We start from the raw sequence: 72,089 nt of genomic DNA, 5'->3' as shown, positions 1-72,089 counted from the left end.
TGGTATCACATTAGCAACTTTCCAAAACTCTGGCACTCTGCCTGACTCTATTGATTTATTAAATATGGTTGACAGTGGGTCACAAAGCTCCTCTTTGCATTCTTTAAGCACCCTGGCAAACACTTCATCCAGCCCTGGGGATTTGTTTGGTTTGAGTTTTACTATTTGTTTAAGAACATCCTCCCTGGTAACTGCTAAACTCGTCAACCTGTCCTCGTCCCCACCCACATAGACTTGTTCGGCTGAAGGCATATTGTTAAGTTCCTCTTTAGTAAATACAGATACAAAATATTTATTAAAAATACTACTCATCTCTTCATCACTATCTGTTATTTGACCTGTCTCAGTTTTTAATGGACCTATCCTTTCCCTAGTCTTAGTACGATATAACTGAAAAAACCCTTTAGGATTTGTCTTTGCTTGCCCTGCTATACGAACTTCATAGTTTCTTTTTGCTGTCCTTATCTCTTTTTTAACATTTCTAACCAGTTGTACGAATTCCTGTTCTAAAGTGACCTCCCCATTTTTAATCCTTTTGTACCAAGCTCTCTTTTTACCTATAAGGTTCTTCAAATTCTTTGTTATCCACTTTGGGTCATTAGTATTCGATCTATTCAATTTGTATGGTATACTACGTTCCTGTGCTTTGTTTAGAATATTCTTAAATAAGTTATATATTGAATCCACATCGAAATCCCCATTTACGTCACCTATCGCTGGGTTCATGTCTCGCTCCAAGACCGGCCCCCACCCCATACCCAAGACTTTCCAATCAATTTGACCCAAAGAATTTCTTAGGCTATTAAAATCAGCTTTTCGAAAATCTGGCACTTTAACAGAAATTTCTCCTACAGGTCTATTCCATTCTATGCTAAATCTGATTTCTTTGTGATCACTGTTCCCTAGCTCACTCCCTATTTCGATGTCATTAATTTGTGTTTCCCTGTTAGTTAACACTAAATCTAAAATATTATTTTCCCGTGTTGGTTCCTTAATGTGTTGCGTAAGAAAGCAGTCGTCAATTAATTCTAGAAAATTTTCTGCTTCACTATTCCCTGTTTTGTTCAACCAGTTTATTCCACTAAAATTAAAGTCACCCATGACGTAAATACTGTTAGATCTAGATGCCCTAGATATTTCATCCCATAGATGCTTTGCTTCCATTCTGTCGAAATTTGGTGGCCTATATATAACTCCTATTATAATATTATTTGCTTTTTCGTATAATTCTATCCAAATAGTTTCTGAGTGTGGCTCAGTTTTGATTCCCTCTTTGAGACTACATTTCAAATTGTCCCTAACATATATGGCTACTCCCCCTCCTCGTCTAATATATTTATCTGTGTGAAATAGTTTAAATCCATTTATCTGATATTCAGCTAATAGTTCTCTATTTTCTACATTCATCCACGTTTCGGTAAGTGCAATAATATCTATTTTTTCTGTGCAGACAAGAGCATTTAATTCGTTAATTTTATTTCTTAGACTTCTACTGTTAGTGTAATATACCCTAAGTGAATTGTTTTTTGAGGCCCTTCTCTTTCCCTGATCATTTTGCCAATTCCTTTCTCCCACAAACACATACTTTTATTATCTCCTTCCTCCAAATCAATTCCCATACCTCTATCTACTAACAGTTTAAATTCAAACACCTGTAACCACTTCTTCCAACGAGTTCGCAACAGCAACAACCCCAGCTCTCGATAGATGCACCCCATCACGAGCATACATTTCATTTCTTCCATAGAAGTGTTCCCAGTTGTCTATGAAAGATATTGCATTTGATTTGCAATATCTTTCCAGCCGGCAATTGACACCAAGTGGCCTTGACATCCATTCATTTCCCACTCCCTTTCTTGGAAGAATGCCACATATGATCGGGATTCCTCCCTTGCTCCTAACTAATTCAATGGCTATCCTGAATCTCTGTATTAGTTCTTCACTCCAACTCGTCCAACATCATTACCCCCTGCACTAATATAAATAATGGGTTTGTTCCCATTTCCTGTCATAATATCATTCATGTTTCCAACAATATCACCAATTCCAGCTCCCGGGTAGCAAACCCTTAATCTGTTCCCCCTATCTCTGGCACAAAACGTTCTGTCTAAATACCTCACCTGGGAATCTCCCACAACCAAAATTCGCTTCGATCCTCCCTTTTCCTTTCGAGCAGTTTGAGGGACCTGCGTTTTAATGCTCCTCGTTACTTTGTCTTTGCCACCTCGTTGAACAACAGGTTCAACACAGCACTCGTATGGGCCAATAGGCCTTCTGCAGTTGCCTTTGTTCTTATGTTCTTAAACAAATCCCCAGGGCCGGATGAAGTGTTTGCCAGGGTGCTTAAAGAATGTAAAGAGGAGCTTTCCGAGCCACTGTCTACCATATTTAATAAATCAATAGAGTCAGGCAGAGTGGACTCTGGCACAAAACGTTCTGTCTAAATACCTCACCTGGGAATCTCCCACAACCAAAATTCGCTTCGATCCTCCCTTTTCCTTTCGAGCAGTTTGAGGGACCTGCGCTTTAATGCTCCTCGTTACTTTGTCTTTGCCACCTCGTTGAACAACAGGTTCAACACAGCACTCGTCCTCAACACAGCACTCGTATGGGCCAATAGGCCTTCTGCAGTTGCCTTTGTTCTTAAACAAATCCCCAGGGCCGGATGAAGTGTTTGCCAGGGTGCTTAAAGAATGCAAAGAGGAGCTTTCCGAGCCACTGTCTACCATATTTAATAAATCAATAGAGTCAGGCAGAGTGGAGAGTCATGGAAGGTAGCTAATGTGGTACCAATTTTTAAGAAAGGAGATAGATCACTTGCGTCAAACTATCGGACAATTAGCCTAACATCTATTGTGGGAAAGTTACTTGAATCAATAATTGCAAATACAATTCGTCTCCATCTTGAAAAACATAAATTAATAAATGAGTCGCAACATGGTTTTACAAATGGCCGTTCATGTTTAACAAATTTGCTAACTTTTTATTCCAGCATAGTTGAGGCAGTTGATAGTGGTAAGGATTGTGATGTTGTGTACCTTGACTTTAGCAAAGCTTTTGATACAGTGCCACATGAAAGACTAATTAAAAAAATAGAAGCTCATGGTATTGGGGGTGCTATAATAACTTGGATTAGGGCATGGCTATTCCAAAGGAAACAGAGAGTTAGTATAAACGGGGTTAAGTCAGAGTGGGATAAAGTTGTTAGTGGAGTACCTCAGGGCTCTGTCCTGGGACCTCTGTTGTTTATAATATATATAAATGATTTAGATTCAGGTATGAGTAGCAACATTTGCAAATTTGCCGATGATACGAAAATCGGTACATAAGAACATAAGAACATAAGAACAAAGGTAACTGCAGAAGGCCTATTGGCCCATACGAGGCAGCTCCTATTCTATAACCACCCAATCCCACTCATATACTTGTCCAACCCGTGCTTGAAACAATCGAGGGACCCCACCTCCACAATGTTACGCGGCAATTGGTTCCACAAATCAACAACCCTGTTACTGAACCAGTATTTACCCAAGTCTTTCCTAAATCTAAACTTATCCAATTTATATCCATTGTTTCGTGTTCTGTCCTGTGTTGATACTTTTAATACCCTATTAATATCCCCCCGGTTATGTCCATTCATCCACTTGTAAACCTCTATCATGTCACCCCTAACTCTTCGCCTTTCCAGTGAATGCAACTTAAGCTTTGTTAATCTTTCTTCATATGAAAGATTTCTAATTTGGGGAATTAACTTAGTCATCCTACGCTGGACACGTTCAAGTGAATTTATATCCATTCTATAATATGGCCAAATATTTCCGGTAGGGAAATTAATTCGGAGGAGGACTCACTATCACTGCAAGTTGATCTAGATAGGGTTTTGAAATGGTCAAACGATTGGCAAATGCAGTTTAATGCTGATAAATGTAAAGTTCTGAGGCTAGGTAATGATGATAGAGTTACAAGATACGAGCTAGATGGTGTTGAGATTGCGAAGTCGGATTGCGAAAGGGATCTGGGAGTTATGATTAGTAAGAATTTAAAACAAAAGGATCAATGCATGAATGTTCGTAATATGGCGAATAGGACACTGGGATTTATTAATCGAAGCGTTAGTAACAACACACCTGCTGTGGTTCTTAAGCTATATCTTGCGCTGGTTAGACCCCATTTAGATTATGCAGTTCAGTTTTGGTCGCCATATTATTGAATGGATATAAATTCACTTGAACGTGTCCAGCGTAGGATGACTAAGTTAATTCCCCAAATTAGAAAACTTTCATATGAAGAAAGATTAACAAAGCTTAAGTTGCATTCACTGGAAAGGCGAAGAGTTAGGGGTGACATGATAGAGGTTTACAAGTGGGTGAATGGACATAACAAAGGGGATATTAATAGGGTATTAAAAGTATCAACACAAGACAGAACACGAAACAATGGGTATAATTGGATAAGTTTAGTTTTAGGAAAGACTTGGGTAAATACTGGTTCAGTAACAGGGTTGTTGATTTGTGGAACCAATTACCGCGTAACGTGCTGGAGGTGGGGTCCCTCGATTGTTTCAAGCGCAGGTTGGACAAGTATATCAGTGGGATTGGGTGGTTATAGATAGGAGCTGCCTCGTATGGGCCAATAGGCCTTCTGGAGTTGCCTTTGTTCTTATGTTCATAAGAACATAAGAACAAAGGTAACTGCAGAAGGCCTATTGGCCCATACGAGGCAGCTCCTATTCTATAACCACCCAATCCCACTCATATACTTGTCCAACCCGTGCTTGAAACAATCGAGGGACCCCACCTCCACAATGTTACGCGGCAATTGGTTCCACAAATCAACAACCCTGTTACTGAACCAGTATTTACCCAAGTCTCTCCTAAATCTAAACTTATCCAATTTATATCCATTGTTTCGTGTTCTGTCCTGTGTTGATACTTTTAATACCCTATTAATATCCCCCCGGTTATGTCCATTCATCCACTTGTAAACCTCTATCATGTCACCCCTAACTCTTCGCCTTTCCAGTGAATGCAACTTAAGCTTTGTTAATCTTTCTTCATATGAAAGATTTCTAATTTGGGGAATTAACTTAGTCATCCTACGCTGGACACGTTCAAGTGAATTTATATCCATTCTATAATATGGCGACCAAAACTGAACTGCATAATCTAAATGGGGCCTAACTAGAGCAAGATATAGCTTGAGAACCACACCAGGTGTCTTGTTACTAACGCTGCGATTAATAAATCCAAGTGTCCGATTTGCCTTATTACGAACATTTATGCATTGATCCTTTTGTTTTAAATTCTTACTAATCATAACTCCCAGATCCCTTTCGCAATCTGACTTCGCAATCACAACACCATCTAGCTCGTATCTTGTAACTCTATCATCATTACCTAACCTCAGAACTTTACATTTATCAGCATTAAACTGCATCTGCCAATCCTTTGACCATTTCAAAATCACTTGCGTCTAACTATCGACCAATTAGCCTAACGTCTATTGTGGGAAAGTTACTCGAATCTATAATAGCAAATAAAATTCGTCTTCATCTTGAAAAACATAAATTAATAATTGAGTCGCAACATGGTTTTATAAATGGCCGTTCATGTTTAACAAATTTGTTATCTTTTTATTCTAGCATTGTTGAGGCAGTTGATAGTGGTAAGGATTGCGATGTTGTATACCTTGACTTTAGCAAAGCTTTTGATACAGTGCCACATGAAAGACTGATTAAAAAAATAGAGTCTCATGGTATTGGGGGTGCTATATTAAGCTGGATTAGGGCATGGCTATACCAAAGGAAACAGAGAGTTAGTATAAATGGAATCAAGTCAGAGTGGGAAAATGTTGTAAGTGGAGTGCCTCAAGGCTCTGTCCTGGGACCTCTGTTATTTATAATATATATAAATGATTTAGATTCAGGTTTGAGTAGCAACATTTGCAAATTTGCCGATGATACGAAAATCGGTAGGGAAATTAATTCGGAGGAGGACTCACTATCACTTCAAGTTGATCTAGATAGGGTTTTGAAATGGTCAAAGGATTGGCAGATGCAGTTTAATGCTGATAAATGTAAAGTTCTGAGGTTAGGTAATGATGATAGAGTTACAAGATACGAGCTAGATGGTGTTGTGATTGCGAAGTCGGATTGCGAAAGGGATCTGGGAGTTATGATTAGTAAGAATTTAAAACAAAAGGATCAATGCATAAATGTTCGTAATAAGGCAAATCGGACACTTGGATTTATTAATCGCAGCGTTAGTAACAAGACACCTGGTGTGGTTCTCAAGCTATATCTTGCTCTAGTTAGGCCCCATTTAGATTATGCAGTTCAGTTTTGGTCGCCATATTATAGAATGGATATAAATTCACTTGAACGTGTCCAGCGTAGGATGACTAAGTTAATTCCCCAAATTAGAAATCTTTCATATGAAGAAAGATTAACAAAGCTTAAGTTGCATTCACTGGAAAGGCGAAGAGTTAAGGGTGACATGATAGAGGTTTACAAGTGGATGAATGGACATAACCGGGGGGATATTAATAGGGTATTAAAAGTATCAACACAGGACAGAACACGAAACAATGGATATAAATTGGATAAGTTTAGATTTAGGAAAGACTTGGGAAAATACTGGTTCAGTAACAGGGTTGTTGATTTGTGGAACCAATTGCCGCGTAACATTGTGGAGGTGGGGTCCCTCGATTGTTTCAAGCACGGGTTGGACAAGTATATGAGTGGGATTGGGTGGTTATAGAATAGGAGCTGCCTCGTATGGGCCAAAAGGCCTTCTGCAGTTACCTTTGTTCTTATGTTCTTAAACCTGAATCTAAATCATTTATATATATTATAAACAAAAGAGGTCCAAGGACAGAGCCTTGAGGCACTCCACTTACAACATTTTCCCACTCTGACTTGACTCCATTTATACTAACTCTCTGTTTCCTTTGGTATAGCCATGCCCTAATCCAGTTTAATATAGCACCCCCAATACCATGAGCCTCTATCTTTTTAATCAGTCTTTCATGTGGCACTGTATCAAAAGCTTTGCTAAAGTCAAGGTACACAACATCACAATCCTTACCACTATCAACTGCCTCAACTATGCTAGAATAAAAAGATAACAAATTTGTTAAACATGAACGGCCATTTATAAAACCATGTTGCGACTCAATTATTAATTTATGTTTTTCAAGATGAAGACGAATTTTATTTGCTATTATAGATTCGAGTAACTTTCCCACAATAGACGTTAGGCTAATTGGTCGATAGTTAGACGCAAGTGATCTATCTCTTTTCTTAAAAACTGGTATCACATTAGCAACTTTCGAAAACTCTGGCACTCTGCCTGACTCTATTGATTTATTAAATATGGTTGACAGTGGGTCACAAAGCTCCTCTTTGCATTCTTTAAGCACCCTGGCAAACTCTTCATCCGGCCTTGGGGATTTGTTTGGTTTGAGTTTTACTATTTGTTTAAGAACATCCACCCTGGTAACTGCTAAACTCGTCAACCTGTCCTCGTCCCCACCCACATAGACTTGTTCGGCTGAAGGCATATTGTTAAGTTCCTCTTTAGTAAATACAGATACAAAATATTTATTAAAAATACTACTCATCTCTTCATCACTATCTGTTATTTGACCTGTCTCAGTTTTTAATGAACCTATCCTTTCCCTTGTCTTAGTACGATATAACTGAAAAAACCCTTTAGGATTTGTCTTTGCTTGCCTTGCTATACGAACTTCATAGTTTCTTTTTGCTTTCCTTATCTCTTTTTTAACATTTCTAATCAGTTGTACGAATTCCTGTTCTAAAGTGACCTCCCCATTTTTAATCCTTTTGTACCAAGCTCTCTTTTTACCTATAAGGTTCTTCAAATTCTTTGTTATCCACTTTGGGTCATTAGTATTCGATCTATTCAATTTGTATGGTATACTACGTTCCTGTGCTTTGTTTAGAATATTCTTAAATAAGTTATATATTGAATCCACATCGAAATCCCCATTTACGTCACCTATCGCTGGGTTCATGTCTCGCTCCAAGACCGGCCCCCACCCCATACCCAAGACTTTCCAATCAATTTGACCCAAAGAATTTCTTAGGCTATTAAAATCAGCTTTTCGAAAATCTGGCACTTTAACAGAAATTTCTCCTACAGGTCTATTCCATTCTATGCTAAATCTGATTTCTTTGTGATCACTGTTCCCTAGCTCACTCCCTATTTCGATGTCATTAATTTGTGTTTCCCTGTTAGTTAACACTAAATCTAAAATATTATTTTCCCGTGTTGGTTCCTTAATGTGTTGCGTAAGAAAGCAAACGTCAATTATTTCTAGAAAATCTTCTGCTTCACTATTCCCTGTTTTGTTCAACCAGTTTATTCCACTAAAATTAAAGTCACCCATGACGTAAATACTGTTAGATCTAGATGCCCTAGATATTTCATCCCATAGATGCTTTGCTTCCATTCTGTCTAAATTTGGTGGCCTATATATAACTCCTATTATAATATTATTTGATTTTTCGTATAATTCTATCCAAATAGTTTCTGAGTGTGGCTCAGTTTTGATTCCCTCTTTGAGACTACATTTCAAATTGTCCCTAACATATATGGCTACTCCCCCTCCTCGTCTAATATATCTATCTGTGTGAAATAGTTTAAATCCATTTATCTGATATTCAGCTAATAGTTCTCTATTTTCTACATTCATCCACGTTTCGGTAAGTGCAATAATATCTATTTTTTCTGTGCAGACAAGAGCATTTAATTCGTTAATTTTATTTCTTAGACTTCTACTGTTAGTGTAATATACCCTAAGTGAATTGTTATTTTGAGGCCCTTCTCTTTCCCTGATCATTTTGCCAATTCCTTTCTCCCACAAACACATACTTTTATTATCTTCCTCCAAATCAATTCCCATACCTCTATCTACTAACAGTTTAAATTCAAACACCTGTAACCAGTTCTTCCAACGAGTTCGCAACAGCAACAACCCCAGCTCTCGATAGATGCACCCCATCACGAGCATACATTTCATTTCTTCCAACTGTGTTCCCAGTTGTCTATGAAAGATATTGCATTTGATTTGCAATATCTTTCCAGCCGGCAATTGACACCAAGTGCCCTTGACATCCATTCATTTCCCACTCCCTTTCTTGGAAGAATGCCACATATGATCGGGATTCCTCCCTTGCTCCTAACTAATTCAATGGCTATCCTGAATCTCTGTATTAGTTCTTCACTCCTAACTCGTCCAACATCATTACCCCCTGCACTAATATAAATAATGGGTTTGTTCCCATTTCCTGTCATAATATCATTCATGTTGAATGATATTATGAATGTTACTGGGAGTTATGATTAGTAAGAATTTAAAACAAAAGGATCAATGCATAAATGTTCGTAATAAGGCAAATCGGACACTTGGATTTATTAATCGCAGCGTTAGTAACAAGACACCTGGTGTGGTTCTCAAGCTATATCTTGCTCTAGTTAGGCCCCATTTAGATTATGCAGTTCAGTTTTGGTCGCCATATTATAGAATGGATATAAATTCACTTGAACGTGTCCAGCGTAGGATGACTAAGTTAATTCCCCAAATTAGAAATCTTTCATATGAAGAAAGATTAACAAAGCTTAAGTTGCATTCACTGGAAAGGCGAAGAGTTAGGGGTGACATGATAGAGGTTTACAAGTGGATGAATGGACATAACCGGGGGGATATTAATAGGGTATTAAAAGTATCAACACAGGACAGAACACGAAACAATGGATATAAATTGGATAAGTTTAGATTTAGGAAAGACTTGGGTAAATACTGGTTCAGTAACAGGGTTGTTGATTTGTGGAACCAATTGCCGCGTAACATTGTGGAGGTGGGGTCCCTCGATTGTTTCAAGCACGGGTTGGACAAGTATATGAGTGGGATTGGGTGGTTATAGAATAGGAGCTGCCTCGTATGGGCCAATAGGCCTTCTGCAGTTACCTTTGTTCTTATGTTCTTATGTTCTTATGTTTCCAACAATATCACCAATTCCAGCTCCCGGGTAGCAAACCCTTAATCTGTTCCCCCTATCTCTGGCACAAAACGTTCTGTCTAAATACCTCACCTGGGAATCTCCCACAACCAAAATTCGCTTCGATCCTCCCTTTTCCTTTCGAGCAGTTTGAGGGACCTGTGCTTTAATGCTCCTCGTTACTTTGTCTTTGCCACCTCGTTGAACAACAGGTTCAACACAGCACTCGTATGGGCCAATAGGCCTTCTGCAGTTGCCTTTGTTCTTATGTTCTTAAACAAATCCCCAGGGACGGATGAAGTGTTTGCCAGGGTGCTTAAAGAATGCAAAGAGGAGCTTTCCGAGCCACTGTCTACCATATTTAATAAATCAATAGAGTCAGGCAGAGTGGAGAGTCATGGAAGGTAGCTAATGTGGTACCAATTTTTAAGAAAGGAGATAGATCACTTGCGTCAAACTATCGGCCAATTAGCCTAACATCTATTGTGGGAAAGTTACTTGAATCAATAATTGCAAATACAATTCGTCTCCATCTTGAAAAACATAAACTAATAAATGAGTCGCAACATGGTTTTACAAATGGCCTTTCATGTTTAACAAATTTGCTAACTTTTTATTCCAGCATAGTTGAGACAGTTGATAGTGGTAAGGATTGTGATGTTGTGTACCTTGACATAAGAACATAAGAACAAACATAAGAACATAAGAACAAAGGTAACTGCAGAAGGCCTATTGGCCCATACGAGGCAGCTCCTATTCTATAACCACCCAATCCCACTCATATACTTGTCCAACCCGTGCTTGAAACTATCGAGGGACCCCACCTCCACAATGTTACGCGGCAATTGGTTCCACAAATCAACAAGCCTGTTACTGAACCAGTATTTACCCAAGTCTTTCCTAAATCTAAACTTATCCAATTTATATTCATTGTTTCGTGTTCTGTCCTGTGTTGATACTTTTAATACCCTATTAATATCCCCCCGGTTATGTCCATTCATCCACTTGTAAACCTCTATCATGTCACCCCTAACTCTTCGCCTTTCCAGTGAATGCAACTTAAGCTTTGTTAATCTTTCTTCATATGAAAGATTTCTAATTTGGGGAATTAACTTAGTCATCCTACGCTGGACACGTTCAAGTGAATTAATATCCATTCTATAATATGGCGACCAAAACTGAACTGCATAATCTAAATGGGGCCTAACTAGAGCAAGATATAGCTTGAGAACCACACCAGGTGTCTTGTTACTAACGCTGCGATTAATAAATCCAAGTGTCCGATTTGCCTTATTACGAACATTTATGCATTGATCCTTTTGTTTTAAATTCTTACTAATCATAACTCCCAGATCCCTTTCGCAATCCGACTTCGCAATCACAACACCATCTAGCTCGTATCTTGTAACTCTATCATCATTACCTAACCTCAGAACTTTACATTTATCAGCATTAAACTGCATCTGCCAATCCTTTGACCATTTCAAAACCCTATCTAGATCAACTTGAAGTGATAGTGAGTCCTCCTCCGAATTAATTTCCCTACCGATTTTCGTATCATCGGCAAATTTGCAAATGTTGCTACTCAAACCTGAATCTAAATCATTTATATATATTATAAACAACAGAGGTCCCAGGACAGAGCCTTGAGGCACTCCACTTACAACATTTTCCCACTCTGACTTGATTCCATTTATACTAACTCTCTGTTTCCTTTGGTATAGCCATGCCCTAATCCAGCTTAATATAGCACCCCCAATACCATGAGACTCTATTTTTTTAATCAGTCTTTCATGTGGCACTGTATCAAAAGCTTTGCTAAAGTCAAGGTATACAACATCGCAATCCTTACCACTATCAACTGCCTCAACAATGCTAGAATAAAAAGATAACAAATTTGTTAAACATGAACGGCCATTTATAAAACCATGTTGCGACTCAATTATTAATTTATGTTTTTCAAGATGAAGACGAATTTTATTTGCTATTATAGATTCGAGTAACTTTCCCACAATAGACGTTAGGCTAATTGGTCGATAGTTAGACGCAAGTGATCTATCTCCTTTCTTAAAAACTGGTATCACATTAGCAACTTTCCAAAACTCTGGCACTCTGCCTGACTCTATTGATTTATTAAATATGGTTGACAGTGGGTCACAAAGCTCCTCTTTGCATTCTTTAAGCACCCTAGCAAACACTTCATCCGGCCCTGGGGATTTGTTTGGTTTGAGTTTTACTATTTGTTTAAGAACATCCTCCCTGGTAACTGCTAAACTCGTCAACCTGTCCTCGTCCCCACCCACATAGACTTGTTCGGCTGAAGGCATATTGTTAAGTTCCTCTTTAGTAAATACAGATACAAAATATTTATTAAAAATACTACTCATCTCTTCATCACTATCTGTTATTTGACCTGTCTCAGTTTTTAATGGACCTATCCTTTCCCTAGTCTTAGTACGATATAACTGAAAAAACCCTTTAGGATTTGTCTTTGCTTGCCCTGCTATGCGAACTTCATAGTTTCTTTTTGTTGCCTTTTTTTCAAAGGCAACTGCAGAAGGCCTATTGGCCCATACGAGGCAGCTCCTATTTATAACCACCCAATCCCACTCATATACATGTCCAGCCCATGCTTGAAACAATCGAGGGACCCCACCTCCACAATGTTACGCGGCAATTGGTTCCACAAATCAACAACCCTGTTTCTGAACCAGTATTTACCCAAGTCTTTCCTAAATCTAAACTTATCCAATTTATACCCATTGTTTCGTGTTCTGTCTTGTGTTGATACTTTTAATACCCTATTAATATCCCCTTTTTTATGTCCATTCACCCACTTGTAAACCTCTATCATGTCACCCCTAACTCTTCGCCTTTCTAGTGAATGCAACTTAAGCTTTGTTAGTCTTTCTTCATATGAAAGATTTCTAATTTGGGGAATTAACTTAGTCATCCTACGCTGGACACGTTCAAGTGAATTTATATCCATTCTATAATATGGCGACCAAAACTGAACTGCAAAATCTAAATGGGGCCTAACTAGAGCAAGATATAGCTTGAGAACCACACCAGGTGTCTTGTTACTAACGCTGCGATTAATAAATCCAAGTGTCCGATTTGCCTTATTACGAACATTTATGCATTGATCCTTTTGTTTTAAATTCTTACTAATCATAACTCCTAGATCCCTTTCGCAATCCGACTTCGCAATCTCAACACCATCTTGCTCGTATCTTGTAACTCTATCATCATTACCTAACCTCAGAACTTTACATTTATCAGCATTAAACTGCATCTGCCAATCCTTTGACCATTTCAAAACCCTATCTAGATCAACTTGAAGTGATAGTGAGTCCTCCTCCGAATTAATTTCCCTACCGATTTTCGTATCATCGGCAAATTTGCAAATGTTGCTACTCAAACCTGAATCTAAATCATTTATATATATTATAAACAAAAGAGTTCCAAGGACAGAGCCTTGAGGGCACTCCACTCACAACATTTTCCCACTCTGACTTGATTCCATTTATACTAACTCTCTGTTTCCTTTGGTATAGCCATGCCCTAATCCAGTTTAATATAGCACCCCCCAATACCATGAGCCTCTATCTTTTTAATCAGTCTTTCATGTGGCACTGTATCAAAAGCTTTGCTAAAGTCAAAGTACACAACATCACAATCCTTACCACTATCAACTGCCTCAACTATGCTAGAATAAAAAGATAACAAATTTGTTAAACATGAACGGCCATTTATAAAACCATGTTGCGACTCAATTATTAATTTATGTTTTTCAAGATGAAGACGAATTTTATTTGCTATTATAGATTCGAGTAACTTTCCCACAATAGACGTTAGGCTAATTGGTCGATAGTTAGACGCAAGTGATCTATCTCTTTTCTTAAAAACTGGTATCACATTAGCAACTTTCCAAAACTCTGGCACTCTGCCTGACTCTATTGATTTATTAAATATGGTTGACAGTGGGTCACAAAGCTCCTCTTTGCATTCTTTAAGCACCCTGGCAAACACTTCATCCAGCCCTGGGGATTTGTTTGGTTTGAGTTTTACTATTTGTTTAAGAACATCCTCCCTGGTAACTGCTAAACTCGTCAACCTGTCCTCGTCCCCACCACTATAGACTTGTTCGGCTGAAGGCATATTGTTAAGTTCCTCTTTAGTAAATACAGATACAAAATATTTATTAAAAATACTACTCATCTCTTCATCACTATCTGTTATTTGACCTGTCTCAGTTTTTAATGGACCTATCCTTTCCCTAGTCTTAGTACGATATAACTGAAAAAACCCTTTAGGATTTGTCTTTGCTTGCCCTGCTATACGAACTTCATAGTTTCTTTTTGCTTTCCTTATCTCTTTTTTAACATTTCTAACCAGTTGTACGAATTCCTGTTCTAAAGTGACCTCCCCATTTTTAATCCTTTTGTACCAAGCTCTCTTTTTACCTATAAGGTTCTTCAAATTCTTTGTTATCCACTTTGGGTCATTAGTATTTGATCTATTCAATTTGTATGGTATACTACGTTCCTGTGCTTTGTTTAGAATATTCTTAAATAAGTTATATATTGAATCCACATAGAAATCCCCATTTACGTCACCTATCGCTGGGTTCATGTCTCGCTCCAAGACCGGCCCCCACCCCATACCCAAGACTTTCCAATCAATTTGACCCAAAGAATTTCTTAGGCTATTAAAATCAGCTTTTCGAAAATCTGGCACTTTAACAGAAATTTCTCCTACAGGTCTATTCCATTCTATGCTAAATCTGATTTCTTTGTGATCACTGTTCCCTAGCTCACTCCCTATTTCGAGGTCATTAATTTGTGTTTCCCTGTTAGTTAACACTAAATCTAAAATATTATTTTCCCGTGTTGGTTCCTTAATGTGTTGCGTAAGAAAGCAGTCGTCAATTAATTCTAGAAAATTTTCTGCTTCACTATTCCCTGTTTTGTTCAACCAGTTTATTCCACTAAAATTAAAGTCACCCATGACGTAAATACTGTTAGATCTAGATGCCCTAGATATTTCATCCCATAGATGCTTTGCTTCCATTCTGTCGAAATTCGGTGGCCTATATATAACTCCTATTATAATATTATTTGCTTTTTCGTATAATTCTATCCAAATAGTTTCTGAGTGTGGCTCAGTTTTGATTCCCTCTTTGAGACTACATTTCAAATTGTCCCTAACATATATGGCTACTCCCCCTCCTCGTCTAATATATTTATCTGTGTGAAATAGTTTAAATCCATTTATCTGATATTCAGCTAATAGTTCTCTATTTTCTACATTCATCCACGTTTCGGTAAGTGCAATAATATCTATTTTTTCTGTGCAGACAAGAGCATTTAATTCGTTAATTTTATTTCTTAGACTTCTACTGTTAGTGTAATATACCCTAAGTGAATTGTTTTTTTGAGGCCCTTCTCTTTCCCTGATCATTTTGCCAATTCCTTTCTCCCACAAACACATACTTTTATTATCTCCTTCCTCCAAATCAATTCCCATGCCTCTATCTACTAACAGTTTAAATTCAAACACCTGTAACCACTTCTTCCAACGAGTTCGCAACAGCAACAACCCCAGCTCTCGATAGATGCACCCCATCACGAGCATACATTTCATTTCTTCCATAGAAGTGTTCCCAGTAATGGGGACGAGGACAGGTTGACGAGTTTAGCAGTTACCAGGGAGGATGTTCTTAAACAAATAGTAAAACTCAAACCAAACAAATCCCCAGGGCCGGATGAAGTGTTTGCTAGGGTGCTTAAAGAATGCAAAGAGGAGCTTTGTGACCCACTGTCAACCATATTTAATAAATCAATAGAGTCAGGCAGAGTGCCAGAGTTTTGGAAAGTTGCTAATGTAATACCAGTTTTTAAGAAAGGAGATAGATCACTTGCGTCTAACTATCGACCAATTAGCCTAACGTCTATTGTGGGAAAGTTACTCGAATCTATAATAGCAAATAAAATTCGTCTTCATCTTGAAAAACATAAATTAATAATTGAGTCGCAACATGGTTTTATAAATGGCCGTTCATGTTTAACAAATTTGTTATCTTTTTATTCTAGCATTGTTGAGGCAGTTGATAGTGGTAAGGATTGCGATGTTGTATACCTTGACTTTAGCAAAGCTTTTGATACAGTGCCACATGAAAGACTGATTAAAAAAATAGAGTCTCATGGTATTGGGGGTGCTATATTAAGCTGGATTAGGGCATGGCTATACCAAAGGAAACAGAGAGTTAGTATAAATGGAATCAAGTCAGAGTGGGAAAATGTTGTAAGTGGAGTGCCTCAAGGCTCTGTCCTGGGACCTCTGTTGTTTATAATATATATAAATGATTTAGATTCAGGTTTGAGTAGCAACATTTGCAAATTTGCCGATGATACGAAAATCGGTAGGGAAATTAATTCGGAGGAGGACTCACTATCACTTCAAGTTGATCTAGATAGGGTTTTGAAATGGTCAAAGGATTGGCAGATGCAGTTTAATGCTGATAAATGTAAAGTTCTGAGGTTAGGTAATGATGATAGAGTTACAAGATACGAGCTAGATGGTGTTGTGATTGCGAAGTCGGATTGCGAAAGGGATCTGGGAGTTATGATTAGTAAGAATTTAAAACAAAAGGATCAATGCATAAATGTTCGTAATAAGGCAAATCGGACACTTGGATTTATTAATCGCAGCGTTAGTAACAAGACACCTGGTGTGGTTCTCAAGCTATATCTTGCTCTAGTTAGGCCCCATTTAGATTATGCAGTTCAGTTTTGGTCGCCATATTATAGAATGGATATAAATTCACTTGAACGTGTCCAGCGTAGGATGACTAAGTTAATTCCCCAAATTAGAAATCTTTCATATGAAGAAAGATTAACAAAGCTTAAGTTGCATTCACTGGAAAGGCGAAGAGTTAGGGGCGACATGATAGAGGTTTACAAGTGGGTGAATGGACATAACAAGGGGGATATTAATAGGGTATTAAAAGTATCAACACAGGACAGAACACGAAACAATGGATATAAATTGGATAAGTTTAGATTTAGGAAAGACTTGGGTAAATACTGGTTCAGTAACAGGGTTGTAGATTTGTGGAACCAATTGCCGCGTAACGTGGTGGAGGTGGGGTCCCTCGATTGTTTCAAGCGCGGGTTGGACAAGTATATGAGTGGGATTGGGTGGTTATAGAATAGGAGCTGCCTCGTATGGGCCAATAGGCCTTCTGCAGTTACCTTTGTTCTTATGTTCTTATGTTCAGTTGTCTATGAAAGATATTGCATTTGATTTGCAATATCTTTCCAGCCGGCAATTGACACCAAGTGCCCTCGATATCCATTCATTTCCTACTCCATTTCTTGGAAGAATGCCACATATGATCGGGATTCCTCCCTTGCTCCTAACTAATTCAATGGCTGTCCTGAATCTCTGTATTAGTTCCTCACTCCTAACTCCCCAACATCATTACCCCCTGCACTAATACAAATAATGCGTTTTTACCCATTTCCCGTCATAATCTCATTCATGTTTCCAACAATATCACCAATTCCAGCTCCCGGATAGCAAACCCTTAATCTGTTCCCCCTATCTCTGGCACAAAACGTTCTGTCTAAATACCTCACCTGGGAATCTCCCACAACCAAAATTCGCTTCGATTCTCCCTTTTCCTTTCGAGCAGTTTGAGGCACCTGCGCTTCAATGCTCCTCGTTACTTTGTCTTTGCCACCTCGTTGAACAACAGGTTCAACGCAGCCCTCGTCCTCTAATACGTCAAATGCGTTAAAAGTCCTTAGGTGTAGGCTATTAGTAGTCGGTTTTTCCAAGGTCTTCTTAAGACCCCTGTCTTTCACAAATTGCCAAGACGAGGTCTTCTTAATACTGGTCTCGTCAGTCCTCCTTAATGAGGTCCCGTCAATACTGGCCTCCTCCTTCGTTTCCTCCCGAAGTCGTAGCCGTCGTACCTCCTCCCGCAGGGAATCCATCTCTGCTCTCAGAGCTCCAACCAGACTCACCAAATCTTTTACTAATCCTTCCATTATTGCAATAATAATGTTATTAGAATCGGAGCTCCAGCTAACACAACCTCTCACTGACTTTGACAACCTCGCACCTGACTGACTTTGGTAAATACTGGTTCAGTAACAGGGGTGTTGATTTGTGGAACCAATTGCCGTGTAACGTGGTGGAGGTGGGGTCTCTCGATTGTTTCAAGCGCGGGTTGGACAAGTATATGAGTGGGATTGGGTGGTTATAGATAGGAGCTGCCTCGTATGGGCCAATAGGCCTTCTGTAGTTGCCTTTGTTCTTATGTTCTTAAACTACTCCCCAGGGCCGGATGAAGTGTTTGCCAGGGTGCTTAAAGAATGCAAAAAGGAGCTTTCCGAGCCACTGTCTACCATATTTAATAAATCAATAGTCAGGCAGAGTGCCAGAGTCATGGAAGGCAGCTAATGTGGTACCAATTTTTAAGAAAGGAGATAGATCACTTGCGTCAAACTATCGGCCAATTAGCCTAACGTCTATTGTGGGAAAGTTACTTGAATCAATAATTGCAAATACAATTCGTCTCCATCTTGAAAAACATAAATTAATAAATGAGTCGCAACATGGTTTTACAAATGGCCGTTCATGTTTAACAAATTTGCTAACTTTTTATTCCAGCATAGTTGAGGCAGTTGATAGTGGTAAGGATTGTGATGTTGTGTACCTTGACTTTAGCAAAGCTTTTGATACAGTGCCACATGAAAGACTAATTAAAAAAATAGAAGCTCATGGTATTGGGGGTGCTATATTAACTTGGATTAGGGCATGGCTATTCCAAAGGAAACAGAGAGTTACTATAAATGGGGTTAAGTCAGAGTGGGATAAAGTTGTTAGTGGAGTACCTCAGGGCTCTGTCCTGGGATCTCTGTTGTTTATAATATATATAAATGATTTAGATTCAGGTTTGAGTAGCAACATTTGCAAATTTGCCGATGATACGAAAATCGGTAGGGAAATTATTTCGGAGGAGGACTCACTATCACTTCAAGTTGATCTAGATAGGGTTTTGAAATGGTCAAAGGATTGGCAAATGCAGTTTAATGCTGATAAATGTAAAGTTCTGAGGCTAGGTAATGATGATAGAGTTACAAGATACGAGCTAGATGGTGTTGAGATTGCGAAGTCGGATTGCGAAAGGGATCTGGGAGTTTTGATTAGTAAGAATTTAAAACAAAAGGATCAATGCATGAATGTTTGTAATAAGGCGAATAGGACACTGGGATTTATTAATCGAAGCGTTAGTAACAAGACACCTGGTGTGGTTCTTAAGCTATACCTTGCGCTGGTTAGGCCCCATTTAGATTATGCAGTTCAGTTTTGGTCGCCATATTATTGAATGGATATAAATTCACTTGAACGTGTCCAGCGTAGGATGACTAAGTTAATTCCCCAATTTAGAAATCATTCATATGAAGAAAGATTAACAAAGCTTAAGTTGCATTCACTGGAAAGGTGAAGAGTTAGGGGTGACATGATAGAGGTTTACAAGTGGGTGAATGGACATAACAAAGGGGATATTAAAAGTATCAACACAAGACAGAACACGAAACAATGGGTATAAATTGGATAAGTTTAGTTTTATGAAAGACTTGGGTAAATACTGGTTCAGTAACAGGGTTGTTGATTTGTGGAACCAATTACCGTGTAACGTGCTGGAGGTGGGGTCCCTCGATTGTTTCAAGCGCGGGTTGGACAAGTATATGAGTGAGTGGGATTGGGTGGTTATAGATACACAGGACGGGAGAGACATCTCCCGCTAACACATCACAAGGCGCAGTGTGGTCACAATGCGACCCAAACGTCTTAAGGTCAGAGCTACTCCACTTGACGATCATGCTATCGGAAGAAGCAATTCTTTAAAGGTCCTGAAGGACGTAACTGGCCTCAAACCCGCTGACATTAGTCAGGAAGGTGAAGATATCGTGCTCTACTTTTCATGTGAAGAGGAGCTAGAAAAACTCCTCACTAACGATGCCTTCCTTCGCAAAGAGCACCACCTACGTCCTCACTTCCCACGTCAGTTCCTGGCTGGAAGAACTGTTTTTACCAGCAGGACCAGCCGGTGGATCGCTGAGCGACCTCAACATCATATCATAAACAATATCGAGGACGAAAGTCCAAACCTGTCGGTATTCAACCTAGAGTTCTGCAACACCGACAAAACATCAATGAAGATTACGTTCACCACCATAGCTGCGGCCACCCAGGCTGCCACACAAGGATTCTACTGCTTCGGCCTAAAAATACCACCCCACCAAATAAAAAAGGAACGATACCATGAGATCCAGCAGTGCTTTAAGTGCTACGAGCTCTCGCACCCGACCAACAAGTGTCAGCACCCTGTCCAGAGGTGCAGCCTGTGCGCACTGGACCATCACTACTCCATATGCAAGGCAACAGTCCATCACTGCTTGCTCTGTGATGGCAATCACCCCGCAATTTCCTACCGCTGCCCCCGCAGACAGGAAATCATCAAGGCCCAGGTTGGAGCCAAAAGAAACAACTCGTCTACCTCCTCGACCAGAGCCCCAGGCGTTCAACCCACCACCTTAGCTCTCACTAGTCGACCAGAAGACTTTCCGGTCTTACCAACAGGTGGCTCCTCCCAGCAGGCGACACAGCCTTCTCATTGGGGACCCAAGGTCCCACAGGCTCCTTCACAGCCCCCTGCATCACGTGCAGACATTATCCCTGGTCTTCTTAAACTAGCGGAAAGGCTTGCAGGACCAGACAACCAGCGCTTTGTCAGTGAACTAAACGCATTATACATAGACAATGGCCTGGCCCCCATCATAGACACTAGCGTAAATCTCACTGCTTCCTCTACCACTCCGGAGACTACCACCAGGACGACCAGGTTGTCAACTTCAACACCGGCTCCAGAACCGCCCATGACCCGGGCGACACAGAGGTAATTCCTTCTCCAGCTCCCATCACTCCTACCATCACTATCTCAGCAGCCGCGCTAGCAGATGTGCTGTCTACAAACGATAACAGCACCACCAGCGCTCCTGAAATAGCTACAACCACCAATCAACAACACCTAAACCTACCTAAGGCTGCGAGGCGAAAGACAAAAACGCCCACTACGGAGGTTACGGACTCCTCAGACGAGGAAATCATAGTAGGAGCTCCACCGTCGCATCACAAATACGATACCTACACGGTTTAAGACTTACTCATGGAGGCCACGTCACCAAACTCTAACGACAGCACTGCTCAGCCAAAGTCGCAGGCAAAGAAAAAACGGAAAACCTAGAGGTCTACACTAACCCCACCAGCTCCATAACTGGTATAGCCAGCCCTCCAGGCTGAAAACCATCATGAAGACCCCCATCCATCGCCACATCTCTAGTATCAGCCACTGTGTTACGGACCCGAATCCAGCGTCCAAGCCTGGAGCAGTGACGACCACGCCATCTGTGGGTCAGCTCCCGAAACCTCCTCCAAATGGACTATGACACCTGGTGAAGACGAGGTGTACTGGCCACAAGGGCTAGTTTCCAGTCCTGATTAGCTCGTAACACAGCCGCTGCTGACCTCTGGTGAGGTGGAGCTTAGACAGCAACGCCATCTATGGAATGGATACGTCGAGCGTTTGTGTCTAAGCCTGTAAGTGAGGTGCTTTAGAGTGTCCCTGTTACTGATGACGTGTCTGATTACAGAGTCGACCTGGGACTGCTGTAATGGAAGTTGTGTCAGTCTACCCAAGGCAGCCATCTCGTCACCAAGTGTTTGCTGCAGCAGCTGTGAGTCGCCTCCCCCGGATGAACACTGTGGTGTTACCCTGCCTGTGAAGCGGCAGTTGAAGGATTGTCATACCCGGGACTGACTGGTGGAGACGCTTAACCACTGGGGTGTTGTGGAAAGGAGAGTGATCTGTGGTATCACACGAGGCTCCTGACTAGGGCACGACCCTAGTATCGCTCGTGGAGTGGCCTAACCAGCGTCGCTGATTTGGAACCTGCCAGCTATCTGCCGGACTTGTGGTTGACGGCCTCCACGACGGTGCCCCCAGTGGAACTGTGTTTTGGCTGGCCTGTGGCCGGGGTAGACTCAAGATTCTCGAAGGATTCGTCATGAGGCCACGAGAGCACCAAGAGCTTGGCACCGTGAACGTCCAGGGTCTTCAGAGGAAGACTACATCGTGTATTATAGTGTTTATACACCCCCCCCCCCCGTGTAATCGTTTATATCTTATTTATTGGTGATGGTGATAATTATATTATATTAAGTTTTGACTTTATTTCCCTTCCCCTTTAATTTACTTGCGTTACGGATCACATCCCTTGAAAGCCACTACTGGCTTGGGGGCCGGATACCCACCTCTAACAACATCAGAGTAAGAACCCGGTTGCGACCCGAGAGGGCCGTAAGTCCTTGATGTCTTGAAGAGTGTCTTTGACTATATTTCTTACTTAACGACATATAATTTTAGTTAGGAACAATGATGAATATGACTATTTTAGCGAAGTGAAAGGTTACTTTAGTTAAGAACAGTGTTGGAAAGAGGCTACACATGACTATTTTCAGATGAGAGAAGTGATATTTCAGTTAAGAAATGACAGGGAAACATGATGAAGTAACTATTTTTTAGTTGACTGATGAATACTTTTAGTTAAGGAAAAAGACAAAACATGACGAGGGAGATTATTTTTGTGCTCCCCAAAGTATAATGTCAGTTAAGAACAGCGATGAAAGATATCTTTGGTTATTTTTTCTTACTTGACAAAACATAATGGCTGTTACGAAATGATGAACAAGACTATTTTCAATTACTTGTAGACGGATAAAGTTAGTTATGAAATGACAATGAAACATGAAGAACACGGTTATTTTCTGATGACTAGGGAATAAGTTTAGTTATGAACGATTCCTTTGACTATTTTTTGGTTGATTGGATAATAAGTTTAGTTGAGAAATGAGGAAAGTGACTATGTTTTAGTTGATTGGCGAAAGATTTTTAGTTAAGGAACGTTACAAGAAAGGTTTGTCTTTGTAAATTTGGAACTGAATAAAGTGTAGATTTGTTTAAGAACAGGGTTGGTAGAAGTATTAAGTTGACTACGAGAATTACTTTGACATAGTTTTGCAAATAAAAACTTGGTGACTAAAATTGTTGAGGGAACTGTATTGCAGTATAATATTATTTGACAAAGAACTAGTTAGTGAATGGAAGAAACAAATTGGTTTAAAGAAACAAAGAACATAAAAAAATTGAGGTTAAGTAGGGGAATGAACACAGTGAACATACGGTGAACACAGAAAACATGTAAGAAAAAGTTGATGAATAGAGTGAACATGCAGGGAATATGAACTTATAGAGAATATGAATATGATAAGGAACATAGGGAATACAAGAATGAACACTGAACATGTGAAGAACAAGCTAAGAACATTGAGAACATGAATATTGAGTATAAAAGTTATACAGAGAACATATGATGTACATGAAAACATGACAAAGAACATAGTGAACATACGGGGAAAATGGTAGAAAAAATTTGAACTGAGCATGCTGTGAACATTTGTAGAACATGGAATGAACACAAACATGGAAAAAATGTGAAGAACACAGCTGAATATAGAGAAAATATGCAAATACAGTATGATGATTATTGAAGGTTTGGATACGTTGGGGATGAAAGATAATTACACAGGTTGGGGTTTTGTGACTACTCTGATAAAGAGTTAGGCTGGAGAGGGACTTGATCAGATATATTTATGTTCGATGATCTAAGACAGAGGAAATGGAGCTTGGCTAATGTCCAGATTAATTTTACTACGTTAGAAAATAAGGTGATCTTAAATCTCAGGGTGATTTAGTTGGAAAATAAAGAACTTGTACAAAATGAACTAAGCTGGGGGACAAGAGTTGAAACTTGATAACTGAACTGGTTTTTATTTACTATGTCTGAAAATGTAGTTGGGTGTTTAAATCTCAGGGGGATTTGGACTGATAGTAATGAATTTACAGGAGTGAACTTGGACAGAGGACAAGCGCTAGAGTTTTATAATTGTTTACATCATATTTACTATGTCTGAAATACAGAGGGTAAAAATTTCAGGGAAATTGATGGGTTATTTACAAAGATACGAGAGAGAACTAAGGTGGGGACGAGAGCTGGAGCTCGTTAACTGTTTTGATCTTATTTACGGTGCCTGAAATACAGAGGGTAAAAATTTCAGGGGAATTGATAGGATATTAACAAAGACTTGAGGGAGGAGTAGGGTGGGGGGACGAGAGCTGGAGCTCGTTAACTGACTTGATCTTATTTACTACGACTGAAATGTGATTGTTTAAAATTTAAGGGGAATTGGACTGCTAGTAGCGAAAATGTGGTCTCTGTCAAATTTGAGTCTTCAGTTGGACTCTGATTAATTTCGATCATGAACTGGACTCTGATGAATTTTGCTCTCAAAGTAGACTCTGGCGAATTTGAGCATAAACTGGACTCTGACGAAAATTGGGTATAAAATGGACTCTGTCAAATTTTCATAGATTACAGGACTCTGATGAAATTTGAGCTTAAAACTGTCTCTGACTAATTTTGCTAGCAAACTGGACTCTGACGAATTTCTGTTGATAATTGGACTCTGATGAAATATGAGCTTAAAACTGTCTCTGACTAATTTTGCTCACAAAGTGGACTCTGTTCATTTTTAGGTATAAAATGGTCTCTGATGAAATTCTGTCTATAACTGGGCTCTGTTCAATTTTGGTCTTTACAGGTGAAATAGCCGTAAATGGATATAAAACTAAATGTTATGGCTAAGTTGTCTGTTTTCCTTAACAAAACATCTAAGACAATATTCTCTGAAAATGGTCTTTTTACAAAATTTGGTCATAAACATATAAATAAACTTCTATGATTATTTGAAACTCTGAAATATTTTCTTAAAACTGAACTCTGAAAAATTTGAGTTTCTCCCATATGAACTTTAACAAACTTGTATGAACTTATTTTCATCATAAGAACTTTTAACAACTTCTAAAATCTGTGACTGACGAAATTTACCTGAAAACCCTGACTCACACGCGGGATATTGGACCTCAAAACCATGGCTCACACAGGTAACTTTTTCCCCTTTGGACCTGAAAACCATGGCTCACACAGGTAACTTTTTCCCCTTTGGACCTGAAAACCATGGCTCACACAGGTAACTTTTTCCGAAGTTGAAAACAGGCAAAATATGTCCGTAGAGTTCACCTGGAAATGCTGTGACACAAACACTATTTTTTCTAAAATTTTTCTTTAAGATTTTCATACTTATTTTCATTATAAGAACTTTTAACAAACTTCTAAGATCTCGGAAATTATTTTTCTCATAAGAATTCCTTACTTCCAAATCTGTGACTCCCCAAATTCGCCTGAAAACCCCTGACTCACAAACACGATATTTCTAAATTTACCTGAAAACTCTGACTTACAAACACGATATTTCCCAGAAACAAAATATCGTCTGTGCGTTGTCATCCCTACTACTCACATCACACACTAACCTATCTTCTCATTACATAACACACTAACCTACCTGCTCATCTCATCACACACGAACCTTCCTGCTCATCACATAACACACTGACCTAACTGCTGATCATATAACACACTCTGACCTACCTGCTCATCACATAACACACACAGACCTAACTGGTCATAGCATCACACTCTAAATTACCTGATCATCACATCACTGATAAACATTCTCATCACATAACACATACTAACCTTCCTGGTCATCATATAACACACTGACCAACCTGTTCATCACATCACTCACTAACCTACCAGATCATCCTATATTACACTGATCTACCTGCTCTTCACATAACGCACACTACCCTTCCTCGTCATCACACAACACACTGTCGTACCTGCCCATCACATAATAAACTGACCCATCTGCTCATCACTCAACACACTAAACTGACCCATCTGTTCATCACTCAACACACTCGCTGGCCAGGCCTTGAGCTGAGAGGATGTGCGCGCCTCCTCTCCCTCTTTGAGTCAAGTCCCTCGTCCCCAACCTTGTGCTGTGATCGCCGGGGCGGTATCGTCACAATACTACTGTGCTGCTGAGTGTTCCAACACTGTTGCATAAGTCACTAGTATTAAGGGAACCCTAGAGTGAACTAGGGAGTGGCGCCTGAGGTCGAAGGCAGGCTAGCCTGCCCCCGCCGCTCCCTTAGGGGAAGCCTACCAAACATTAGTTTGATGCATTGCTGGTGCTAATAACACAGCATCGCCTGTGTTATTAGCACCTGGGACTCACTGTAAGACTCAAGCAAGAACCACAGGGCATCTACAGCGTCAGGCAACAAACAGCAAGGAGAGTTGTGGGATCGTAATCTGTCCCCCACGGTCCTCTGACCCTTGCGGTTAGAGCGCTGACCCAACGGTCCCCCCTATCCCTTCCCTGGCGGGAGGTTGACAGCCGCCAACACTACAATGATGCCAGCTTTGTACAGAGCACCTGTACACTCCTAGTTATAAGACTTATCTTCCCCACTTTCTCTTATTCTTCTCATTTCGCCATTTCAACAGGTCAAGTGGAACGGTCCAGTGGCCCATGCGGTTACCTGTAAAATCTGGGGGGGCCACTTGACTTGGGCATCTGTTCACCCTTGTAGCAGGGTTAGGCTGTCTTAGGGGGACCTTCTGTCCACACATAGGAGAATAAGTCACTGAGGGCTACCCTCTGCGAGTCCCAACCAACCAAGTGGAATATCCAAGTGTTTATCCAAGTCGTCTGAGCACTCTCAAACCCACTGAGAGTGCTCTTCCCCTCAGAGAAGGTTTATGACTGTTGGCGCTGATGACTGGCAGGGCATGCTGCCTGCGCTGCCATTTGTCGTGTTAATCATCATCATATGATTATTAATGCTAACCAGGTATCGGAGGAGGTTAGAGCAACAATTAATGCCGCCTGAAGAAGCAGGTATGGAGGAGGTAGCTGCTGGACCCTCAGGGCTCTCCCCTACCGTTACCAGTGACACTGTCACTCCACCACCCAATGATGGGTTTGAGGCGGTGGTAAGTAAGAGCCAGAGAAGGAAACAAGGGAAACAGAAGCCTGGTGAACAACAGGGTGGAAGGCGTCCGATAGCACCAAGGAGCGAGTACACACGTCTGACCTTCCCTAAAGGCACGAGTGTGGCGGACAGGATTGTGTGGAGTAAGAAACTGAGCGTGGTGTACCCACCTGGCTCTGCAGGCGTGCTACGTCCACATGTCAACTCTCCATATGTGTATGTTTCAAAAGAGAAGCAGGAGGTTGTGGAGGCTCTTCTACAAGGGGAAATAGGTGATGTAAAGCTCTCCCCTCTAGATAATCCAACACGGAACAAGATGGATGAATACCTAGTCTACAGGTACAGTCACGGGTATCCACTAGAGTGGGCCTATGAATTAGACGGGGTACACAGAACACGAAGATTGACCAAGAATGGTAAGCCTACTGATCAAATAGTCATAGTCTGGAAAAAGCCTGACCCGCCACCTGACGGGCATTGGTTTGGTGGGTTGTATGCGCCCCCCAGCACGTTCAGGGTGTGGGAGCCGATCCCTGTGGAGTGTTACGAGTGCTGTGGCAATGGCCACATAGCTAAGTACTGCTGGTGCCCCACACCCAAGTGTGCTCTCTGTTCCGGTCCTCATCCACTGAAGGACTGTCAGTATAAGAAGACCAGAGACCAAAGAAAGCAGGAACAGGAGCAACAGAACACTGCAACAGAAGCAGGGCAACATCCTGAATCTGTGGCTCCGTCTAAACCGCCGCTGAAGTGTTTCAGATGTGGTACGGAAGGAGTCACCATCTGGCACTCAGACTGTACCAAACGGCCAGCCTCCCTTGGCACAAGGAGGCAAGTGCCCGAGACACAGCAAGTGCCTACTGATGCCGGCTCTAGTACTGTTGACCCATCCCATAGTAGTGACAGTACCAGCAACGCCCCTGACAACACACAACAGCCTGATACAACAGTTATTGGACAGTTGGCAACCTTGCAAGCACAGGTAGCAGAACTGACTGAAATTATATGGACGCTACGTCAGGCTCCTCCACAAGAGATGCAGCAGCCTCCATGCTGCTGTGTCACAGCCGTGGCCCGCGCTGGTAAAGGTTCCTGTGGTGGTGGTGACGGCGGCAGCGGCGGTGGCGGCGGCAGCGGCGGCGGCAGCGGCGGCGGCAGCGGCGGCAGCAGCGGCGACAACAGAGAGGAGAACGACAACGGAGGCGGTGGCAGCGACGTCGTCAATCAACTCAGGGATGACAGCAGTGTTAGTGACACAGAAACATTAACTGGAAAAGGAAGTCGACCTGCATCAGCATATTTTAAAATGATTCATGACCTTAAGGAACGCGCTCAAACCAAGTACAAGAATGAAAAAGATACTCTGTCACTCAGAGTAAAGCTCTGAGTGACAGTAATTATGCCATACGACTTACAGATAACATTCACTCGTGGACCATCCCGAGTTGCTCAGTGATCAAGAAACTGATGATGTCACCAGATGTTCCTGACGACACCAAACGCCAGGTTGGTGTGGCTGTTTACGTCGTAGTCACTTATTGACACATTGTCCAAGTGGGACGAGGACAACAATGGGACCACCAGTCCCAGGGAGGAACAACACCAAGACGATGGCTGCTGTTGACACAAGAACCATAAGGTTTCTCAGTTGGAACATTCGTAGCATCAACAAAAGACTGAATGACCTAATTGCACATGTTACCAGTAACAACATAGATATAATTGCTTTACAGGAGCCCTACACGTCCAATATGATAAACAAAACCCCACCAAAGATCAGAGGGTATGCATCCTATAATAACAGTAACGCCACAGGCCTATTATTAACATACGTCAGAAGTGATTTACCGCACATTCTTGTGAGCACGTCACACAATGTACACACACAGTACCATCACTTTCATGTACAAACTACAGCAGGCCACTTTTCATTCCTCAACGTATATGCCAGAAGCCAGAAACTCAATGTAACATTGTTCCCAGATCTAGACAATCATGGGACAATATACATGGGAGATTTTAATGCTAAACATATTACGCTGGGAGACAGTACTAACAACGATATTGGATGCAAATTTATCAAATATGTTTATGACAACAGATTAACCGTGTATACTACGGATACCCAAACTCATTTATTGGGAGGCAGACTTGATTATGTAATGGGTAGAAACCTTGTGCAAGATAGGATGGAATGTTCGTTGGTAAATCACTTAGTTAGTGATCACTATGCAGTTTCTGCTTCCTATGAGGTACAGTGTGATGTACCTAATAGACATCAGAGACGGAAAATGAATATTCCATATGGCTTGCATGACCACTTTATTAATTGTATATCAAAATGGTATCAAGATTACACAATAACGAATGTACAAGCCTTCTCCAGAGATCTCGTTGATACGATTACTACCTACTATGACACATGGGTGTGTTGGGGAACAGGTCGTAAGCCTAGCAGAAGTGGGCAACACCTGCCACCACCCAAGTGGGTCCTTGACCCGTATTTGTTAAAGAACATGAACGAGTAGAGCAACTTGGAGATACGTACAAACGAACCAAAGCACAAGGTGGCTTGCATGCAATTCTTTTTTTTTTATTTCTTTTTTTTTTAAACAGAGCAAGTACAGCGTATAGTAACCATATAAACAGGAAAGCACAGAATAACGAAGAACATAGAATAACAACAACACAGATAACAAGTAACACTGACCAACACAGATCAACACAAAAGTGTAAACAAAGAATAACAGAAAACACATAACAACACACACACACACACACAAAGCAGCACTACCCAGATGGGGTGTGCCAAAAGCGTCAGTAATGACAAAAGCGCACAAGGAGCACAATAAACCAAGGGTAAAGTATAAACAGGAATACACATACAAAGAAACACATACAAAAATAACACAAACGCAAAACACACGCACCATGCACCACACCACACAACAGCAGACAACACACGCACCATGCGCCACACCACACAACAGCAGACAACACACGCACCATGCGCCACACCACACAACAGCAGACAACACACGCACCATGCGCCACACCACACAACAGCAGACAACACACCATAACAAACATGTCAATAAACACAATAACAAACATGTCAATATAACACTGTAAATACAACACAGTAAGTAAATGCAGGAAAATAACAATGGAATACAACAAAGCAATATACAGCACAGTACATAAAATAAAGGAAACAGAACACATTAGCATTACATAGTAAAATAACATAGTAAAAAATAAAGGAATCGGTATAGTACAAACCGACATTGGAACATATAACACAGTAAAATGACACAGATAACAGAACAAAGTGTAAAAAAAAAAACATAAACACACAAACAAACAACACATGCCACCCATACGGGGCGTGCCAACAGGAACCATAATGAAAAGCACATAACACAAGGCAGCAAGACAAAATGACAATAAACACAAGCATACAAAAAACACACAACAATGGAACACATACGAAACAAACACAGCCACCCAGCACACAAACCCGACCCCCACAGACAGAGGACGGCCAGCCACCAAGCAGAAAGAAAAAACACCCACACACCGGACACATCAGGAGAGAGACAGACATGCCACACAACACCACAACACACCCATACCCACCCACACACAAACAAATTCCTGCCACACAAGGTAACCAAGCAAACCCCAGTACACACAAAACCCCAAAGACAAACAAACACAGACCCCCCAAACCCCCACCCACCAAAGGGAACCGAACCAAAGGAACACGCACAGACACACACACAACCACACCCACAGGAACCCACCACCTACACCAACGCAGCACCCCGGACATACTCGACCGTGAACCAAGCATCAAAAACCCTAGGAAAGGAGCGACGCAACCACCAAATAGTATAAGACAGACGGCCTTTCAAAAAGCCCAAAATCCTCCCCACCCCATACCCCTCCATCCTACCAACCCACAAACAAAAAATATAGTCCGCTAACAACACCCCGAGCGTGTTACGCACCCGCCTGGAGCCCCGAGGGAACGAAAAAAACAAAAACCGCAATAGGTCGACCCGCACCCCTGGAGCACAAAAGGCTGCAATGACATCCCGCAACCACTCAACCAAACCCTGAACCCACGCACAAAAATAAAAGACGTGCAACTGAGTCTCACGTCTCCCACAATGAACACAACCATCAGAGGCGACCAAACCCAACATAAAGAGCCTTGCATTCGTAGCCAAAGACTCATGCAAATATCAAAAAACCAACTCACGCGTCCGTGGCGCAATACACGGCCCACTCAACTCCTCCCACACATTCCCCCAGTCGAAACAAGGGTACAAACTTTCGACCCTGGGAGGCACCCGAGAGGCAAGCGCCCCATACACCTCCTGACAACCAAAAGAGACAAACCCAGGAAATCGACAAAGCGCCCGAAGGATCAAAACCGCCCACGAATACACTGGAGGCGTATACATGGCCACCTCCTGGCAACGATCCAGATCAAGCAAAAAACTAAACCTCATAGAGCAGTAAAACAACCCCAAGGAGTTTAACCCACCCCCTAACACCAAACTCCTCCGAACCGACCCCCAAAACAAAGCCAACGCCTTCACATAGACATCAGGAATACCAATTCCACCTTCTGACACCTTAAGACATAACGTAGATCGACAAACCGGATGATACCGGCCACACCACACATAACGATACACCAAACCCTCCAGAGCGCGAGCCTTCCGCCGATCCAACGGAAAACACTGCGCAACAAACCAGACCCGCGACAAAACCTTACAAGACACGACAATCGCCCGCTGGTAAATAGTCAGGGCCCGTTGCGACAACATCCCCACAGCTACGCCCACCCCCCCGCGAAACTGCCTCCCAATTAAACTCCAAAGACTGCACATACGACCTAAACCACGTAATCCCCAGAACCCGAATGGACTGAACCACCGGAAACCACGAACCAGACCACACCAAACGAGAGGCCCAACCCCCCAACCCCAGAAGACAAGACTTTCCACGATTGACCAAAGCCCCTGTAGCCGACTCAAATTGAAACACCAAATCCTGAACAGCAGGCACAGAACCCTCAGAGGCAACAAACAAGACTGTGTCGTCCGCATAACCACAAATCTTGAGGGACAAGCCATTCGGCAAACATGGCGAGACAACTGAACGACAAGCACGCACTGCGCGAACAAAGGGCTCCTGAAACAGAATATATAGAAGCATCGACAGAGGACACCCCTGTCGAACCGAACGCCGAATAGCGAAGGGAGCACTAAGGAACCCATTGACACACACCCTACTATTACAACCAGCATACAACATCCGTATCCAGCCCACAAACTGGGGCGGGAAACCAAACCTCTCCAGGACCCGCAAAACAAACCCAATCGGCACGCGATCAAAAGCCTTGTACCAATCCAGGCTTATCATGGCCACGGGAACACTAGACTCCTCCACATAGAGGAGCAAATCCCGAAAAAGGGAATTACATTGCACCAACGACCTACCCGGAACGCCACAAAACTGACCCCAAGAGATCACCGACCCCACAACCGAGCGCAAACGTCCAGCCAACAACTTAGAAATAATCTTGTAATCCACATTTAGCAATGTAATAGGCCGCCAATTTGCAAAAAAACGTAAATCCCCCGGCTTCGGAAGAAGCCGCACAATACCATCATTTTGCGAAACGGACAGAGACAAACTCCGAAGACAAAACCGAACCACCTCCAAAAAATCGGCACCAAGCACATCCCAAAACTCGACATAGAACTCCATCGGAAACCCATCCGACCCTGGAACCTTACCACGACGAAAGGACCGCACAACCTCCCAAAGCTCCGAAGGGCTTACCTCCCGCACAAGACCCACACAATCCATACCCGACAACCCCGGTGCACAGTGTTGGAGGAAGGACTCCATCAACCCCTCATCCCCCGCAACCACCCCATACAAAGACTCCAATTCACCACGCACATAATGCAAAATCGCCCCCGTGTCCGACACAACCGACCGTCCGGCCGATGAAGACCTGCCAACAAAACAGAGGCACGCCCCACCCGTTCCCTCCGCAGTAAAAACTGCGAGAGCTTCTCACCACACAACCGTTCCTCCACCCCAGCCCGCACACGTACCCCCTCAGCCATCTCCTCCCTCAGCCCACAAATGAGATCCTTACACACCGAGATCTCCCGAAACCTATCTAAACCCTGATTCAGCAACCCATACAGGCGAAATAACCGTGCCTGCAAGACCCTCAACAGACCAAACCTTCCCGACGCCTCCCGCTTTGCCACCACCCGAAAAAACGACCGACATTCCACCTTAGCCCACTCCCACCACTCCAGGACCGAGGGAAAAGTCCCCTTCCGAGCGGCCAAAACAGCCCACCGGGCCCGGAACTGGGCACACAACAGGGCATTTCAGTAACCCACAATTCAGTTTCCACCAGCCACGGCCAACCCGCACCTGGCTGCGAATCCCCACCTGCAACACCACCATGCAATGGTCCGAGAACCCCACGGGAACCGTCTGCAACGAAAAAACCGAACCACCCCCAGTAGGCACGTAAAAACGATCAAGGCGAGAGCAAGCCCCACGCGAGAGAAAAGTGTACTGCAAAGGACCCCCTTGCAACACGGCCGCATCCCGAAACCCGCAACTCTTCAAGGTAGCAGTCAAAGCCGGCGAGATATTCGCTGGACGAAGACTATTGCTATCCCGCGGCGATGTAATACAATTAAAATCCCCCCCCCCCCAAAATCATCCCCCTCGTATCGTGCCGCAAAAAATGCAGCACATCACGGGAAAAGAAAACCTCCCGGTTCTGCCTCTGCGCCGCCCCAGATGGCGCGTACACATTCAAGAGAGAGACCTCAGACCCCAAAAGGGAGACCCGAACTAACAGCACCCGACCACCTTCGTCCATCTCCGTGTGAAACACGGAAATCGAGGCTCGCTTAGAAAGCAGGATCAACGTACCTCCACGCAAGCCACGCGAAGGGTTTAACACCACCGTAAACCCCTCAGCCAACACATGTAACAACCCCACTTCCTGCACATTGTGCTCTTGCACAAAAGCCACATCCACCCTCCACTCACGCAGCATCGACACCAGGCCCAATTGCACAGCCATAGAACGCAAACCATTCACATTCAGCGAAGCACATGTTAATTTAGGATCCATCGGGAAAAGAGATAAACCCTATCTAACCACAAAACCGTCATACCGGTCCGGCCGACACCCCGTGTACGGAAGCAGTAGCAGCCGCCACCGGGTTCCCAGGCGACGGAGACGCACTCCCCACAGGGGGGGGGGGGAAGCCAGAGTCCTTCCGGAGCTTCATCACAAGGCCGCGATCAGCACTGCCACAGTCCCCCGGATCTACTACCGCCCACTCCGGGCTCCGTACCCCAGGGGACCCACATACGAGATCACCAGGAGGGTCCACAACACACCCTCTACTGCCCGGCACCAATGGGTCTACTACAGACACCGCCACACCCTCACCATCACCGACACTCGCATCAGGCTCTAACCTCCGCACCGAAGGCCCCCGGTCCCCGGAGCGACCACTCCTGTTCGTCTTCCGGCGCTTCGTCAGAGAGCCAGGTTGACCCTGGACAGCAGTGGTGGAAGGACGACGAGAGGGGCGACCCCCTTCCAAGAACTCATCTGCTTCCAAGGGTTCCACACCAAGTGCACCAGAATCTGGCGCGACATCCTCCACCGGTGACAAAACAGGGCCACGCCCCACCGAAGCGTCAACATCGACGGTTATGGCAACTGGAGGCGGATGCACCTCCACATGCGTGACCACCGCACTACCACCCACACCAGGGGGGTCCACAGACATCGGACCCGACACGTCAGCACCAGTGGGGCGCACCGCACCCACAACGCCATCACCGGTAGGTGCAGGAGGAGGGTTCAACCCGGCAGGAGCATCCACCAGGTCCACAAGGCCATGTAGAGGCGGAAAATCCTCTTCTCGGAAGACACTGACCAACCGGACGGTGCCATTACGGCAACCAGCAGCCAGGTGTCCAGCCATACCGCACCGAAAACATGTGCGCTCTTGTCCCGCATAAAAGCACTGCACCTTGAACCCCAGCAGCACCATCGACGACGGGATCGCCTTCCTCAGCTTCATGGCAACCTTGCGGATACCCATCAGGACGCCACAAAGACGGCCAGACTTCAGCACATTTGCCCGACAGGCGAGAACACTCCCATATCCTCCTAAGAACCGGCGGAGCAGGCTCTCTGGGAACTCAAACGGCAGCCCCCGCACCACCACAAAAGTCACTGGAACACACAAGTCCGTTACAGAAACCGTACCCGCCGCGCCAGGCAAAGGTACAGTACGGCCATCATACTTGTCGACCATATCCCGGTACACCACAGCGTCAGTCAGCTTAAGCAAGGCCCGATGTTCCCCAGCCAGCTGCACACCACACACATCTGCAGGGTTGAGACCCAGCACATCCAGGAGAGCAACCTCCAACAACGAGTAGTTCACCTGACCAGAGAAGGCCAGCTCAACCGTATCCACACGCCTTATAGGCGGCATGGGCAACGCCATCCCGCCGGCCCGCCAGGCCAGAGGCCACAAAAAAGCGCCACCAGCTGTGTGCACGCCAAACGTCCAGGCAAGACTGAGGAGCGAATGCAAACAGAACCGCTCCGCACGGCTGCCAAACAGCCAATCCAAACCTTGTGCAAGATAGGATGGAATGTTCGTTGGTAAATCACTTAGTTAGTGATCACTATGCAGTTTCTGCTTCCTATGAGGTACAGTGTGATGTACCTAATAGACATCAGAGACGGAAAATGAATATTCCATATGGCTTGCATGACCACTTTATTAATTGTATATCAAAATGGTATCAAGATTACACAATAACGAATGTACAAGCCTTCTCCAGAGATCTCGTTGATACGATTACTACCTACTATGACACATGGGTGTGTTGGGGAACAGGTCGTAAGCCTAGCAGAAGTGGGCAACACCTGCCACCACCCAAGTGGGTCCTTGACCCCGTATTTGTTAAAGAACATGAACGAGTAAAGCAACTTGGAGATACGTGCAAACGAACCAAAGCACAAGGTGGCTTGCATGCATTTCTAGTTGCAAACAGAGAGGCGAGAGACATGAGCAATGTTATACGTAATAAACATTGGGAAGAGTTCCTACAAAGTATAAATGAGCAAACAACACTTGTTGAAGTTTGAGAAAAGATACGAAAAATCTCTAGAAGCAGCCCAACCAAACCGCTGCACCACAGCCCACTAGAACAAGCAAACATCCTCCTTGAGCAATGGGCACTAACATCGAGCTACGACTCACTCCCAATTAACATACAGCACAAACTTGATGACACACGCCCCAACAGACAACGAACCATCAATCTTGCCTGTACAGCTATCGACGAGTCGGACCTTAATGATGCAACTGAATGGGAATTAAATCATGCACTAAAGATGGGAAAATCAACTGCTCCTGGAGAGGATGGTATTACTTACTGTCTACTGAGATTAGTCTCACACGTACCAGGTAATCCACTATTAGTGTTGTACAGAATGAGTTTACGTGAAGGAGTATTACCTGATGCTTGGACAAAGAGTGTCATTGTTCCCATCCCCAAACCACACTCAGATAATTATAGACCCATATCTTTAACATCGTGTGTTTGTAAAGTGCTTGAACGTATTGTTCTTAACCGACTTATGTATCGTATACAGGGGCACCTGTCACCCCAACTGTTTGGATTTATGCCTGGGCTCAGTACACAACACTGTTTTGCTGAATACTTCGCACATATTGAAGCTTCCCCTCGAACAGTCTTCATCGACCTAGCAGCAGCTTTTGATACAGCAAACAGAGAAATCATACTGGAACAGCTTGCCGAGCTGGGAATACAAGGAAAATTACTGAAATGGATAAAGGGCTGTTTGTCTAATCGGACAGCATATGTTTTGTTTAATGGTGTTAAAAGCACAGAGAGCAAACACTTTGAACTGGGAACTCCACAAGGAGGGGTCCTCAGCCCCTTGTTGTTCAACGTTCTGATGCATAAACTTATTAAAGATCTTCCAACTAATAATGAAGACACTGTCATTTGTTATGCTGATGACATGTTTACAGGCTGCCACCGAGCCTAGAATGCAAGTTCTGCTCGATGCTTTTGCTACTAGAGCTGAGGAATGTGGCCTCCTTATCTCTGTACAGAAAACCCGTGCCCTCATTCCATGTGGTATTCCACCAGCCAATTATCATATAGATGGACGAGCACTTGAGAACTGCGAGTCTTACAAATACCTTGGTGTCCCCATTAACGACCCTGGGTACCTTTCTTCTCTCAAGAGGAGACTTTGGGAGAGATTAAAGCCCTTGCGGGTCCTTGTTGGTGTCAATCATGGACTTAACGTGAGACTTGCTAGAATGTTTTATGTATCATTTATACGCTCTGTGATTGACTACAATGCTCTACATCTCACACTGTATACTGACAAAGAGCTGAAATCTCTTGAAACCTTGCAAAATGAAGCTATGCGTCTCATCCTTGGGGCTCCAAAGTCCATGAGAATAGTTAATACGAGAGCAGAGTTAAAATTACCTACCATAAGTGAGAGAATTTTGTCTATTAGCACAGTTTTCGGCGTGAAGGCATTGAGTAGATCTAGACAACACATGAAGTTTCAAGCTAAACTTTCTAATATGCTGCACTCCCCTGAGGTCTATAGAAGAAGAACGAAATCTGATTATGTATATTGGTTCTACAAGGTAGCCAACTCCATCAAAATATTAAATATGTACCCAACTCAACTAATGATTAATCAGCCAATTACTCCATGGGATAACTGGGATCTATCAGTTGATTTTGTAAATGCGCCCAAGAAAGATAGTGTGCACACTACATTATTAAGACAGTTAACACTGAAAAGCATCACTGAAAGTACTCAGAGTATGGGTAACGATGTTTATCAGTGCTATACCGACGGCTCTGTAGAAGAAGGTGGACGATGTACCGAATGTGCATGTAACATATTTGAACAATCTTCTCTCGTACATACAGCAATGAAGCGCGTCAATGACTGGGCAAGTACAACTCAAACCGAACTTGCAGGCATATACCTTGCCACTGAATTTTTAAAAGACAAAGGCAGTGGACTTATATACTGTGACTCGCAGAGTGCACTCCTGGCATTGAACGCACATAGTAGTGACACCCAGAAAATAGTCAGTGATATTCGAATGAATGTTTTAGCTGCCAAAGAAAACAGATTTGAGATTAAATTCCTATGGATACCATCACATGTTGGCATCTCAAGGCATGACACTGTTGATATGCTTGCTAAGTCAGCCTGCAGAAAACCAGTGGTAGAAATTGATATGGGTGTTTCATTAGCAGTGACAAAGAGAATACTTAAACAAATATCTAATGAAAATCTCACCGACCTAACAAATTCTCAAAGACCTGAAAGTTGTAGCATTAAATATTATGATAGATATCGTGAGGAGACATTCATATGTGGGACTAATAGAACAAGAACCCGGCAATGTGATGTTATAGTGGCCAGAATACGCCTGGGATATAGACGTATCTGGCAGCTTTCTTAAAACCCAAATGTCGAGTACACAATGTGTCAACTTTGTGAAAGAGAAAACATGCACTCTCTTGAACATTATATTGTAGAATGTCCGATACTGACTGACTTTCGCCCTCCTGGGCTAAGGTATGTTGAACTCTGTAGTTACTATATGAGTACTGGAACACTTGATAATATATTGGACTTGTATCCAAGATTGACCATGTAATATATCAATCATACAATGTATATATATAATGTAACTATATAACCTGAGCTTGTAAAAGCACCTTCATCACCTTCAGTGATTAAGTGCTTAATTGCACACTAGTTTCTTTATCAGCTACCTCACCCTGTCAGAGTAAATGAGACAAATGCATTCAAAATGATCTGCTACCAGAAATTTTAGCCAAATATCCCCAGTTTGCTAACTGTAGGTAGTAACTAAGTGATTGTAACCTATCCACCGCTGCCCACTGAATGGGGGGCGGTGTGCAGGACAAACATATAAATTTTGACACTAGCTCTCCACATATGTCAGTTGCTTAATTTAGAACCTGTACTTGAGGTCGATCTCGAACCCATTGTTGATGTGATGACTTATATTGAATTTTGTAACTAGCTCATCAAGATTGTAACTTGCTTAGCTAAATGAATTGTGGGGTTCAGTCCCTGAGCCCATTATATGCCTCTGTAACCCTTTCACCTACCGCCCACAAGATGGGTATGGGGTGCATAATAAATGAACTAAACTAACTAAAAACTGTGTGTATATATGTATGTATATGTGTGTGTGTGTATGTATATGTATGGGTATAAAGTATATATGGAAGCTGTTCAGAATTACATTTCACCTTTGTGAATGTACATTAATGACACTATGTAAAAGACACATCTAACACTTTATGTAGGGCATACGTAAATCTGTGTATCTATGTATTTACGTATGTAGGTTAGCTTAGCATTTTAAAAGCACTGAATCACCTTCTGTGGTTGAGTGTTCAATAAACCCTTGAACTATATGTTTAACACTTCTCTAACCCTGTCCATGGAGGACAGAAGAAAATGTATATATGCTGGTTAGCATTGTAAATGTGTGGCCACGTCTGTGGTAGATAATAATAATAAAAAAAAAAAAAAAAAAAAAAAAACTCAACACACTGACTTTCCTGCTCATACCATCAGACACTAACCTACCAGCTCATCATATAATACACTGACCTCCCGGCTCATCACATCACACACTAACCTACCTGATCATCACATCTCAAACTGACACGCCTATAGTGTTGGTGATGTGTGGTATGATAGTGCAGGCTGCTTGCCTTGACTGTTGGTGGTGTGGCATGATGGTGCTGGCTGCTTGCCTGGTTTACTGAAGTACAATATGAGGATCATTTCAAGAAAAAATTTCAAGGAATAATGCAGCAGAATATGCACTCAATACAACAACCATGATATCAGATGATATCTAAGATTACAATGGTAAAGTAATATGGTTTAGATACAAATATTGGGGGATTGGGTAGCACTAGATACAGTGTGAAGATAAAGCACTAGGTAGAAAACTATGAAGATGAAATTAGATACTTTTTGGTTTAATTTTTGAATAAGGCAAACGTTGGATAGCTTTTCAAATCATTAGGGAGTGAGTTCCATAGACTAAGTTCCTTTATTTGCATGGTGTGTTTACACAGATTTAGTTTGACTCTGGGGATATCAAAGAGATAATTATGTCTGGTGTGGTGGGCATGTGTTCTATTACATCTGTCCAGAAAGAGTTTCAGAACAGGGTTTGCACTTAAAAAAAGGATTTTATAAATGTAAATGACACAAGAGAATGTATGGAGTGAATTTATGTTTAGTATCTTTAGGAATTTAAACAGAGGGAGCTGTGTGTTGTCTGAAAGCAGAGTTAGTTATTGTCCTGATAGCAGATTTTTGTTGGGTGATGATGGGTTTGAGGTAGTTTGCAGAGGTTGAACCCCAAGCACAGATACCATAAGTAAGATAAGGATAGATAAGTGCATAATAGAGTGAGAGGAGAGCAGAGTAGGGTACATATCTGTTATTAGAGAGTATACCAACTGTTTTAGAAACATTTTTAGTTATGTGTTGTATATGGGTGCTAAAGTTGAGTCTCTTGTCTAAGTACAGGCCAAGGAACTTTCCATCTTTTTTATTGCTAATGTTTACACTATGTATCTGAAGCTGAATTGCATTTGCTGATTTATTTCCAAATAAGATGTAGTAGGTCTTTTCTATGATTAGTGTGCATTTGTTGGTTGACATCCACAAGTGGACTTTTTTTAATTCATTGTTTACAACATTATTTAACATGAGTGGGTTGGGGTCAGAGTAGATGAGAGTAGTAGCATCAGCAAACAATATAGGTTTAATCATGTTAGAGACATTCAATTCACACCCTGCTCTGAAATTCTCCCTGGACAGATGTAATAGGACCCATTATCACCACATAAATAAATTTCTCTATGATATCCAAAGAGTCAAATTTAATCTGTATAAACACTATGCAAATAAAGGGACCTACTCTATGGAACTCACGCCCTAATGAATTGAAAAGCTGTCCAACTTTTGCTTCATTCAAAAACAAAACTAAAAACTACCTAATTTCATCTTCATAGTTTCCTACCTTGTGCTTTAAAATTATACTGTATCTAGTGCTACCCAATCTCCCAATCTTTATGTACCTAATCCAAACAACTTTACTATTATGATCATTGCTGTCTTCTTATGTGCTATCAATATTCTGTATATTGTGCCTATTAATCCTTGTTAAATTACCAATGAAGATGTCAATGCAATCAATCAGAGCTACCGATGTGCTTTAATATACCTAGAAATCTCTCTCATCTCATTTTTTTTCTTGCAATCTACCTGTTATCATTTTATAAATTCTGCTAGAATTTACCTACTTAAAATTATCTGTTAGATTAAGGACCTGCTCGAAACGCTGCACGTAATAGTGGCTTTACATGAATGTAAATATCCTATGTATCCTCATAAACCCAATGTACCTTCTTGTATATAAATAAATAAATAAATAGTGTCGGGAGACAAGAAGCCAAAGTGTATTCCTACATGTTTTGGCTTTCATAGAGGTCCGTCCTAAAGCCAAATTACTGACCCCCGCCCAGGATGCAACCCCCACAACAAGCTAACTAACTACTGATTCACTATTAGGTGCAGTGAACAGAGGCATTAGGTGAAAGGAAATGTGCCCAACCATTTCTGTCCCGCCTGGAATTCAAACCCGGAATTCTCGACTATGCGTTGAGAACAAACCCGACTGTATTACTGGAACTTCTCATATTGGGAATTATGTTCCCCCACTCTGCTCTACTTTCAATATAACACTTCCTAATCTATCCCTATCATGTTGTATCCGTGCATTGGGTTCAACAACTGCAAATTATCTCAAGCCAATCATCACCCAGCAAAAATCTTCTATGAGAACTATAACAAACTCTGTCTGTAGAAAACACACAGACCCTCTGTTTAAATCCCTAAACATGCTAAACATTACTCACTCCACACATATTCTCTTGTGCTATTTAAACATTCAAAACCATATTTCTAAATGCTAATACTGATCTGTTTTCAATACTGATACAAATACTGATCTCAAATTCTTCCTTGATAGATGTAACAGAACCCATGAGCACCACACCAGACAAATATATATTTGATATAATTGACAGAAAATGCTAATGTAATTGCCAGTGAGGCTAATACAGTATAATTGACAGTCATGTTAATATAACTGCCAGTCAGGCTAATATAATTGACAGTCAATCATGCTATAAATGTCTGCCTAACTGATAAAAGTTAGGCAAGATAAATGTAAGTTTTTGAACTCGGTTATCAATGCCAGTCTGTCTACTATAAACTCTTTAAAAATACTGTATAAGAAATAAAAAGGACCTGCCTGAAACACTACGCGTACTAGTGGCTTTACAAGAACATAAAAACATTTATACTATGTTCTCTCATAAACTCAATGCACCTTCTTGTATATAAATAAACAAATGGGTAAATATATTTCTAATCATGAGAAGTAAAACTCATAAATAGGCTTAACCAAAAAAGTAAAAAATGAATACAGTGGAACCTCAACTTACAAATGCCCCTAATTATGAATTTTTCGTGTTACAATTTCAATTTCATCAGAAAATTTGACTCGACTTACGACCTTTGTCTCTACTTGCGACTTTGTTGATACATGTATGGGTTGAGAGAGGGCGTTGTTCCTGGTGGCACGGGCGACCCTGCCCGTGCCACCAGACCACCCACTTAGTGATGATCGCGCATCAATTCTTTGTAAAGTTTTCAGTGTTTGTGTGCTTTTTAGTTTTTTGAACATAAAAGTAATTATTGTATATCACGCCATGGGTACCAGGAAAGTCAGTGGTAAGCTTCAACCTAAGAAAGCACATGTGAAGTTGACAATAAAGGAAATTAAGAAGTGGTGTGCAGTATGGGAAGAAATGCAAAGTTTTGTTGAAATTGCTCGCCCAAATCAGGCTGCACTAGGCCGTTGCCGTAACCTTTTTTATGACACTGTGATGCCTAACTACAGACAGGTGTTAAGACGTAGGGAAAGCCAAGTCTATGGGAAGGTTCTAAGTGAGAAAAACAAGCAGTGAGCCCCAACCAGGTCTTAGTTGTATGCAAGCAAAACGTATGAGAGAAATTACCCGCAGAGTCATCACTGCCTGATGTTATAAGTTTTAGTTTAAGTTTTAGTCTTAATGTTTTTCCTGCCCGAAACGCTTTGCGTAATAGTGGCTTTAGGCATTGGATGTACTAGCTCTATCTATAAATCCATCAACTTTTGTATCTTATCTTGTATGTATGTACTTTACCTGAATAAATATTTGTATTTGTATTTGTTTTGTATAATTGAAGGGGACCTCCCCTTCCAAACAGTAACACCTCTCCTCCTCCCTCCCTCCTCACCATCTTCCATATGCCAACTAGAGTCATCTATAAAGGTAAGCTATAACTTGTGTCAGGGGACATATTTTCCCTGCTCTCTCGTGCACTGAATTAAGTACGAAATTGCATAGTGCACCAGTGATGTGCACCGTGATTCAACTTTCTGTATATAACTTTTCCACAGTCGTGTTGGGTGTCGTTCGACAGCCCGTGACATTTGCTAGCCATTGATGTCATTCTGATCGCTGTATCAGGTCTGTGAAGGAAATTACAGAAGGGAGTTGATTTCAGGGAAATTTTTGTACAAGTCAAGTGTAGAGAGGGAGGTATGGGGGGTTAACGGCCGTAGACCACCCCCCCTATCACGTGTCCACCTCGTGAGAGAGGGGGTAGCGTCATGGGGCAGGTGCGGGATTGGCTGAGGGTCTGGGGCGTCAGAAATGCTGAACCGTGATTGGCCAAGACGCTGAGGGGTACCACATGGTACCCCAGGCATGATGTTGATGGGAAAGACATTCTTACCTAGGACGTTGCTCCCTGACGACGTGTTTCCCGTGCATCGAGAAATACCGCCTGCAACGTTACTAAAGTCACGCCTACATCTTGCCATCTTTCCGTGTGCCGTGCGTAAGAATCCGGTAATCGGAAAGGGGCTTGTATCGAGCCGTGTGAACTTGTCATCTAGCCGCGTAATTGTGGGACGCCATCTTAGAGGAACTGGACTGAGTGAGGCGTTAATTATCGGGCTACGAAAACGACATCCGCCGTCCATCGTATCTGTGCTTGAAGATACTGCTGTGAGACGTGCTAGAAAAGGTTTCAGTGTTATGAGAGAAACTTTAAATGTTATAATTCTGAGGAACAGTGAAGGACTCCGTCTCGGGTCTCGTGTACCGTGTAACACCGTGTACCGTCGTATCCTGGGGTACCGTGTCAAGTGGAAGGGGCGTGGTACCGCATTCCTGCTGTTGTGCGCTAACCTTGGCTGCCTGTGCCGGTGTGTCTGCGCCATCCTGGTCTCTGTGTGTGTAGAGCTAATCCCGTGGTCTAGGACCCTGTGCTCCACCTGACCACGTGTAGGAAGTGAGGACGCCTACGTCATCATCCAGCAGCAGCAGTGGGAGTGTGATTGACGTGTATGTGTGAGTGAAAGAAGGTTGCGGGCCATTGATGTAAGTACACTGTTTCCGTTTGGGTAATAAAACTCTGAAGCTGGGTTCGCCCCCAGTGTTCCGTCTGTCCTCTGTCCCTGGGACCACCTGGGGAGGTGAATGGGAATTGGAGACGTGTGAGTCTACCCTGTTTGTCATCAAGTTGAGGATTGGGCCCAACTGTGATTTATGACGTGTGTGAGGACACCTAGTGACACATTCGGAGGTAGAGTAATGTGAGTTATTTACTTCTATTTTTTCTATGTGCCGTGTATGTATTCGCTGTAATTTGATTCCCTTTTTCAGCAGTGAAAAGTGGTAACAGGGAGATTTCCCTTGGTTATATATTTTACTGCTGTGTTGGGGTAAAGTGTGAATTATTGGTGGATAATTTACTGGGGGAAGTCATTTACAAGTTTTGCCGTGAGTGGCAAGGATGTACTGTGTTGTACTGTGATGTACTGTGTTGTACCGTGTGTAAACCGTAGACAAGTTTGACCTTGGTGGAAGGCGTTGTGTACTGTGAAGGATTCCGTGAGAATTAAAGTCAGTTAACGTCACCGGGGGTCACGATTTACTTAACGAGGTCACTTGTTCGTTGAACATTGTTGTGATTAACGTAGGGACGTGTAAAGGCAACAGTCACAGTGAAGTTCACGCAGTGGAGGAATTGTCAAGTGAAGACTAACGTAGTGTTAACGATTTAACGAGCTGTCGTTAATTGAGTGATTAACGTAAGGGGTTGACGGTCTGTTATGATCGGAGTCAATTGCGCTGTAATTAAGCTGTTGTAATTCGTTGGACTGATCAGCTCTGTCTGCGGACAGAGTGATTAAGCACTCGTAGCTAATTAGAGAGAATTAGTAATCGCCACTTAGTGAATTCACCAGGTGTTGATGTTGTTGTTTACACGGAGTATTGGAACATTGTGTGTGGTACAGTAGTCTACCCTCGTTAAGGTAATCTTGTCGTAAGACCGGAAGTGAACTGTCAGTTGAGAGTCAGTAGGCTTTATCAATACTCGTCTGAATTAATAGGCTGTTGTATTCAGTAATTAATTGGGAATTACTCACCGAATGCTTGACTTTCAAGTTGATGTAATTAATTGATGTACGAGTTATTGCTGCCATTTAAGTGCCGTTGAGACTCGTGTGTGTTAACGTAATTGTTTAAATTCAATTAGAGTAACTTTTGTTTTGATTGTCCTGAGAGACAAGTGTTAACGTAAGATTTTTTATAAGGGGTTATCATTCTTGGATTAACCGCGTTGTTACTTGGTACCTCGTTGTGGGCAGCGAGCGCCAGTCAAGTTTTTGTGATTATAGTATTGGTCACCGTGAAGCCGTGACAATATTGATTGCAAGCTTGCGTCATCAGTGGGCACCACTTTGTTCAGTTAGTGTCATTGTTCAGTCAGCGACGACAGGATAAGGAGACCGTGGGTCCATCAGGCTGTTGATTAGCTGATCATGAATGTGCCACTGGAGTGACAGTAAAGTAACGTAAATTCACTGTGTAGTAGTTTTAGTTTTGTTCTGTGAATAAATTGTTTGTTATAGAAAACGGTCGTTTACGTCAAACCTTCCAATATTACTGCCCCACATTTCATGTTCTGCAACGCTTTGCCTGCTTATGTTCATATCAAGCCTGTATCTAAAGCTCGAGTCCATTGCACAGCACGACACTTCTATAAATAAGAGGTGAGAATCCGTCGGCTACCCTTTATTAGTTTGTTAACTAGGAGGAGCCAGCGACCTAAGTGACAGGTGTTACCCGAATGGTTTCGCCTGGCGGTTTGCTCCCGCGGTCCTATGATCTTAGGCTTTAAGATTAAATATCTGCCACTGGCAGCTCTTGCTGTTTAAGGTCTGCCTCTCTTGCGAGGTAGTTACGATTAACGTAACATCAATAGGACTTAATTCTTTTGATAATTGTCAAAGAAAAAAAATCTCACACACGTTTTATTGTTGATGAGAAAGCCATTGTTAGCCTCCAGTCTTGGTCTGAATTTAAGGATTTCTTTCGCTGGCGCTTTGTTAACAAAGGAGACCTCGACCCGTATAGGTTAGTCAAGAAAATTGCCAATGCCACCATGCAGCCTGGTGAATCGTTTAATGTGTTTACTAGCCGTCTCAATCAGTATATGTATGCCTTAGTGTCTGCTATGATTAGTTCGTCTTGGGTAGATAAAGACAATAATCTGTCCCCTGAGGCTATGGCCAAAATGATAGCATTTGGAACTTTAATGCATTTTGCCCCAGAGCATCCTAAACCGATCATTGAGCAACAAAATTTTGGAGTTAAACATGAAATATGTGAAGTGTTTGAGGCTATCAACAGTGCCGCCGATAAACTAGCTCCCCAAAGTGCTCAACTGTTGCCATCCTCTGATACTGTGAATGTAGTAACAAGCTCTCAGCATCCTCCCACAAACTCTCAAAACTCTTGGTCGCAGAACCGTACCCATGGTTGTAGCCCCCAGTCAAATTCGCCTCCTTATAAGTTGCCGAGATGCCATAGTCCACAACCATCCACTCCCTCATGTTGGCATTGTGGTAAGAGTAACCACCTCGCAAGGGACTGTTGGTCCGCCCCTAGATCATCACCCCCTAGACAATTCTCTCGGTCCCCTCGTCAATCTAATCATTCTAGTCTTCCATATTGCAAGTACCATAAACAAGTTGGTCATCACACTGCAGATTGTAGAGCTAGGCAAAGGACATCCCCACCTCATAACTCCCACGGTCAGTCTTGGCGAGGCGCACAGCGTCCAACACATTATCAGAACTCGTGTAATTACAACTCCCAGCCCAGCTATAATGCAACTTCAAATTATAATACTCGGTCACAGAATGCTGGAGTTCACAATGTTCATTCCATGTCGTCGGGAAACCCCCAAGGCCATCCGCTAACCAATTCAAGCTAGCCAGTCCTAGTGCCCTCCCTGTGTATTCAGTAGCTACCCAAAATAGATTTGGACATTTGACAGAGGAGGACACTGACTCTAGCCCAGTTGTAGATGTTGACGGAACCACAGTAAATTTGACCCAGATGAGATGCAGATATCCCAGACAACATAAGTCACAAGTAGTAACTTGTCCAGTCTCAAGTGATGGTCCCCTTGTCTCAGCCATTGTACATGGTAGAGTTTTAAAAGTTTTTCTTTACTCAGGTGCAAAAATTAATATTGTCAAGCCCTCGGCTCTTAGAGATATTGCAAGTAAGTACCCTACTACGGTAAGAAAGTCACCCATACCTTTTCTAAGTGGTGTTTCAGGAAATAAAGTAAAAGTTCAGGGTGAAATTGACCTCCCACTCAAGTTAAATGATGTCACATTGTCTATAACATGTTTAGTTGTTGACATTATTAATTTTCCTGGAGACATTCTCCTAGGTCTGTACATCATGATTGATGAAAATATTGCATTGTTTCCCCATCGTTGGAACATTAGTATCAACGACTACGTCATACCCTTGTGTAGCATGTATCAACAGGGTCATGAGTTCGACCTTCAATCAGACTACGTTAATTTTGTTGACACCCGCCTTGCTAGCGTAGGTTTGTCAGATACTTGTCGTGGTAGCATACCCGAGAAAACAGGCACTCGATTGAAGCATTGTAGTTGTGCAGTTGTTAAGGAGAGTGAGTATCGGGACTTTCTGGAAGGGGACGCCCTAATGGATTCTCGTTGTCTCGCTCGCCTGGCTGCTTCCATCTCTGAAGTCAGTGGTTCTACGGTTACTGACACTGTGCTGCACTCTCATTCTCTTACTAGAATAAGAGTTAAGGTTCAGGGAGTGCCTGAGTTGTCGAATGTGATTGCGGAAAGTGAAACGTGTAAAGTGAATGGTACGTTTGTTGAACCCTCCTGGCACACAGTGCAGGATGGTACTGTTACATTGTATATTGCAAACACAAGTAATGCCGACATCAATCTCCAGTCTGGTACCCATGTTGTAGATTTTGCCCATTACTCGTTACCGGTGCGAGTTGTGGATGATGTCTCCATGGATCATATTGTTTGTTCTCTCACACCAGGAGAACAGGGATCTCAGCCAGAGGTGCAAGCGCTACACCTCAGTCCTACTGGATTTTCCTGACTCTGTGGCTCAGCTTTTGAAAATTTTGAACAGGAATAGAGCCATTGTTGCTTTACCAGGAGAAAAGTTAGGTCTCACTCCTCTTATTACACATAAAATTCCCCTTGAACAAGGAACTACGCCTATTTATGTACCAGCTTACCGTCTTCCCCATTCTCAGAGAGCAGAAGCCAATAGACTCATAGAGGAAATGTTACAGAGTGATGTAATTGAATCGAGTAATTCGCCATGGAATGCTCCATTGATTCTTGTACCAAAGCGAGATGGGACTTGGAGACCTGTAATCGATTATTGGAAGCTTAACAGAGTAACGATACCTGATCGTTTCCCACTTCCAGTCCTAAATGATTTGTTGCAAAGTATTGGTGGAAACAAAGTATTCTCAACATTAGTTTTGTTGCAGGGATTCTGGCAAATCCCTCTTGATGAGGAAAGTAAACAATTGACAGCCTTTAGTACTCCAAAGGGTCATTTTCATTTCAAAAGAATGTCGTTTGGTTTGCGGAATAGTCCAATAACCTTTCCACGGCTCATGACAAATCTATTTCGTAGATTGATAGGAAGTATTCTTCTAGTTTACCTTGAGGATCTCATAATCATGTCGCAAGATGTTCAGACTCATTTCCAGAACCTTGAGAAAGTAATTGCAAGCTCGCAGAAGCTAATTTAAAAATAAAGCTTGCAAAATGTTAATTTTTAAAGGAGAAGATTAATTTTCTAGGTCATACAGTTACACCTTCAGGTATTACATTGAATGAATACAAAATTATTGCTGCCCATGATTTTCCAATGTCTCGTATCGCAGAAGCCGTAACCCAGCAAACAATTTTAGGTTGCCACAACATATCTGGAAAGTATTTGAAAGTATTGGAAACGTTTGTTTTATCGTATCAGATACGATATTGTGTGTGGACTTAAATAGGTTTCCAAAACTTATAACCAAGACATATGTATCTAACACTAATTTGAGATGTTGTGGCAACTTTACACTCCTAACATGAGTCATTCATAATCCATTCATATACCAATATGAATCTCTTATGAAAGGTTTGAGCCAATAATCTGAACCCTTTTCACATCTTTGTGTTTAAATTTAAATTTCTTGAAATTAAATTATATTTTATATTATATTATTTTTATTATATTTTATATTATATTATTATTTTCAATTTAAATATTAAAACCAATTTAAGGGTAAAAAAAATCTAATAATTTATATTTCTTTTATTATTTACTAACAATTATAATTATTTACTAACGGAGAGAGGGGAGGCTGTACGGCGGAGAGTGGCGGCGGTGGCGGACAGTGGCGGCGGTGGCGGATAGTGGCGGCGGGCGGACAGTGGCGGCGGCGGGCGGACAGTAGCGGCGGTGGCGGATAGTGGCGGCGGGCGGACAGTGGCGGCGGTGGCGGATAGTGGTGGCGGGCGGACAGTGGCGGCGGGCGGACAGTGGCGGCTGTGGCGGATAGTGGCGGCGGGCGGACCGTGGCGGCGGTGGTGGACAGTGGCGGCGGGCGGACAGTGGCGGCGGCGGGCGGACAGTGGCGGCGGCGGGCGGACAGTGGCGGCGGCGGGCGAACAGTGGCGGCGGCGGGCGGACAGTGGAGGCGGCGGGCGGACAGTGGAGGCGGCGGGCGGACAGTGGAGGCGGCGGGCGGACAGTGGAGGCGGCGGGCGGACAGTGGTGGCGGCGGGCGGACAGTGGCGGCGGCGGGCGGACAGTGGCGGCGGCGGGCGGACAGTGGCGGCGGCGGGCGCACAGTGGCGGCGGCGGGCGGACAGTGGAGGCGGCGGGCGGACAGTGGAGGCGGCGGGCGGACAATGGAGGCGGCGGGCGGACAGTGGAGGCGGCGGGCGGACAGTGGAGGCGGCGGGCGGACAGTGGTGGCGGCGGGCGGACAGTGGTGGCGGCGGGCGGACAGTGGTGGCGGCGGGCGGACAGTGGTGGCGGCGGGCGGACAGTGGTGGCGGCGGGCGGACAGTGGTGGCGGCGGGCGGACAGTGGTGGCGGCGGGCGGACAGTGGTGGCGGCGGGCGGACAGTGGTTGTGGTGGGGCGGACAGTGGTGGCGGCGGGCGGACAGTGGTGGCGGCGGGCGGACAGTGGTGGCGGTGGCAGACAGTGGTGGCGGTGGCGGACAATGACGGCGGTGGCGGACAGTGGCGGCGGTGGCGGACAGTGGCGGCGGTGGCGGACAGTGGCGGCGGTGGCGGACACTGGCGGCTGTGTCTGGCGGTGGTGGCGAGCGGTGGCGGACAGTGGCGGCGGTGGCGGACACTGGCGGCTGTGTCTGGCGGTGGTGGCGAGCGGTGGCGGGTGGCGGCGTCTGTGATGAGTGGTGGCGGCTGGCGGTGGTGGGTGGTGGCGGCGGTGGTGGTGGGTGGTGGTGGCGGCGGAGGTGGTGGTGGCGGCGGTGGTGGTGGGTGGTGGTGGCGGCGGCGGCTGGTGGTGGTGGGTGGTGGCGGCGGTGGTGGTGGGTGGTGGTGGGTGGTGGTGGTGGGTGGTGGTGGCGGCGGCGGCGGCTGGTGGTGGTGGGTGGTGGCGGCGGTGGTGGTGGGTGGTGGTGGCGGCGGCGGCGGCGGCGGGTGGTGGGTGGCGGCGGCGGCTGGGGGTGGCGGCGGGTGGTGGTGGGTGGTGGCGGCGGGTGGTGGGTGGTGGCGGCTGTGGTGGGTGGTGGCGGGCGGTGGCGGGCGGTGGCGGGCGGTGGCGGGCGACGGCGGCTGTGGTGGGTGGTGACGATCGGCGGTGGGGGGGGCTGGTGGCGGCTGGCGGTGGCGGCTTGCGGTGGCGACTGTGGCAACGGGCGGTGACTGCTGATAGCGGGCGGTGGTGGCGGCTGGTGGCAGGTGGTGGTGGCGGTGGTGGCGGCTGGTGGTGGCGGCTGGTGGTGGTGGCAGCTGGTGGCGGTGATGGCGGCTGGTGGTGGTGGCAGCTGGTGGCGGTGATGACGGCTGGTGGTGGTGGTGGTGGCGGCTGGTGGTGGTGGCAGCTGGTGGCGGCTGGTGGCGGTGATGGCGGCTGGTGGTGGTGGTGGTGGTGATGGCGGCTGGTGGCGGGCGGTGGCGGGCGGTGGCGGCTTGTGGCAGCTGGTGGTGGCGGCGGTGGTGGGTGGTGGTGGTGGTGGTGGGTGGTGGTGCCGGCTGTGGTGGGTGGTGGCGGTGGTGTCGGCGGCGGCTGTGGTGGCGGCGGCGGCGGTGATGGGTGGTGGCGGCGGCGGTGGTGGTGGGTGGTGGTGGCGGCGGCGGGGATGGGTGGTGGCGGCGGTGGTGGTGGGTGGTGGTGGCGGCGGCGGCTGGTGGTGGTGGGTGGTTGCGGTGGGTGGTGGCGGCGGGTGGCGGTGGCGGTGGCTGGTGGCGGGTGGTGAGTGGCGGTGGTGGGTGGCGGTGGCTGGTGGCGGGTGGTGGCGGGTGGCGGGTGGTGGCGGGTGGTGGCGGGTGGCGGGTGGTGGCGGGTGGTGGGTGGTGGCGGGTGGCGGCTGGTGGTGGGTGGCGGGTGGTGGGTGGTGGCGGCGGGTGGTGAGTGGCGGTGGTGGGTGGCGGTGGCTGGTGGCGGGTGGCGGCTGGTGGTGGGTGGTGGCGGGTGGCGGCTGGTGGTGGGTGGTGGCGGGTGGCGGGTGGCGGCTGGTGGTGGGTGGTGGCGGGTGGCGGCTGGTGGTGGGTGGTGGCGGGTGGCGGCTGGTGGTGGGTGGCGGCTGGCGGCTGGTGGTGGGTGGTGGCGGGTGGCGGCTGGTGGTGGGTGGTGGCGGCGGGTGGTGAGTGGCGGTGGTGGGTGGCGGTGGCTGGTGGCGGGTGGCGGCTGGTGGTGGGTGGTGGCGGCTGGTGGTGGGTGGTGGCGGGTGGCGGCTGGTGGTGGGTGGTGGCGGGTGGCGGCTGACGGTGGGTGGTGGTGGGTGGCGGCTGGTGGTGGGTGGCGGCGGGTGGCGGCTGGTGGTGGGTGGCGGCGGGTGGCGGCTGGTGGTGGGTGGCGGCGGGTGGCGGCTGGTGGTGGGTGGCGGGTGGCGGCGGGTGGCGGCTGGTGGCAGGTGGCGGCTGGTGGTGGGTGGTGGCGGGTGGCGGCTGGTGGTGGGTGGCGGCTGGTGGTGGGTGGTGGCGGGTGGCGGCTGGTGGTGGGCGGCGGGTGGCGGCGGGTGGCGGCTGGTGGCGGCTGGCGGTGGCGGCTGGTGGCGGCTGGCGGTGGCGGCTTGCGGTGGCGACTGTGGCAACGGGCGGTGACGGCTGATAGCGGGCGGTGGTGGCGGCTGGTGGCAGGTGGTGGTGGCGGTGGTGGCGGCTGGTGGTGGTGGCAGCTGGTGGTGGCAGCTGGTGGCGGCTGGTGGTGGTGGCAGCTGGTGGCGGTGATGGCGGCTGGTGGTGGTGGTGGTGGCGGCTGGTGGTGGTGGCAGCTGGTGGCGGCTGGTGGCGGTGATGGCGGCTGGTGGTGGTGGTGGTGGTGATGGCGGCTGGTGGCGGGCGGTGGCGGGTGGCGGCTGGTGGTGGGTGGTGGCGGGTGGCGGCTGGTGGTGGGTGGTGGCGGGTGGCGGCTGACAGTGGGTGGTGGCGGGTGGCGGCTGGTGGTGGGTGGCGGCGGGTGGCGGCTGGTGGGGGGTGGCGGCGGGTGGCGGCTGGTGGTGGGTGGCGGGTGGCGGCGGGTGGCGGCTGGTGGCAGGTGGCGGCTGGTGGTGGGTGGTGGCGGGTGGCGGCTGGTGGTGGGTGGCGGCTGGTGGTGGGTGGTGGCGGGTGGCGGCTGGTGGTGGGCGGCGGGTGGCGGCGGGTGGCGGCTGGTGGCGGCTGGCGGTGGCGGCTTGCGGTGGCGACTGTGGCAACGGGCGGTGACGGCTGATAGCGGGCGGTGGTGGCGGCTGGTGGCAGGTGGTGGTGGCGGTGGTGGCGGCTAGTGGTGGCGGCTGGTGGTGGTGGCAGCTGGTGGCGGCTGGTGTTGGTGGCAGCTGGTGGCGGCTGGTGGTGGTGGCAGCTGGTGGCGGTGATGGCGGCTGGTGGTGGTGGTGGTGGTGGCGGCTGGTGGTGGTGGCAGCTGGTGGCGGCTGGTGGCGGTGATGGCGGCTGGTGGTGGTGGTGGTGGTGATGGCGGCTGGTGGCGGGCGGTGGCGGCTTGTGGCGGCTGTTGGTGGCGGCGGTGGTGGGTGGTGGTGGTGGTGGCGGCGGCTGTGGTGGGTGGTGGCGGTGGTGTCGGCGGCGGCTGTGGTGGGTGGTGGCGGCGGCGGCGGTGATGGGTGGTGGCGGCGGCGGTGGTGGTGGGTGGTGGTGGCGGCGGCGGTGATGGGTGGTGGCGGCTGGTGGTGGTGGGTGGTGGTGGTGGGTGGTGGCGGCGGGTGGCGGGTGGCGGCTGGTGGTGGGTGGTGGCGGCGGGTGGTGAGTGGCGGTGATGGGTGGCGGTGGCTGGTGGCGGGTGGTGGCGGGTGGCGGGTGGTGGCGGGTGGTGGGTGGTGGCGGGTGGCGGCTGGTGGTGGGTGGCGGGTGGCGGCGGGTGGTGGGTGGTGGCGGCGGGTGGTGAGTGGCGGTGGTGGGTGGCGGTGGCTGGTGGCGGGTGGCGGCTGGTGGTGGGTGGTGGCGGGTGGCGGCTGGTGGTGGGTGGTGGCGGGTGGTGGGTGGCGGTGATGGGTGGCGGTGGCTGGTGGCGGGTGGTGGCGGGTGGCGGGTGGTGGCGGGTGGTGGGTGGTGGCGGGTGGCGGCGGGTGGTGGGTGGCGGGTGGCGGCGGGTGGTGGGTGGTGGCGGCGGGTGGTGAGTGGCGGTGGTGGGTGGCGGTGGCTGGTGGCGGGTGGCGGCTGGTGGTGGGTGGTGGCGGGTGGCGGCTGGTGGTGGGTGGTGGCGGGTGGTGGGTGGCGGCTGGTGGTGGGTGGTGGCGGGTGGCGGGTGGCGGCTGGTGGTGGGTGGTGGCGGGTGGCGGCTGGTGGTGGGTGGTGGCGGGTGGCGGCTGGTGGTGGGTGGTGGCGGGTGGCGGCTGGTGGTGGGTGGTGGCGGCTGGTGGTGGGTGGCGGCTGGCGGCTGGTGGTGGGTGGTGGCGGCGGGTGGTGAGTGGCGGTGGTGGGTGGCGGTGGCTGGTGGCGGCTGGTGGTGGGTGGTGGCTGGTGGCGGCTGGTGGTGGGTGGTGGCGGGTGGCGGCTGGTGGTGGGTGGTGGGTGGCGGCAAGTGGCGGCTGGTGGTGGGTGGTGGCAGGTGGCGGCTGGTGGTGGGTGGTGGCGGGTGGCGGCTGGTGGTGGGTGGTGGCGGGTGGCGGCTGGTGGTGGGTGGTGGCGGGTGGCGGCTGACGGTGGGTGGTGGCGGGTGGTGGTGGGTGGCGGCGGGTGGCGGCTGGTGGTGGGTGGCGGGTGGCGGCAAGTGGCGGCTGGTGGTGGGTGGTGGCAGGTGGCGGCTGGTGGTGGGTGGTGGCGGGTGGCGGCTGGTGGTGGGTGGCGGCTGGTGGTGGGTGGTGGCGGGTGGCGGCTGGTGGTGGGCGGCGGGTGGCGGCGGGTGGCGGCTGGTGGCGGCCAGCTGGGACACACCCTTCACCACTGAAGGTCTGAGCAAAACTAACCATATGTCTCTCTCACCCACCAGCCCAGTGGTGCCAGCTCGCGCTCTCAAAATGTTTCCTTCAAAGATTGTATATTATCTCTGAACAACAAGTTTGATTATCAAGGAAATAATGCATATATTATTGTCACATTAATACTGTGCAATATCTTATTACATTCCTGCTAAATAATTATAATTTGAAACAGGACAAAAAATCCCACATATATATAAAAACCAACATTAGAGATCACGAGGCCTAGGCCTCGCCTGTGACCACACATCCTGCCTCCCTGGCCTGCTACCCTCTCACACCTCACACTCTTAACTCTCTCATAATCACTCTCACTCTCTTACTCTGTCACTCTTACTCTCTGTCACTCTTACTCTCTGTCACTCTTACTCTCTGTCACTCTTACTCTCTGTCACTCTTACTCTGTCACTCTTACTCTCTGTCACTCTTACTCTGTCACTCTTACTCTCTGTCACTCTTACTCTCTGTCACTCTTACTCTCTGTCACTCTTACTCTCTGTCACTCTTACTCTGTCACTCTTACTCTCTGTCACTCTTACTCTCTCACTCTTACTCTCTGTCACTCTTACTCTGTCATTCTTACTCACTCTCAGTCACCCTTACCCATTCATACTCACTCTCTCACTCTTACTCTCATACTTTTACTCTCAATTACTCTTACTCTCAATCACTCTTACTCCCAATCACTCCTACTCCCAATCACTCCTACTCTCAATCACTCCTACTCTCATTCTTACTCTTACTCCCAATCACTCTTACTCTCAATCACTCTTATTCTCATTCTTACTCTCACTCTTACTCTTACTCCCAATCACTCTTACTCCCAATCACTCTTACTCTCAATCACTCTTACTCTCAATCACTCTTACTCTGATTCTTACTCTTACTCACTCTTACTCTCAATCACTCTTATTCTCATTCTTACTCCTACTCTCACTCTAACTCCTACTCCCAATCACTCTTACTCCCAATCACTCTTACTCTCAATCACTCTTACTCCCAATCACTCTTACTCTCAATCACTCTTACTCTCAATCACTCTTACTCTCAATCACTCTTACTCTCACTAACTCTCAATCACTCTTACTCTCACTCTAACTCTCAATCACTCTTACTCTCATACTCACCCTTACTCTCAATCACTTTACTCTCACTCTTACTCATTCTGTCACCCTTACTCTCACTCTTACTCACTCTGTCACTCTTACTCACTCTCAGTCACTCTTACTTATACTCACTCTTACTCACACTTACACACTCTCTGGCACTCTCACTCACCTTCAGTCACTCTTACTCACTCTTACCCACTCTCGCTCACTCTTACTCACTCTAGTTAATAAGAACACGCCAATATAAGACAACAAAACGTTTTCAGATTCTTTCCAGCAACTTTTAAAATTTATATAAATTATCTTAGGGAATAATACATAAATTATATATTTAAACATGATATTAGTGTTTAGTGGAATGCATAAGGAGTCAAATTGTGTTAAAAAGAGCGATTTTTAGAAAATTTGGAAAACTACTTTTTTCTGTTCATATTATAACTAAATGGATTTTAAAGGTTTCACTCAGCCAATATATATCATTCACAATTTATTAATGAATTTTACAAAAAAACACCATAAATTTTATATTTAAACATGTAAAAACTATTTGTTTTACATTTGGAAGAAAATAATTGTAGAAAAACAATTTATAATTAAACCTTTGTGTTTGGATTTTTTGAGTAAAAGTTTCTCAAAGGCTCTCCTGCACCATTCTCAATGCAAATCATTCCCACACCTATGGGAAGAGATAGGCGAACGTTGTGTAGATGATTTGTGTTTGCTGGGAAGACAGTTCACAGGTCTTGTAGGATTTTATCGTTCATTTATTGCTGGATTCTCTATTATAGCCGCTCCACTTTATAAGTTGCAAAGAAAAGATGAACCCTTTGTTTGGGGAGAGGCCCAGGATCAGTCATTCAAAAAACTCAAGTCAGCCTTGATTTCGTCACCTGTCGTACCCAGATTTTTCTAAACCTTTTATGTTGGTTACAGATGCTAGTGACATAGGTTTAGGTGCTGCATTACTTCAAACAGAAGGTCACAGAGATTATGCAATAGCTTATACTAGCCGTACATTATCTAAAGAAGAGAAAAATTATAGTGCAACAGAACGAGAAGCCTTGGCAGTTGTCTGGGCACTTAAATATTTCAGGGATACAATTTATAATTACCCAATTCATGTTCTTACAGATCATCAACCATTAATTCCCTTGTTCAAAAATAAGAATCCAGTTGGAAAGTTTGCTAGATATTTGCTCACAATTCAAGAATTTAATCCCACATTCGGTTATATTCCAGGGAAGCAAAATGTTGTAGCCGATGCGTTTTCTCGACACGTTGCTGCAAATCAGTTAAATTACCCAGCATTAGATGCTACAGTAGTCGAGACGGAACAGAGACAAGACCCCATATGGGCACCCGTCATTAAATTTTTGACTAAGCAAGACACTCGCCCGATTCATAAACTGCCAGTACCATTGAAAGAATTAGTGATGTTAGACAATTTATTGTGTAGAGTAGTAAAGCTAGGGACAGCCCCAAGGAAATGTTGTCAGTTAGTTGTTCCAGCTGTCTTGGTACTAACTGTATTAAAAATTATCCATGATGCTCCCACAAGTGCACATCCAGGAAAGGATCGTACATTCCAACAAGGTCGATTGAAGTATTTTTGCCAAAAAATGGCTAAGGAGATTGCTCATTATGTTAACAGATGTTTAACCTGCTTACAGCACAAGGGACATGTTTCAGGACCTAATCCAATTCAGGTGTACCCAGCAACTAAAGCTCCTTGGGAACGAGTATCGAATTTGTTGACAAATTTGTTGACAAAAACAGAGAAAGGGAACAAACATTTGCCTGTAATGATTGATAATTTTTCACGGTTTTGCGAACTAGTTCCTATCCCAACAAAACAGCAGAAACTATAGCCAGTGCATTCCATGACCAAATAATTTGTAGATATAGTATGCCTAAAGTAATCCTTTCAGATAATGGTCCAGAATTCAGTAATAGTATTTTAACTAGCTTGTGTGATTTATATAACATTAAAAAATGTAGTATCATGCCTTACAACCCAGCAAGTAATGGATTACCAGAACGTACTAACAGGAAAGTGTTAGATGCCTTGAGAGTCACGTTGTATTTTGATAGCAACAATTAGGATGATTTTATACCCTTAATTCAGTGTGCCATAAATTCTTCAATTAATGTTTCTACAGGTGACACACCTCACGCTATTCTTTATGGTACAGATAAGATCCTCCCTAATGAATTGATTAATGTACCTCCTACTCCCTTATACAACATAGATGATTTTGTTCAAGTGAAGCGTAGACAAATGCAACTAGTATTCAAGAAAATACGAGAACAACTGTCCAAAGCAACAGCCGAGTTCACTCTAGCAAGGAATGCACGAGCTAAACCCAGTAAAATAACTATCACATCTGTAGTAATGGTACTTAACCAACACAGGTCTGGTCCTATGTACAAGTTAACTAAGAAATTTTTGGGTCCATATAAAGTAATCGAGCTTATTAAAGGTAACAAGTACAGACTTAGGAATTTGTTAACAGGAGAGTATATAAATGAACATTTAGACCACATGAAGCTAGCTAAAATGACTGTTGACGAGACTGATGAGGAAGATGACAGTGTACTTACCCAGACAAATTCTCCTAATGGGACATCACCTTCTGTGGTTGACAGACCACTTGATGTACAGCCACCCCCATTCTAGCACCTATAATCTTAGATCTAGACCTCTCGTTTCAACCGTGCACTCACCCCATGTCCATTGGCTAGATGTTAACGTGGATATCTCTCAAGATGATAGTTTGTCACATGCAGTTTCATCTGTTCCTGACCTTCAGTCAGAGCCAGAGTTGTATAGTGTTCTGGATGAGCTAGGTGTAGATATCCGCAGAATTTATAATTAAGTGCACTCTGCAGTTATTCTGTTTTGTTTTGCAAAATTCATTGCGGTATTTCCACTACATGTGTCTTATTATTACCATTATATATATAGTATAATGAAGTTTTTTCTCAACTTTATTTTGTGTTATAAATTAGATGCCATTGTTAAGTCTACTGCTATTTGCATTTTTACAGTGCTTGTCATAAAGAGTTCAGTAATGTTCTAGCAACCACACTGAGGCCAGTGAATCCCGACTGCTATCACTCAGATGTTAATCTTCTTGATCCAGGTCTTGTATATAGCTTGTAAATATATTGTACATTAACAAAAAAAAAATCCTCATTGTCTAATCTTAAAATTCATATGTGGTTGTTAGGTCAGAACTTTAGTTCCATTAATGTAAATAATTGTCTTTAATTTTGTATTGTTTCCAAGCACATGCCATTGACACACGTTAATAATTTTGTTTAGGCAATACCTTGAGTTGTATTGTTCATATCTGATAAGTAGATATACACATGTTCTTAATGCTCTAGTTTAATTAAAGCATTGTTACTATGATTTCTCACACCTGATCTTCTTTTAATGTTTATTATGCAAATTTCACATGTAAGCCATTATTGAATGCCACCGAGGTCCTTTCAGTACCATTGTACAATATAGCTAGCCCGAGCTTGTCGACAAAGGACGTCGACTTGGTAGAGTGTCCGAGCGGTGTTAATACTCAAATTGTATGACGTTTGAAACATAACCAATCAGAGGCGCGTAGGCCTCTGACGTCATGCCAGACAGAGCAGCACCAGCTGTGCCCCCAGCAGGCCTCAGTATTCTCACAGACCCAGAGTAGGTAGGACCTCGGCTGGCCAATTATATACCTTGTTGCCTCACTCAATAAAACTACTGAAGTGTCTACTGTGTATAACCACATCCCCAGAAGGCAACAAATACATACACTGCACATACCCGGGTGCCTCCTTACACTGCACATACCCGGGTGCCTCCATACACTGGTCATACCTGGGTGCCTCCATACACTGCACATACCCGGGTGCCTCCATACACTGCACATACCCGGGTGCCTCCAAACACTGGACATACCCGGGTGCCTCCATACACTGCACATACCCGGGTGCCTCCATACACTGGTCATACCTGGATGCCTCCATACACTGCACATACCCGGGTGCCTCCATACACTGCACATACCTGGGTGCCTCCATACACTGGTCATACCTGGGTGCCTCCATACACTGGTCATACCTGGGTGCCTCCATACACTGCACATACCCGGGTGCCTCCATACACTGCACATACCCGGGTGCCTCCATACACTGCACATACCTGGGTGCCTCCATACACTGGTCATACCTGGGTGCCTCCATACACTGGTCATACCTGGGTGCCTCCATACACTGCACATACCCGGGTGCCTCCATACACTGGTCATATCCGGGTGCCTCCATACACTGGTCATACCCGGGTGCCTCCATACACTGCACATACCCAGGTGCCTCCATACACTGGTCATATCCGGGTGCCTCCATACACTGGTCATACCTGGGTACCTCCAAACACTGGACATACCCGGGTGCCTCCATACACTGGTCATATCCGGGTGCCTCCATACACTGCACATACCCGGGTGCCTCCAAACACTGGACATACCCGGGTGCCTCCATACACTGGACATACCCGGGTGCCTCCAAACACTGGACATACCCAGATGCCTCCATACACGGCACATACCCGGGTGCCTCCATACACTGGACATACCCGGGTGCCACCAAACACTGGACATACCTGGGTGCCTCCATACACTGGACATACCCGGGTGCCTCCATACACTGCACATACCCGGGTGCCTCCATACACTGCACATACCCGGGTGCCTCCAAACACTGGACATACCCTGGTGCCTCCATACACTGCACATCCCCGGGTGCCTCCATACACTGCACATACCCGGGTGCCTCCATATACTGGACATACCCGGGTGCCTCCATACACTGCACATACCTGGGTGCCTCCAAACACTGGACATACCTGGGAGCCTCCATACACTGGTCATACCTGGGTGCCTCCATACACTGCACATACCCGGGAGCCTCCATACACTGGACATACCCGGGTGCCTCCAAACAGTGGACATACCTGGGAGCCTCCATACACTGGTCATACCTGGGTGCCTCCATACACTGCACATACCCGGGTGCCACCATACAATGCACATACCCGGGTGCCTCCAAACACTGGACATACCCGGGTGCCTCCAAACACTGGACATACCCGGGTGCCTCCATACACTGCACATACCCGGGTGCCTCCATACACTGCACATACCTGGGTGCCTCCATACACTGCACATACCCTGGTGCCTCCATACACTGCACATACCCGGGTGCCTCCATACACTGCACATACCCTGGTGCCTCCATACACTGCACATACCCGGGTGCCTCCATACACTGCACATACCCGAGTGCCTCCACACACTGCACATATCCGGGTGCCTCCATACACTGCACATAACTGGGTGCCTCCATACACTGGACATACCTGGGTGCCTCCATACACTGGACATACCTGGGTGCCTCCATACACTGGACATACCTGGGTGCCTCCATACACTGGACATACCTGGGTGCCTCCATACACTGGACATACCCAGGTGCCTCCATACACTGGACATACCTGGGTGCCTCCATACACTGGACATACCTGGGTGCCTCCATACACTGGACATACCCAGGTGCCTCCATACACTGGACATACCTGGGTGCCTCCATACACTGGGCATACCTGGGAGCCTCCATACACTGGACATACCTGGGTGCCTCCATACACTGCACATACCTGGGTGCCTCAATGCACTGGACATACCTGGGTGCCTCCATACACTGGACATACCCAGGAGCCTCCATACACTGGACATACCCGGGTGCCACCATACACTGCACATACCTGGGTGCCTCCATACACTGGACATACCCGGGTGCCACCATACACTGCACATACCCGGGAGCCTCCATACACTGGACATACCCGGGTGCCTCCATACACTGCACATACCCGGGTGCCTCCATACACTGGACATACCCGGGTGCCTCCATACACTGCACATACCCGGGTACCTCCATACACTGCACATACCCGGGTGCCTCCATACACTGGACATACCCGGGTGCCTCCATACACTGCACATACCCGGGTACCTCCATACACTGGACATACCCGGGTGCCTCCATACACTGCACATACCCGGGTGCCTCCATACACTGGACATACCCGGGTGCCTCCATACACTGCACATACCCGGGTACCTCCATACACTGCACATACCCGGGTACCTCCATACACTGCACATACCCGGGTACCTCCATACACTGGACATACCCAGGTGCCTCCATACACTGGACATACCCGGGTACCTCCATACACTGCACATACCCGGGTGCCTCCATACACTGGACATACCCGGGTGCCTCCATACACTGCACATACCCGGGTGCCTCCATACACTGCACATACCCGGGTACCTCCATACACTGGACATACCCGGGTGCCTCCATACACTGGACATACCTGGGTGCCTCCATACACTGCACATACCCGGGTGCCTCCATACACTGGACATACCCGGGTGCCTCCATACACTGCACATACCCGGGTGCCTCCATACACTGCACATACCCGGGTACCTCCATACACTGCACATACCCTGGTACCTCCATACACTGCACATACCTGGGTGCCTCCATACACTGGACATACCTGGGTGCCTCCATACACTGGACATACCCGGGTGCCTCCATACACTGGACATACCCGGGTGCCTCCATACACTGGACATACCTGGGTGCCTCCATACACTGGACATACCTGGGTGCCTCCATACACTGGACATACCCGGGTGCCTCCATACACTGGACATACCTGGGTGCCTCCATACACTGGACATACCCGGGTGCCTCCATACACTGGACATACCTGGGTGCCTCCATACACTGGACATATCCGGGTGCCTCCATACACTGGACATACCCGGGTGCCTCCATACACTGGACATACCTGGGTGCCTCCATACACTGGACATACCCGGGTGCCTCCATACACTGGACATACCTGGGTGCCACCATACACTGGACATACCTGGGTGCCACCATACACTGCACATACCCAGGTGCCTCCATACACTGGACATACCTGGGTGCCACCATACACTGGACATACCCAGGTGCCTCCATACACTGCACATACCCGAGTGCCTACATACACTGGACATACCTGGGTGCCACCATACACTGCACGTACCTGGGTGCCACCATACACTGGACATACCCAGGTGCCTCCATACACTGGACATACCCAGGTGCCACCATACACTGCACATACCCAGGTGCCTCCATACACTGGACATACCCAGGTGCCTCCATACACTGCACATACCCGGGTGCCTCCATACACTGCACATACCCGAGTGCCTACATACACTGGACATACCTGGGTGCCACCATACACTGCACGTACCTGGGTGCCACCATACACTGGACATACCCAGGTGCCTCCATACGCTGGACATACTTGGGTGCCTACATACACTGGACATACCTGGGTTCCACCATACATTGGACCTACCTGGGTTAAATTGGTTACCTTGAGGTGCTTCCGTGGCTTAGCGTCCCCGCGGCCCGGTCGTCGACATGCCTCCTGGTTGCTGGTCTGATCAACCAGGCTGTTGGATGCGGCTGCTCGCTGCCTGACGTATGAGTCACAGCCTGGTTGATCAGGTATCCTTTGGAGGTGCTTATCCAGTTCTCTCTTGAACACTGTGAGGGGTCTGTCAGTTATGCCCCTTATGTGTAGTGGAAGCGTGTTGAACAGTCTCGGGCCTCTGATGTTGATAGTTCTCTCTTGAACACTGTGAGGGGTCGGCCAGTTATGCCCCTTATGTGTAGTGGAAGCGTGTTGAACAGTCTCAGGCCTCTGATGTTGATAGAATTCTCTCTCAGAGTACCTGTTGCACCTCTGCTTTTCAATGGGGGTATTCTGCACATCCTGCCATGTCTTCTGGTCTCATGTGAGGCTACTTCTGTGTGCAGGTTTGGGGACCAGCCCCTCAATTATTCTCCACGTATAGATTATTATGTTTCTCTCCAGCCTGCGCTCAAGGGAATACAGATTTAGGTTTTTTAGGTGATCCCAGTAGTTTAGATGTTTTACTGAGTGGATTTTAGCAGTAAAGGCACGCTCTCCAGGTCAGCAATTTATCCAGCTTTGAAAGGGGCTGTCATTGTGCAGCAGTACTCCACTCTAGAGAGCACAAGCATTTTGAAAAGTATCATCATCGGTATAGCATCTCTAGTGTGAAAAGTTCTTGTTATCCAACCTGTCATTTTTCTTGCAGTTGTGACGGCTACTTTATTGTGTTCTTTAAAGGTAAGGTCTTCCGACATGAGTACACCCAGATCCTTTACATTGCCTTTTCGTTCTATGTTATGATTTGCCTGAGTTTTGTACGTGGTTTTCGTTTTTATATTTTCATTTTTTCCGTAGCGCATGAGCTGGAACTTATCTTCGTTAAACACCATATTATTTTCTGCAGCCCATAGAAAGACCTGATCTACATCTGATTGAAGGTTTGCCGTGTCCTCTATGTTGCCTACTCTCATGAAGATCCTAGTGTCATCTGCAAAGGATGATATAGCAGTCTTAGCAGTCTCCGTGGTGTAGTGGTAAGACACTCGCCTGGCGTTCCGCGAGCGCTATGTCATGGGTTCGTATCCTGGCCGGGGAGGATTTACTGGGCGCAATTCCTTAACTGTAGCCTCTGTTTAACGCAACAGTAAAATGTGTACTTGGATGAAAAAACGATTCTTCGCGGCAGGGGATCGTATTCCAGGGACCATAGGATTAAGGACTTGCCCGAAACGCTACGCGTACTAGTGGCTGTACAAGAATGTAACAACTCTTGTATATATCTCAAAAAAAAAAAAAAAAAAAAAAATATAGTGCTAAAGGTTGTGTTCTTGTCTATGTCCGATATGAGGATGAGAAAAAGTACTGGAGCAAGCACAGTACCCTGGGGGACTGAGCTGTTCACGGTTGATGGGCTGGATTTTATTTTGTTGACTATTACACATTGGGTTCTGTTAGTCAGGAAATTGTAGATCCATCTGCCTATTTTTAAGGTAATTCCTTTTGAACGCATTTTATGTGCAATAACACCATGGTCACATTTATCAAAAGCTTTTGTGAAATCTGTGTAAATTACATCAGCGTTTTGTTTGTCTTCCATAGCATCTAATGCCATATCATAGTGGTCCAGCAACTGCGACAGGCAAGAGCGCCCTGTTCTGAAACCATGTTGTCCGGGATTATGGAGATGCTGTGATTCCATGTATTTTGTGATCTTACTTCTTAGCACTCTCTCAAAAGTTTTTATGATGTGCGATGTTAGTGCTATCGGTCTGTAATTTTTTGCCTCTGCCATATTTCCTCCTTTATGGAGTGGTGCAATCTCTGCTCTTTTTTAGTATGTCAGGGATAACGCCAGTATCTAGGCTTTGTCTCCACAGAATGTGAAGGGCCTGCGATAGTGTTATTTTACAGTTCTTGATGAACTGTAAAATACAGTCTTCCAGGCCTGGTGCAGAGTGCATAGGCATATTGTTTATGGCTTCTTCAAAATCCAGTGGGGATAGCGTGATGTCTGATATATGATTTGATGTTGGTATCATATGGATACCAACATTTTTCCAAATGGAAAAATTCATTTGGGTTATCAATCTTTAGTGCGTTTAATGGCTCACTGAAAACAGAGTCGTACTGCTTCCTCAGTAACTCGCTCATTTCTTTGTTGTCATTGGTGAAAGTTCCATCTCCATTTCGCAGGGGCCCGATACTAGATGTGGTTTTTTATCTTGATTTTGCATAGGAGAAAAAATATTTTGGATTCCTCTCTATTTCACTGATGTCCTTTTGCTCTCTTTGCCTCTCCTGGGTTTTGTATGATTCTTGTAGCTTGAGTTCAATTGTTTCTATTTCTCTACCTAACCTTCTTCGCCGTTCTTGAGATAGGATGCGACTCTCAAGTTGTTCCGCGATTTGTTTTCTTCGCCTATATAGGGAACGACGTTCCCGTTTCAATCTGCATCTCTTTCTCTTTTTTCTTAGGAGTATGCAGTTTGAACATATTTCTAGTGCTACTGAGCTGATTTTTTCCAGGCACTGGTTCAGGTTTGCATTTTCTAGCTGTTCTTCCTAGTTTATTTCTGTGAAGTCCTGTTTTTTTTGCTCCCAGTTTATTTGTTTATTATTGAAGTTTAATTTGCTGAAATCTCCTCCACCGGGAATCTGGACTGGTTTGAAGGTCCCCATGCTTGTCAGAACTTCAATTAAGTTGTGATCTGAGTAACAGGTATTTGTAATAATTATGTTCCTGATCAATTCATTATTATTAGTGAAAATGAGGTCCAGCGTGTTCTCCTTCCTAGTTGGTTCTACTATTTACTGGTTTAAGGCAAACCTGTCGCACATCCGTAGCAGGTCATTTGCATGGGCCTGTTCATTTAGGCTACTTCCTGGTATTCTTTCTGATATTACTGTATTAGCCAGGTGCTTCCATTTCAGGTACCGTAGGTTGAAGTCCCCAAGCAGGATAATGTTCGGGGTTGGATTTGTGAGGTTCTCGAAGCAGTGTTCTATTTTCATTAGTTGGTCTTTAGACTGCTGAGGGTTTGCCTCCGGTGACTTATATACAAGGACAATAACTACATATAGGATCTCTATTTTGATTATTAGCACTTCCACCAAATCATTTGTGGTGTTTAGCAGCTCAGTACAGATGAATGTGTCTTTGATGTAGAGGCTGACCCCACCCTGAAGCCGGTGTTTCCTATCACATCTGAAAAGATTGTACTCTGAGATTCATATTTCACCATCATGGTAGTCCTTTGTGTGAGTTTCCGTTAGGGCTGCAAACACTGCATTTGCCTCATGAAGGAGACCATCTATAAAATGAAATTTGTTGGATTTGCGTGTTTTTATACCCTGGATGTTGGCAAAAATAAATGATGTTATCGTGCTTGTGGAAGTGCTGGATGCTTTACTGGTGTTAATATTTAAGGCTCTGGTAAGGAGGCCACTGTGTTTGCGTCCTCTCTAGCATTTGACCGAGTTGGTGGTAGAGTCTGGTCATTTTTACCCATTCTTCTCCTCCTCCTCTTGCTAAAAAATTATCCTGGTCGATGGAGTAGTGGCTGTTTTCATAGTGGCGGTCTGTCGGTTTTATTCGCCTGGTACCTCTTATATGAAAAGCTGGACATTCAGCATTGAAGCACTCTTTCCTGTCCAAAGAGTAATTGCAAATTTCTGGGTGAAAGAATTCACAGCTTTTGGTACATTTACCTGTATTGAAGAGGCCCCGACTCCCTGCTCTGCTCAGGCGTCCCCGACTCCCCGCTCTGCTCAGGCGTCCCCGACTCCCCGCTCTGCTCAGGCGTCCCCGACTCCCCGCTCTGCTCAGGCGTCCCCGACTCCACGCTCTGCTCAGGCATCCCCGACTCCCCGCTCTGCTCCGACGCCGCTGCCACCGAGCTCTGTGCCGCATCTGGTTGTACCATGGTGTCATGTACAGTTTGTTTGAAGGCATTATGGTATGGGTGCCACCATACACTGCACATACCCGGGTGCCTCCATTAACTGGACATTCCCACGTACCTCCATACACTGGACATACCTGGGTGCCTCCATACACTGGACATACCTGGGTGCCTCCATACACTGGACATACCTGGGTGCCTCCATACACTGGACATACCTGGGTGTCTCTATACACTGGACATAACTGGGTGCCTCCATACACTGGACATACCTGGGTGCCTCCATACACTGGACATACCTGGGTGCCTCTATACACTGGACATACCTGGGTGCCACCATACACTGTACATGTCGGGGTGGCATGGCTCCTTATACATGTTGGGAGGGCCTGGCTCCCTATACATGTTGGGGTGGCCTGGCTCCCTATACATGTTGGGAGGGCCAGGCTCTTTATACATATATGGGTGGCCTGGCTCCCTATACATGTTGGGGTGGCCTGGCTCCCTATACATGTTGGGGTGGCCTGGCTCCCTATACATGTTGGGGTGGCCTGGCTCCCTATACATGTTGGGGTGGCCTGGCTCCCTATACATGTTGGGGTGGCCTGGCTCCCTATACATGTTGGGGTGGCCTGGCTCCCTATACATGTAGGGGTGGCATGGCTTCATATACATGTAGGGGGGGGACCAGGCTCCCTATACATTTAGAGGTGGGCTGGCTCCCTATACATGTACGGAGGGCCTGGCTCCCTATACATGTTGGGGTTACCTGGCTCCCAATACATGTTGGGGTGACCTAGCTCCCTATACATGTAGGGGTGGCCTGGCTCCCTATACATGTTGGGGTGGCCTGGCTCCCTGTACATGTTGGGATGGCCTGGCTCCCTGTACATGTTGGGAGGGCCAGGCTCTTTATACATGTATGGGTGGCCTGGCTCCCTATACATGTTGGGGTGGCCAGGCTCCCTATACATGTAGGGGTGGCATGGCTCCATATACATGTAGGGGGGGGGACCAGGCTCCCTATACATTTAGAGGTGGGCTGGCTCCCTATACATGTACGGAGGGCCTGGCTCCCTATACATGTTGGGGTTACCTGGCTCCCAATACATGTTGGGGTGACCTAGCTCCCTATACATGTTGGGGTGACCTAGCTCCCTATACATGTAGGGGTGGCCTGGCTCCCTATACATGTAGGGGTGGCCTGGCTCCCTGTACATGTTGGGGTAGCCTGGCTCCCTGTACATGTAGGGGTGGCCTGGCTCCCTGTACATGTAGGGGTGGCCTGGCTCCCTGTACATGTAGGGGTGGCCTGGCTCCCTGTACATGTAGGGGTGGCCTGGCTCCCTGTACATGTTGGGGTGGCCTGGCTCCCTGTACATGTTGGGGTAGCCTGGCTCCCTGTACATGTAGGGGTGGCCTGGCTCCCTGTACATGTTGGGAAGGCCTGGCTCCCTATACATGTAGGGGTGGCCTGACTCCCTGTACATGTTGGGAAGGCCTGGCTCCCTATACATGTTAGGAAGGCCTGGCTCCCTGTACATGTAGGGGTGGCCTGGCTCCCTGTACATGTTGGGAAGGCCTGGCTCCCTATACATGTAGGGGTGGCCTGGCTCCCTGTACATGTTGGGAAGGCCTGGCTCCCTATACATGTTGTTAAGGCCTGGCTCCCTATACATGTTGGGAAGGCCTGGCTCCCTACACATGTAGGGAGGGCCTGGCTCCCTACACATGTAGGGAGGGCCTGGCTCCCTGTACATGTTGGGAAGGCCTGGCTCCCTATACATGTAGGGGTGGCCTGGCTCCCTGTACATGTAGGGGTGGCCTGGCTCCCTGTACATGTTGGGAAGGCCTGGCTCCCTATACATGTTGGGAAGGCCTGGCTCCCTATACATGTTGGGAAGGCCTGGCTCCCTACATATGTAGGGAGGGCCTGGCTCCCTACACATGTAGGGAGGGCCTGGCTCCCTATACATGTAGGGGTGGCCTGGCTCCTTGTACATGTTGGGATGGCCTGGCTCCCTGTACATGTAGGGGTGGCCTGGCTCCCTATACTTGTAGGGGGTGACCTGGCTCCCTGTACATGTTGGGGTGGCCTGGCTCCCTGTACATGTAGGGGTGGCCTGGCTCCCTATACTTGTAGGGGTGGCCTGGCTCCCTGTACATGTAGGGGTGGCGTGGCTCCCTGTACATGTTGGGATGGCCTGGCTCCCTGTACATGTAGGGAGGGCCTGGCTCCCTGTACATGTTGGGATGGCCTGGCTCCCTGTACATGTAGGGAGGGCCTGGCTCCCTGTACATGTTGGGATGGCCTGGCTCCCTATACATGTTGGGAGGGCCTGGCTCCCTACACATGTAGGGAGGGCCTGGCTCCTTGTACATGTTGGGGTGACCTGGCTCCCTGTACATGTTGGAAGGGCCTGGCTCCCTGTACATGTTGGGGTGACCTGGCTCCCTGTACATGTAGGGGTGGCCTGGCTCCCTGTACATGTTGGAAGGGCCTGGCTCCCTGTACATGTTGGGGAGGCCTGGCTCCCTGTACATGTTGGGGTGTCCTGGCTCCTTGTACATGTTGGAAGGGCCTGGCTCCCTGTTCATGTAGGGGTGGCCTGGCTCCCTGTTCATGTTGGAAGGGCCTGGCTCCCTGTTCATGTTGGAAGGGCCTGGCTCCCTGTTCATGTTGGGGTGACCTGGCTCCCTGTACATGTTGGGGTGACCTGGCTCCCTGTACATGTTGGAAGGGCCTGGCTCCCTGTTCATGTTGGGGTGGCCTGGCTCCCTGTTCATGTTGGAAGGGCCTGGCTCCCTGTACATGTTGGAAGGGCCTGGTTCCCTGTACATGTTGGAAGGGCCTGGCTCCCTGTTCATGTTGAGGTGACCTGGCTCCCTGTACATGTTGGAAGGGCCTGGCTCCCTGTACATGTTGGGGTGACCTGGCTCCCTGTACATGTTGGGGTGACCTGGCTCCCTGTACATGCTGGGGTGGCCTGGCTCCCTATACATGGTGGGGTGGCCTGGCTCCCTATACATGTAGCAGGGGCCTGGCTCCCTATACACGTAGGAGGGGCCTGGCTCCCTATACATGTTGGAGGGGCCTGGTTCCCTATACATGTAGAAATAGCCTGACTCTCTATACATGTAGGACGGGCCTGACTCCCTATACATGTAGGAGGGACGTGGCTCTCTATACATTTAGGAGAAGCCTGGGTCCCTATACATGTTGGAAGGGCCTGGCTCCCTGTACATGTTGGAAGGGCCTGGCTCCCTATACATGTAGAAGGAGCCTGGCTCTCTATACATGTAGGAGGGGCCTGACTCCCTATACATGTAGAAGGAACCTGGCTCTCTATACATGTAGGAGGGGCCTGACTCTCTATACATGTAGAAGGAGCCTGGCTCTCTATACATGTAGGAGGGGCCAGACTCTGTATACATGTAGAAGGAGCCTGGCTCTCAATACATGTAGGGGGAGCCTGACTCTCTATACATGTAGGAGGGACGTGGCTCTCTATACATGTAGAGGGGCCTGGCTCCCTATACACGTAGAAGGAGCCTGGCTCTATACATGTATGGGCGGGCCTGACGCAATGTACATGTAGGGGTGGCCTGGCTCCCTATACATGTAGGGGGGCCATAGCCTACTATAGATGTGTAAGGGCCTCCCTCCCTATGCATGAATTGGGAGCTTGGTTCCCTATTCATGTTGGGGGGGGGGGCTTGGCTCCTTATACATGTAGGAGGGGCTTTGCTTCCTATTCACAAGAACGTCACTACACTGTACAAGACTGTCGACCATCACCACAACATCGTCACTACACTGTACAAGACTGTCGACCATCACCACGACAAGGTCACTAAACTATGCAACACTGTCGCCTATCACCACAACCTCACTACACTACACAAGACTGTCGACCATCACCACAACGTCACTACACTACACAAGACTGTCGACCTTCACCACAACAACGTCACTACACTACACAAGACTGTCGACCATCACCACAACAACGTCACAACACACTATACAATACTATCAACCATCACCTCATCAACATCACCACAT

This window comes from Procambarus clarkii, chromosome 65 (genome assembly GCF_040958095.1).
Source record: "Procambarus clarkii isolate CNS0578487 chromosome 65, FALCON_Pclarkii_2.0, whole genome shotgun sequence".
Lineage (NCBI taxonomy): Eukaryota > Metazoa > Arthropoda > Malacostraca > Decapoda > Cambaridae > Procambarus > Procambarus clarkii.
Note: the sequence above shows the minus strand (reverse complement) of the source record.